Source organism: Panicum virgatum, chromosome 8N (genome assembly GCF_016808335.1).
Source record: "Panicum virgatum strain AP13 chromosome 8N, P.virgatum_v5, whole genome shotgun sequence".
In the NCBI taxonomy this organism is placed as follows: domain Eukaryota; kingdom Viridiplantae; phylum Streptophyta; class Magnoliopsida; order Poales; family Poaceae; genus Panicum; species Panicum virgatum.
In genome coordinates this window covers 12,764,072-12,834,234 of record NC_053152.1, presented here as the reverse complement: position 1 = coordinate 12,834,234, position 70,163 = coordinate 12,764,072, and the positions used below count along the sequence as shown (strand labels likewise).

General features: G+C 45.0%; 7 protein-coding genes and 2 pseudogenes across 16 annotated transcripts; 6 read left to right on the top strand and 3 right to left on the bottom strand.

Moving 5' to 3' along the window:
- Positions 1–3,617: 3,617 nt before the first annotated feature.
- LOC120686497 (very-long-chain 3-oxoacyl-CoA reductase 1-like) lies at positions 3,618–7,203 on the top strand. The gene is made up of 3 exons (XM_039968715.1): positions 3,618–4,513; positions 5,788–5,857; positions 6,737–7,203. The coding sequence occupies exons 1-3, from the start codon at positions 3,705–3,707 to the stop codon at positions 6,992–6,994; spliced, it is 1,137 nt and encodes a 378-aa protein (XP_039824649.1). The 5' UTR covers positions 3,618–3,704; the 3' UTR covers positions 6,995–7,203.
- Positions 7,204–7,934: 731 nt separating this feature from the next.
- LOC120685352 lies at positions 7,935–9,129 on the top strand (annotated as a pseudogene).
- Positions 9,130–13,871: 4,742 nt separating this feature from the next.
- On the bottom strand, positions 13,872–14,252 carry LOC120684798 (zinc finger protein GIS3-like). The gene has a single exon (XM_039966669.1). It carries the CDS (start codon positions 14,250–14,252, stop codon positions 13,872–13,874), a length of 381 nt encoding a protein of 126 aa, XP_039822603.1.
- Positions 14,253–23,106: 8,854 nt separating this feature from the next.
- Positions 23,107–23,756, top strand: LOC120684797 (annotated as a pseudogene).
- A 659-nt stretch (positions 23,757–24,415) lies between these two features.
- LOC120684796 lies at positions 24,416–25,323 on the bottom strand. Its single transcript, XM_039966668.1, has 2 exons — positions 25,221–25,323; positions 24,416–25,015 (listed from the first exon to the last, which is right to left on the bottom strand). The coding sequence occupies exons 1-2, from the start codon at positions 25,321–25,323 to the stop codon at positions 24,681–24,683; spliced, it is 438 nt and encodes a 145-aa protein (XP_039822602.1). The 3' UTR covers positions 24,416–24,680.
- A 5,909-nt stretch (positions 25,324–31,232) lies between these two features.
- On the bottom strand, positions 31,233–32,032 carry LOC120686588. Its single transcript, XM_039968798.1, has one exon. It carries the CDS (start codon positions 31,999–32,001, stop codon positions 31,528–31,530), a length of 474 nt encoding a protein of 157 aa, XP_039824732.1. The 5' UTR covers positions 32,002–32,032; the 3' UTR covers positions 31,233–31,527.
- A 6,868-nt stretch (positions 32,033–38,900) lies between these two features.
- On the top strand, positions 38,901–50,008 carry LOC120686906 (non-lysosomal glucosylceramidase-like). 10 transcript variants are annotated; one of them, XM_039969097.1, is made up of 20 exons: positions 38,901–39,084; positions 40,590–40,691; positions 41,090–41,200; positions 41,313–41,369; positions 41,494–41,564; positions 42,783–42,882; positions 43,202–43,272; positions 43,378–43,478; positions 43,553–43,656; positions 43,744–43,797; positions 43,926–43,981; positions 44,080–44,118; positions 44,236–44,380; positions 45,454–45,635; positions 45,713–45,780; positions 46,465–46,537; positions 46,626–46,687; positions 46,753–47,671; positions 48,570–48,860; positions 49,457–50,001. In XM_039969097.1, exons 2-20 carry the CDS (start codon positions 40,614–40,616, stop codon positions 49,728–49,730), a joined length of 2,856 nt encoding a protein of 951 aa, XP_039825031.1. In that variant the 5' UTR covers positions 38,901–39,084; positions 40,590–40,613; the 3' UTR covers positions 49,731–50,001. The 10 variants fall into 10 exon arrangements, with proteins under 10 accessions (XP_039825031.1, XP_039825037.1, XP_039825039.1 ...); XM_039969103.1 differs by having other exon boundaries at positions 38,922–39,084; positions 41,484–41,564; positions 42,788–42,882; XM_039969096.1 differs by having other exon boundaries at positions 38,932–39,084; positions 44,233–44,380; positions 49,457–50,008.
- A 2,957-nt stretch (positions 50,009–52,965) lies between these two features.
- LOC120684558 (probable protein phosphatase 2C 77) lies at positions 52,966–55,215 on the top strand. Its single transcript, XM_039966406.1, has 2 exons — positions 52,966–53,592; positions 53,869–55,215. Exons 1-2 carry the CDS (start codon positions 53,050–53,052, stop codon positions 54,295–54,297), a joined length of 972 nt encoding a protein of 323 aa, XP_039822340.1. The 5' UTR covers positions 52,966–53,049; the 3' UTR covers positions 54,298–55,215.
- On the top strand, positions 54,340–55,215 carry LOC120684559 (probable protein phosphatase 2C 74; the record flags this gene model as incomplete). Its single annotated transcript, XM_039966407.1, has 1 exon — positions 54,340–55,215. A coding segment is annotated over one exon (555 nt), but the record flags the coding sequence as incomplete, so codon positions are not given.
- Positions 55,216–70,163: the final 14,948 nt, after the last annotated feature.

Here is a 70,163-nt window from a genome sequence, read left to right as displayed (position 1 = left end):
AGAGGGATGTCATTTAGTTTCCTTTCAAAAATAATACATATCATTTTTTTCCTTCCATAAACAATGATATCAATTATTATATTTTAAAATAAATATGGCACAAATTATGGTGAATGCATGTGCAAAGAAAAAAATAAAGTGTGTGACAAAAAAAGTAATACACGGGTACAAGAGGTGGGTATAGGAAATTGCTGGTGGAAAAAGTATTAGGATTTTGATGGAAAATATTAGTAAAACCAATCGGGTACAAGAGGTAGGTATGGGAAATTGTTGGTATAAAAAATATTAGAAATCTCCCCCTTCCTTTCGTCAAATCTTCTGGCTCGATAAGTGAGACCTCCATAAGAAGTAAGGTAGGTCTAAATTTGATGAGAAAGAGCTGCTCATTAACTCGCACAGTTGGCAAAAAGAATCCAAACACTCCGCGGTTTGGAGGTTCTCATTGCCAGCATGTGCAGAGCAAATTAATTATTGCTTAGGATTATTGTAACCTTGTTTCTGAGTGATAAAAAAGCTCTCTTTTTCCTCGCAAAAGCAAAAGTGAAATGGCAGACATGAGAGACTCAAAAACGCTAAAGAGTGTGGAGATTAAAGTCCTCTCATAATATATATTCATGCCAGATACAACCATCTTTAAAGTCAAAATATAGTCTACGCATTCTTGCAAAATTTCACTCTGAAAAGTGTTATCTTGAAAAGACTTATCTGGGCGGTACACCGGTGTACCTGTGTTGTTAAAAATTTTATTGCGCCACCCGGACAACAGGGACCGCGACAGCCATGTGCACGTACATGCTCTCTGCCCTGTGTGTTTTCTAATTAATAAATACTAGCCTATTTCTATACAAGAATGTATGCTCTTTCCCGAACTTTGTTGGGACCTGGAGTCTGGAGAAAGAAAGAGAAATCGTCTTCAATTCGATCCGATCCGCCACCACCTATAAATGAACTGTGTGAGTTGTAGCCAATATGTGACATGTTGCTGTGTGAAGCCAAACATATGGCTGTGTAGACACCTCTTTTGTAAATGTTCCTAGCTTTGTCTGCTTGAATGCCCTCAAAAAAAAAACTTTGTCTGCTTGAACTGTCAGAAGCCAAACATATGGCTGCTAATAGAAATATTATTGGAATCTCTGAAAATGAGCTATGTTCATCCAGTTATGTGTTTGTGCAATATTTCCTTGTGTTCATTTGATCTGTGACATAATTTTTTGATCGTGAATGCTTTGTGATTATTAATTACATGATATAGGTCAATATAATTTTTTTGTGTTTAAATGTTTATCGGTATATATCTTAATATACTATCTGAGCATCGTCAGCAAAGAGTGTCCGACCTATACCGATGCCACTTACAGCGACTGAAACTTGATGTCGGCATAACTCTATGCTGATTGACGGTCTGTCAGTATCGAGGCTTTTCCCAACTCCAACATGGTGTTTAGGCTGTCCACAGCGGGGACGCTACCCGTCCGCAACCCTGCCCTGCAGTACGCATATAGTGCAAAAAGAGCTGCAGCGGGGTGCGCTATCGCATACGGGAAGATCCTAGACGGCTCGCCATCCGCAATTTCCAGCGGATGTACGGTTCGTCCGCTACGGGTGGGCTCGGCCTCCGCCGCCGCGCACCACAACCGCCGGAAGCCGCCGCACGTGCTGTCCTCCGCCTCCGCCGCCCAGCTCCGCGCGGGCCCTAGCTCCGCCGCCGCCCCGCAACCGCCTTCGCCGCCACGGCCCCAGCTCCGCTCGCACCCGCCCGCCTGCCAGAGACGGAGCCGAAGGGGACGCCGTGCTCGCGCTCGCGCTCGCCTCAGCCGACCGCCGCCGCTCCTGCGCCGGCGCTCAAGCCTCCGCCGCCAGCCCGCACAGAGTGCACGAGGCCCCGCCGCGCCGCGCTCTGCATGAGGCCCCGCCGCCGCCGGACCGCCCCGCCGCGCCGAGCTCTGCACAAGGCGGCGCCGCGCCGGACTCGTCGCCGCGCAGGCCGGGTTGCCGGATCTGGCCGCTCCGCCGCGTTGAGCAGGCTGCCCTGTGGCGGCGGCAAGGAGCTCGCCCGCGAGCGTGGGGGAGGAGGGCCGCCACGCCCCCGCTGTCCAGCCTGTGTGGCCGTCCGTCCTCCTTGCTCGCCGGCCGCCTCCGCGCCGGCCCACCCCAAATTGAGGGAGGAGGTGGAGGGAGGCCGGAGGAGCGCCTCGCGCACCTTGCCGGGGGGTCCACCGGCGGGGAGGGAGGGCCGTGGGCCACTGCCGCGGCGCATGCGCGCTGCCATGCCGCGTGTTGGGCGGCGGGAAAGGGAGAGGGCACGGGCTCGCCGGCCGCCATGGACGAGCGACACCGTGGAGGAGGAGCGTTGGCGGAGGGTGGAGCGAGGAGGAGGAGGGGCTCGTGCAAGGCATTGCGTTCGCTGGCCTTGCCGCCGCACGCCGCCGCCGGCCCCGTCACGCGCCTCTGCTGGCCCCGCCGTGCGCCGCCGCGGCATGGTCGCCGCGCGCTCGCCGCCGTCCGCGTGCTCGCCGCGCGCCGCCCGCACGCTCGCGAGGCCACGTGCCCGCTCGGCTGCCCACGTTGCCCGCCGCCCGTCGGGAGGAACGAGGAGGGGAGGGGGAGCCCGCCGCTCCACCACGCTCGCCATGGCCCCGCTGCTTGGGGAGGGACCGAAGGGGCGACGCCGGCGGGCTCAGGTGGGATGGCCAAGGTCCGCGCCGCCGCGAGGCCCGCCGCTGCCGGGGGCGAGGCCACACTGCGCGCAGGCCGCCGTGCCACCGTGAGGCCCGCTGCCGCGGTTGGGGCCACGCTGCGGAGCGGAATCCGGCCGCCGCCTCCCGCGGATCCAGCACAGGAGGGAAGCACCGGCCAGGGCGGACGCCGACAAGGGAGGAGGATGGCCGCGCGCGGGTACCGAGCTCGAGGCCGCCGCCCGGAGAGGGGGAGGAGGAGAGGGCCGAGCACGAGCAGGCCTCGCCCCCGCGCGGCCCGGGAGGAGGGAGGGCGGCAGGGTGGGCGGCGCTGGAGGGAGCAGGGCGGCTCCCGCCGCTGGCGTGCTCGCCTCGGCCTCCCCGCTCCGTCCAAGAGAGAGCGCCGGCGATTGGAGGAGAGGAGGGACCGCCGGCGAGAGAGAAACAGAGAGGGGAGGGCGCGAGGGAGAACGGGGAGGGAGATAGAGTAGTAAAAAAAATCTGATATGTGGATCTCATCTCGTGGTAGTTGATATAAAGTATGATATATAGGATGAATGAGTGCAGTGAAATTGGATGTAGAGTAGAGAATCTTGATGACTAAGACAAAATATATTTTTTTTAGAGGATGAATTTAGAGTACGACGAGTGCAGATAGCCTTAGCGGCTGTGGTATGCTGATCTGGGCGGTGGTGTATCTGTTTAACCGGTGTACCTGTGTTGTTGCTGGTCTGATACGAAACTTTTATTGCGCCACCCGGACAACAGGGACCGCTACAGCTATGTGCACGTACGTGTGTGTATTCTAATCATAAATACTCCATACTCGCCTATTTCTATACAAAAATGTATGCTGTTTCCCGAAGTTTGTTTGGACGACATGGAAAAAGAAATCGTCTTCGATCACCTATAAATCGATCGTTCCCGCAAGCCGTAGTGTTCGTGCATGCGTGGACCCTCCTCCTGCGTCCACCACCGATCTGCCCTGCTGCCGCGCGGCGTCGTTGCTGCCTGCTGCGCCAGAGCAGCATGCTGGGCCGCTCACTTTTTTGCATTCATTCCAGCCATAAACGCCTCTCGTCAGCCAGTGGCAGGGCCTCTTGTAGCCGGGGCTACACTGTGCTGTTGTCAGCGACGGAAGCAGTGTCCAAGATGGTGGCCTTGTTAGCTGCAGATCATCAGGCGCCATGGCTAGCGTCATCGTCCTCGTCGCCGGCGGCCCCGGTTTGGTTCGCCCTGCTGGTGGCCCTCGGCCTGGTCGCCGTGGTCCGGTCCGCGGCCGCCTTCCTCGCGTGGCTGCACCGCGCGTTCCTCCGCCCGGGCCGCGACCTGGCCGGCCGGTACGGGGCGTGGGCGGTGGTGACCGGCGCCACGGACGGCATCGGCCGCGCGGTGGCGCTGGAGCTCGCGCGCCGGGGCCTGCACCTCGTCCTCGTGGGCCGGAGCCCCGCCAAGCTGGCGCGCGTGGGGAAGGAGGTCCGCGCCGCCGCGCCGTCGTGCGAGGTGCGGGGCGTGGCGTTCGACCTCGCCGCCGCCGGGGAGGACGCCGCGCGGCGCGGCGTGGCGCGGGTGGCGGCCGCCGTGGAGGGCCGGGACGTGGGCGTCCTCGTCAACAACGCCGGCGCGACGTACCCGTGCGCCGCCTACTTCCACGAGGTCGACGGCCCCGTGTGGGAGGCCGTGGTGCGGGTCAACGTGGAGGCCGCGACGCGGATCACGCGCGCCGTCCTGCCGCTCATGGCGGCGAGGGGAAGGGGCGCCGTCGTCAACGTCGGCTCTGGCTCCTCCGTCGTGGTGCCGGCGTTCCCGCTCTACGCCGTCTACGCGGCGACCAAAGCGTAAGCGACCCATGCTCCCCTGCAGCCATTTTTAATTTCCCCTTTTCTTTAGGCAAGCATCTTGTTCATCTGCACATTAAAGACCAGAACAAGAACAGAATGTAGTCGCCTACTGTTGACGCGGAAATGTGGTACGCACCCGCAAAACACCGAGCACTGATCATGCGGTGCGCAGCGGCACATCTTGCAGTGTCGCTGCACCAACCGATCAAATCGATCTTGTCTGGGCAGCCTGATGATGATCTAACAAACGTCTGCTCCGGAGGGACCATCGGGGCATGCACACCTTTATATTTATATATTTATAGTACTGGTTATAGCCACCAGCTCATCCTAAGTCACCACCTTTTCTTTAAGGCAAGAATATTGTACATCTGCACACTAAAGACCTCAGGAGCAGAACCTAGTCGCCTACTATTGACGCAGAAATGTGGTACCCACCCGCAAAACACCGAGCACTGAACATGCAGTGCGCAGCGGCACATCTTGCAGTGTCACTACACAAACCGATCAGACCGGTTGTCAGGGCTGCCTGATGATGACCCAACAAACGTCTGCTTGGGAGGGATCTATCGGGGTAGATGCACCTTTATATTTATAGTACCGGTTGTAGCCACAAGCTGGTACTAAGTTACCATCACTTTAGTACCGGCTGGTGGCTACAGTCGGTACTAAATGGCTCTCTGTGACACTGTTCTTCAGCTTGATGTTAAATGTATGCGTTAGTACCAGCTGAAAGATAGTTGGAACTAACTGCGCCGCAGACGAATGCTCTATTTTCTTATTTTCTAGTAGTGTGATAACCATCAGTGTACCATCTAGTACAAAGCCTAGCGTGGAAGGTACAGGACAGATGCATTATCTAGCACAAGTCCGGATTGGATCCGAGAGCTAAACTTGCGAGTTATTTGGATGCCAATTCGAATGATTAAATGCGAGCTAATTCCTTAGCTAACTGCCCAGATGAGGACTAATTGATGTTTTTTTTTGCAAAACATTCTAATTGATGGTTAGAGAGCATTAGCCCTAACTAACCCTAGATTAGTCTATGCTTGGTTCATTAACACAAATAGGGCTAAACTTTATCCCTCTATTTTAACCCATCCAAACACAACCTGATTTTTGTATGAATAATTTAATTTGGAGGAATACATTTCTTTGTTCTTAAAACCATTATATTAGGTAAAAATTTTCACCTACCAAACTAAATTTATCTTGCATATTTGTTGAATGCAACTGATAAAATTTACACTATTGTCTATGCATTTTGTTAGGTACGTTGATAAATTTTCTCGAAGCTTGAGCGTTGAATACAAACAATATGGAGTAGACGTGCAATGCCAGGTACATATGAATAATAATGCTGTCGCCTTCTTATTGCTAGCGTTTCTGTAAGGATTACATTCATACCTCATTACTTCAAGTTTATTGTTCCATACTAGCTAATGATACATTATTGGAATAATAGCAACTAATTTTCAGTATATATTTATGTAAGGTTTAACATGTAAGGTTAATTGATAAATTTTTAGAACATGCTTTTCTTTTAGAAAATTAGTGCATACTACCTCCTTTCTCAAAAATTTGATACTTAGATGAGATTGTGTTAAGTTTTGAACTAATGTGCTATATAAAATTTACTCTCTGATCTTTGTTATTGAATCGCGTTACCACGCAAACAAGAAATAGGATAAGCAGTAAATGTAGTCCAGTCCATTTTATTGATTTTTGGATATTACAACTTGGTAACCCTATATGGGAGGTGGATAGGATAGACCTTCTTTATACCCCTAATTATTAGCTCCTTATTGGATTGCATATATTATTGACCTTTAAGTGCCATTTAGGGATAACTGTCGACAATTTGTTATTAATTTCTACATACTGTAGAATTAGGAGAAATATGTTAATTACAGTAGTGATGAATAAATACTACAACTAGATAGGTTTTCATCACTAGGATGTCTAAAATTTTAGAAACTTTGACCATGCATATTCTAAAATTTCAAGCAAAAAGAATATAACAAGAGTTGGTACTATTGAACCAAATGGAAAAGGTTCTCATATATATACTCGCATTAGTAGTACTTTTGGTAAACTCGAATTAGTAGTACTAATAACTTTGTGGTCCTTTATTTACGCCTGATTGAGAAACGTATATATGTCGAGAATATCTCACTTCTCATATATATACTCATTTTGGTTATATATATCATCGTCCAGATCCCTCTGTATGTCGCTACCAAGATGTCCCCGGTCAAGGGTGATTCTCCATTCATACCATCGCCAGAGGAGTACGCCAAGTCTGCTCTTCGTTGCATTGGCTATGAGGCAAGGTGCCTCCCGTATTGGCGCCACTCAGTCCAGGGGTTCTTGGCATCGTTAGTGCCAGATGCTGCTCTCAACCAGTGGCGCCTCCGAATTGGCATCCGGAAAAGAAACGAGATGAAGGCTCTGCTTGAAGAGAAAGTCTTCAGTTAAATTGTTGTACTTATTGTATCGTGATGATGGGTTTCAATATCTGTGCTCTGTTTGGACTTCTGAGAAACTTAATTGAGTAGTCTAGCAACCAGCACTGTCTTAGTCAATTGGAGAATGACTGGAAATAATCGGTTGTGTATAACTCGTGATGTTTTATGAGATGTAAAATGTTGCTGTTTTCATGAACTAGTGTTTAGATCACTTATTTACACGGTAGGCTTTGCATTCTCAACTAGCTTATTGCAGTTAAATACTCATACAGTACAAATGTACAGTGATATATATTAAAAAATGGTAGTGAACTGTGATCCTATTGTCATCAACAACAGAGAAGTTAACTACGTTATGATTCGCTTGTTCAAATTACACTGAACACCCAGCACCATCGGTTTAGCCGATGCAATGCACCGATGACCCATCGGTTCAACCGGTGATGAAGACATGGTTCCTGGCCGCTTGACATGCTCTCTGGACAATGCTATGGTGAATGCACTGACACCCTTTTGTACACCGCCAGGTTAACCGGTGCACGGAGTCTTCTTCACTTGGCTCAGCATTTCACGTCCAATTGCACCGATGCCCTTGCGTTGGTTTATCCGATGCCAGACGGTTAGACCGATGAGTACTGGTTTAACCGGTGCTACTATTTCTGCATCCACTTGTCCAACTTGTCGCGGTGGTCATTTGGACACATCAAAAATATTCTCTACTTTTTCACTATGGTTTGAGTGTCTCGACGGTGAATTGGACACATCTCTACAGCGAATTGGACACATTAGATTTTATCCATAGGACCTAAAAAATCCTACAAATGTGATCTTACAAATTTGTTAGTCCCATTGATTATGTTGTCACACAATCACCAAAATCACAAACAATGGCATAATGAGGCCATGTTCCTTACAACACACATGCCTGCATATATTGTTCTTGCATTACAATGGAAGCACTGCACATCAGAAGCATGGCAGGATTGCTTAAGGTTGCGGGAGTTTTGCTCTCTGTCGGCGGCACAATGATCATCAGCCTTTACAAGGGAGGGATTTTGCATCTCTGGAACCCTTGTCTCGAACACCCTGCATCTCTGGAACCCTATCCTTCACCATCGCAATGAAGAGCATGTGGATGATGTCGCAAGTCATCAGCTGCGTGGAACGATCTTGCTGGCATGCAGCAGCTTCATGTTTGCTTGGTATCTAATTCAGGTAATGTTTTTGCCGGTCACCCTGACCCATGTTTAATTTATAGTACATTTGGCTGACAATATTTTGCTTTTCTGATATTCGGTCACCTACATACAGTCCAAGGTTCTCAAGGTGTATCCATACAAATACTGGTCATCCATGGCGACGTGCTTGGTTGGAGGGGTTCAGACTGCACTCAGGAGTGAGGAGGGACAAGGACGCCTGGAAGATCGGATGGGACATAAACCTTCTGACCATTGTGTACTCGGTAACTGATCTAAGCTTTTGCCAGAAACCCAGATGATGATTTGTGCTGCAGATCAATGCGTTCTCTTTGAAGGTTTTGAATTAGCTAGGACTAGTTGACTGCTGGAGCTTATTTAAGTGATGACAAAATGCAATGCATTAAACCTGTTCCATGGAAAATAATATTACACTATACCACTTGGTGCAGGGGGCACTCGCAACTGCTGGAAAATATAGCTTGAACTCGTGGGCTGTAGCCAAGAAAGGCCCGTCATATCCTCCCATGTTCAGCCCATTGTCTGTAGTCTTTACTGTTGTGCTGGGCTCCATTTTCATAGGTGACATCACTGTGGGAAGGTCCCCGTTCTTCGTTACTTTTCTATTTTCTCTCTCTCTCCATCTACATGTTCTATCTTTTTTCTTGAGCAATTAAAAACCAAAGGCACTTCTACTTATGCCATCTCTCAAATACTTGGTAATCTTGAAACAAGCTAGTTAATTAGCATATGGATTGTTTGCTTAGAAATAAATTGGTTTTTTGCCCCTACTTTGTACTGCAATGTAATGGCATTTTGTCACGACTGTGGTTATATTGGATTGTTGCTCTTCTTAATATCTTCTGAACATGCAGCCTCATTGGGACAACTGATTGTTGGGACCTACGTCTTCCTCCGGGCCAAAGCAAACGAGCTACCTGAAAAGTAAAGTTGTGACGATACAAAGTTATCCAAAATCACAGAACAGATACTGCTTGTTTCCATGGCGGATCCAGCAACTTCAACGAATATGGATGCATTAGGTCTACATCTCTATGCATGGTGTTACCTAAGACCAATTTCAGTGCATAGTTTTATGACACAGTTACCTAAACTGGAAACTAGGTAACTGTGTCAGATGGACTTCATGATGATAAAACTCTTCTCACACTCCATAAAACTCTATCTTTCTCTCTTCTTGCCATGTTAGCAAAAGTGATGATATTTAATACCATAAAACCCTTCATTAAACCTCCATTGAGACTCACCTAACAACTCGACATTACCTCGACTATTAATACCGGTTAACTTGACATTACATCAGTTCTACATCCGGATCAGGTCAGTACTGTGTTATATGGCTCTTCGGTACCAGTTCTACAACCGGTACTGAGAAACGTAACGTAAAATGTTAAAAGAATATTTGAAATTGGGACGGAGGTTGGCAACTTAATTGTATCCAGAAACTTTCATTTAAAAACTGGGTACTAAAGTCACAAGTCACGTTATTTTCACGTAGCATAATATACATGCATGTGGTGGGCGAAATTCGAAATCAGAACTTCTCGCCTCATGTAAACCTTTCTTACCAACTCAACTACACACCAGTTATATTTGGGAGAGATATTTTTCTTTTGACAACAATAAAAATAAAAACTTGAACTGTATGTGTGCGGCTGTTCTTTGGGTTCTATGAAAACTAAGAAATGGTTTATGTTTTCAGGGAAAATGCTGGTGTGGAGTGGAACCGGTGCTGGGATCTGTAGCAAGGATGCTGAAGAGATGGAAGATTCTGCTCAAGGACAACAAACGTATGATGATGGACTTTCCCTGACAGTTCATCCTTGACGGCTTATCCCTGACGGGTACCATCACGGATGACTATTCCTGACGGTAATGCCCACTTTCCGTGACGGTTTTAGCCATCAAGAAAAAAAAACTTTTCTGGGTAGTGTGCTGGGAGCAAGAATGCCGAGGATCATGGGCGCTATGGAGGGATCAAATTTGGGAGTGTCTTTGTCTGCTCTATCCCAGCAAGTCTCCAGCGGAGGATAGGAGAGCAAATGAGGCCTTGCTTCCGAGAGTTGATGACCCGTCTTTAGTTTCTTTGCCGGTTGCTGTCCGGTTGCTGTAGTGTGTGGCCTTTGTTCTTGTAATAAAGTGGGGAAAACTTTTTCTCTAAAAAATATTTTTCTTTTAACTAATCCATGGGAAATCCCTTAATACGGGCAGATCACACATTAGTAGCCGCCTAACGTTATACCAACCAAAGATACCTACGATCTTCGGCACCAGTGAAGCGTGCAAAACAAAACCAATGCAAGTGGCCTCGCTACCCTCGCAGCAGCTGCGATACCCTAGAGGCTCCTCCACAGCATCCTCACTCATCATGGGTAGCAACTTGGTGATGGGGCTGACAAGAGAAGAAATTAAAGGAACGGGTGATGGGGCCAATACAGGAAACGACAATACAACGTCCATAGCGTTAGTTCTTGTCCTTATCTTGAAATTGGTATACATGTGCTGATTACACCGCACCACTCTTAAAGGCGATAGTGACAATGGAAGTACTAGCTTGAAAAGAACTCAAAATTTGTCACAACCACGTGACAGTTCAAGTTTTCAGGCTGACCTTACATACACAAGAAAAGTTATGCATAATGCAAGGGGAATCTGTTTTTTTTTTCTGTTTTCTAGATTATTATTCTTTTGTCCACATGTCTTTATTGTGTGCTCTAAATTTTTTTGTCTTATCTTTTTCTCCGTCAGCCCGCATCAAATTATTACAAATATACTGCTGAAAACGTTGGCAGAAGAGACAAAGGTGCTCTAAGGTCTACAGTGCTGCACAAGGAGCTTTCATTACCGGAATCCCATAATATGCCTAGTGTTAGAAGCACTCGGCGAAGGCCAACAAACACACGGCAAAACGTTTGCCGACGGCCACCCTCAACAAAGAGTGGGTCGCAAACAGCTCTTTGCTGAGTGCCTTTTCTCGCGCATTTGGCAGAGAATCTTTGCCGTGTGTTATTTCGCACTCGGCAAAAAAATTCAGAAAAAAATAGCACCACCATGTCCTAGCCGGCGTGCGCCGCCATCACCACCACAACCTCACCGGTGCCGCGCCATCACCACCACCACGCCTTGAGGCTGCGCCGCCGCCGATCCACCACCCCGCTCCCACCCTGCTTCGCCAGATCTGAGGGGAAAGAGCCACTCACCGGCCTACGCCACCGCAGTTGCCCCTCGCTCGGCCGCTACTCCCCTCGCCCGGCTGCCGCCGCCGCTCCTCCCCCGGCTGCTGCCGTTTCTCCTCACGCCGGCTGCCGCCGTCGCCGCGCCTGGCCTGGCTGCCGTCCGCTGCTGCCACCCCTCGCCCCATCGCCGCTCCCCACTACAGCAAGTGAGGGGCGAGCAAAAGAGGGGAGGAGAGTGTCAGCAAGCAAGAGGAGCAGGCCACGCACCGGGCCGATGGGGAGAGGGAAAGGAGATACGCGCCACGCCGATGGGGAGAAGGAGAGGCCACCGATGGGAGAAGGAGAGGAGTGGCTGGTGGAGAAGATAAGGGAGGAGAGAAGGGATGAGCGGTGTAGGTGTTTTTAGCACCGGCTAGTGATTCTCATGGATGCGCGTTTAGTGACGGATGGTAATGCAGGAAGACACAAAGATTTATACTGGTTCGGGCCGCTAGGAGGCGTAATACCATACGTCCAGTTCGTGTTGCTCATGTATCTTGCACTGGTTTGTAGTAGGGGGTTACAAACAGTCGAGAGAGGAGCGAGCGCCCCAAGTCTCTAAGATCGGTGGAAGGAAAACATGTTCTTGGCTCTCGTCTGGTTAGAGCAGCTGCCGACGAGAACTGCCCTAAGTTCCGCCTGCCTCTTTACCAGCGACGAGAGTGTGCTCGTGTGCTCTAGTGAGTGATCAGTCGTGTGCCTGATCTCCCAGAACTCTCTCGCTTTGGTCTCGGTTCTGGCTCCGGCCCCCATACAGGAGCCTGTTCTCTTCCCTTTATATGTCAGGGAGGAGAATAGTGTACAACATAGAGAGAGAAAGAGAGAGAGAGAGTCCTCGTGGCGCCTGCTCCGTTGTGTTGGTCATCGTGGGACCTCCTGACCCTGCCGTCGCCGCCCTCCGCCTTTGCAGCCGGGTTCGTCTGACCCCTTAGTCTGCAGAGCGGGATACACGGGGGCGTCTTGGTCCTGGTGCAGCACGCCTGGCCCCTACCCTATGTCCTACGATGCCGTAGGACATGACGGGAAGGGGCACTCCACTGTGCACCGTGTCAGCATAGACCGCGGTAGAGCACGCTCGGTCTCCTGTCCGCCTGTGCCGCCATCAGACCCGCGTGGCGCGGGTAATGGTGGGCTGTCAATATAGGACAGGGCGGCCCCCTCATCCATTCGGTCATTTGATGAGGCGGGACCTGTCTGATAGGTCGGGCGAGGTGAGGGCTCATCCCTTGGGTCGGGCGGAAAGAGCCTTCTCCTTGGGTCGGACGGGACGGAGCCCCTCAGTGTAGGTCGGGTTTGCTAACGCCGCTATCAGCTCGCCTAACAGAGTAGTTTGGCCCTTTAATCCTCTGTCTTTGAGTATCCAAGATGTTTATACCCGACAAGCGGAGGAGTAAGTGGGGAGGAGTGGATAAGAGAGGGCGTTGATTTTGAAATAAAGGGAGGAGAGATAGGCGCGGGCGTCGGTGGGAGGAGAGTAAAATTTGGTTCGCCGAGTGTTGGATCTAGACACTCGGTAAAGCTGCTCTTTTTTGCCGAGTGTTAGATAAGTAGCACTCAGCAAAGAGATATTTGCCGAGTGTAAAAAAAATACACTCGGCAAAAAATTTATTTGTCGAGTGTTTTTATTTTACCGAGCGTTTTACATGTAGCACTCGGCAAAGAGATTGTTTGCCAAGTGCCCGATGGATTGTACTCGGCAAACAATTTAGCACTCGGCAATGATCCAATTTCCGGTAGTGTTTACAAAACGCCCTTTCAATTTAGCAATGAAGAGGCAGAACAGCAAAGAAGGATCGCGAGGACAATTGAAGTGGGGCTGCATAATCCCAGTCAACAATAGCACAGAAAGGCAGTATCTCTAAAGGCGGTTTCTCCAGACAATGTGTTGACACTTGATACATAAACAGACAGTTCAGGAGGCCATGAGCTCAAAAAATCCACTGGCCTGTAGTTCTTCCATATAACTTAAACAATAAAGTGAAACCTCTTACATTGACCACTACAACCATTTGAATATGGTTATTACAAACAATGCAACATATAACATACTATATAACTTTGCAATTTTCACCAATCAAATGAAAAATGTAACTACGAAACTTTTATGTTTAAAACATGACGCAACATATCGACAAATGAAGCGAGCCATGTTTATCTGTGATTATCAATTTTATTTACACAGCACAAGCCTTGTTCATGTTTCCATTCCTTTGTAGGCTTTACACTTGAAAAAGCTACTAATAAAGAACTCATGTCGCAGTAAAATCCTAAAAGAAAAATACTAATAAAGGGAATTTGACATGATCCTGCTCCGATCGATGCAGAAATCAATGATTATAATAAGCTTATTCAGAAAAAAAAATGTTGCAACAACACAAGGAGGCACCAGCTAATGGCCCAAAAGTTCCTACCACAAAAACCATAAGAACGATGAGCACAAGCATATCAGATCCAATCATAGCTTAAGGGAGAGATCAATCTTGTCAGCAAGGTCCTCTCCAGCCTCTGGCGATGCCATGATCATGTGCGAGGAGCTTGGAGCCATGATCGGCGGCGCTGAAATGCGCGGTTCCTTCCCCCTCCTCGCATCCTCTTCAACCCCACGTGCTGCGGCCAGCTCGCGGCTGCGCTTGGCAATGCTGCGCTCCAACCTGTGGGCATTCTGGTGGCCGCCGAGCGCCTGCGAGGTGGAGAACTTCTTGCTGCAGTAGGAACAGGAGAAGTAGCCCAACGGCTCTAGCTCCAGCTCCAAGGAAGACCGTAGGGAGAGGTTGAGGTCGAGGTGCCTATCACCACCGCCGCCGCCACCACAGCCCTCGCCGCCGGTTGGGTCCATGGTGACCGGAGTTGTATGGCAAGAAGACAAAAGGCGCGGCAGGAGCCTCAAGAGCCATGCAAATGGGGCTTAAAAAAGGTGATGGCTCTTTGGGAGAACAATTGATATGTGATGCTGGAACAATCCCAAATGCTATAATTGTAGCGAGCGAGTGCAGATAGAGACAGCTCATGATAGGCTCCACAAATGGAAAGCCAACGGGAACTCGGGAAGGACAAAAGATTTCATGGTACTTCTGAGCAAGGTTACATTGGCTGGTAGAGACCTTGGAGCAAGTTTTACATGAGCAAGAAGCAACAATTTCTTCGATCGGCATCACCGCTCTTAATTAGTCAATAAGTGGGGGGTCATTAGTTGGCGATCGTGCGCCGCGGCACCATTGCAGCGAACGCGCGCCGCGAGTAGGAACCAGTGCACGTGCACCATTAGTTTGTAGTAGCGCATATACATTTGACTTCTACTCTATTCTTTTTCCTTTTCGGGACAACGGGTGTGTGAGTGAGTGAATGGGCGGGGGTTTCACATATATGCATGTAGAACTTGTGAGACTAAGATTTAGTAAAAAGAAGATGCGAAACAATACTTTAGTGTCTCAAGTTTAGTCATACACAAGGGAAAAATAAAAAATTAATTAGCTGCCGTTCTAGAACATAGAATAAACAAAAAAAACTAATGGTCCATGTTCTTCATCCAACATTATTATCTTTTTTTAACCAATAATACTCTGAAAAAAATTAAAAAATGAGAAAAAGTGTAACTCTTGTGCTCAACTTATATAATTAGTTTTAAATGAAAAATTCAAAAAAATGAGAAAAATTCTATCTAAAATATTGATCTACATAAAAAATTACAAAAAAGAGAATGCAACTCCACTATGAATATTGGGACCTTTGTATTTCTAGATATAAAACTTTGTTATTGTACACTGTATATTTAGATACATAAAAAATTATAGTCGCAAAACCTTTAAATCTGGAAAACTACAAACTTTGTGCTAGCACATTAATAACTTTGTAATTCAAAAAAACTTTCAAATATGAAAAATTGTGAAACTTTGTACTAGTATATTAATAACTTTGTAGGTCCAAAAAAAATTTAAATCTAAAACTATAAACTTTGTACCGTAACAATAATTTATTAGTTCGAAAACTTTCCAACATGAAGCTTGAACTTTTTACTATCACATTAATAAACTTTATTGGCTCTAAAAATCTTTAAAATATGAAGGTATGATCTTTGTACTTGCATACTAAAAAAGATTGTAGTTTCAAAACATTGAAAATATGAAAGTATGAACTTTGTACGCACACACAAATAAACTTGTAGTTCCAAAACTTTCAAGTCTAAAACCAAGTTCTTTGTATTAGCGCAGTAATAAAATTTGCAACTGTAAAAGCTTTGTAATCTGAAACTATAAACTTTATACTACCACAGTAATAAACTTTGCAGCTCCAAAAACTTTGAAGTCCGAAACTATAAAATATGTACTAGCACACTAATAAGCTTTGTAGTCCCAAAAATTTTGAAATCTGAATATATAAATTTAGTAGTAGTACAGTAATTAAACTTTTGTAGTTCCCCATTGAAATCTGAAACTATAAACTTTGAATTAGCATACAAAGAAACTTTTTAGTCCCAAAAATTTCGAAGTATGAAACTATGTTCTCTGAATATGGGGTTGTTAATGGGTGCACGTTCGCTGTTATGCACTGCTAATGAATGCTAGTTGGTGGTTGTTGCTAGCGACTTGCAAATACATTTTATATTTATTATACTTTGTAAATGTCTTGCTAGCTGGGTGGTTAGGTGCGTATCTACAACGCATTCCCACTTGCCAAATACTGGGTGTATAAAACAAGCTGCTAGCTTAGATAATTACTACTTTTCCATAATTTCTATTTTCCAAGATTTTTGTGGTATTAGTTACAACCTAACATCTATGATTTTTTTTTCATGCTTACTTCTGCCTGAAAAACAGCCCAAAAGACACTGTTTAATAGGAATTTCATAAACTTCTGAATCACATATACAAAACTTTGCACTCGATTTCATAAAACTTTCAAAATCATGTACTAAATATTTTATGTCCTCAACTTTCATATTACATATTTCGAACGTCAAAATATGCTAATTAGAAATAAAGTATTTCCAACTTTTGAGGTATATATTTGAGGCTTTATAGTTGAACTTGAAAAACTATTGACTCATACATCTAAAATATTTTATATTCTTAACTCTAAGTTTTCATATTTCAAACTTTATGTTTGAATATGAAAAACTTATTAGCAAGGTATAAAAAAGTTTTCTATGCTTCTAACTTTCAATTAGCATATTTCAATCTACAAAAATAAATATATCTACATGATTGAAGAAAGGAGATTGTGTATAGTCTAAAAAGATAATCTCGGTTGTAGTGTAGTGTTATTGTTCATAAGATACCCTATTGTGATAATGGTACAAAACAATATTAAGGCAATGATACCCCATTGTAAATTTTTTTAGTAAAATAAACTCTGAATTTTGCATCCCAAAATTAGAAAACTTTCTACTAACATGTTATAAACTTTGTATTCTCGTGAACCCAACTTTACTCTTCAAAAATATGGAACTTTGTGAGAAAACATTCAAAACTTTATCCTTTTACATCTAATACTTCATAATTAAAAACCTTAGCATTCCCATATTGGGAACTTTGTTCTACCCTATCAGAAACTTTGTATCTCTCAGTTCTAAAACTTTATCTGAAAAATATTACAGCCCTAAACATTAGAACACATGAACTTTAGAAATATAACATTACTGACTTTGCATACTCTGCCTCGGCGCGGATGAATTGCATGGCAAGCGCGGTGCATGACGTGGAGATCAAAGCGGGTCTCTGGTGATTCGCTGCCCTGTCTCCCTCCAATCTCTCAAATCCAGCGATCCCCTTCCGCCTGCAGCTCGAGTCCAAAGGAAGGAGAAAGGGGAAAAGGAAGAGGAAAGGTGCATATACGACGCGGTATCTGGGATTCGGCGGGCTGAATAATTGAGAAGTAGTATCTCTAAGCATGTGGCCACTGTTCGCTCTAATTAGTAGCGACGCACGTGCGCTCTATAAGGAATTCGCAATAAGTGACACAATGCAACAAACAAGTGGCTATTCCATCGAGCTTTTCCATATATATCATGTAATCCACCATCTGTATATAGAGAAGCTGGTATGGTTTTTTTTTTTTTTTGAAAACGTGGTTTTTGTGCTTTTCAAATTATGGTAGCTTTTGCAGGCAAATGTGTTCAGGGAAATTATAAAACCCTATAATATTTGTCGTTAACAAACCTCAAATCTTGAAGTTAGGAACACCAGCATCGTTGGTTCAGATTGAAATGTTACAATACAAAAGCTATCAGTACTCGAATCCTTATCCAGATTTTTGCATTTCAAACTTGCATCGCAACAAAGTCGAGACGACTAATGGGATTTAAGAAGGGAAAAAGGTTTAGGCATGGTCAAAAACTAACAATTAATAGCAATATAGCTGTTATTATTTAAGTCCACATCATCAATTTTTGAACAAATCCACATGGTTAAATGCTTCAAATTGGGAGTGAAATGCAATGTTCCAATTCCTATATATATATGGATATTGCCTGTTGGAATTTGGGTTTGGCCCATTAAATATTTTAGCTATTCCAAATAAATCTCAAAGGCCCATGTGGGCATGAGGAAGTGGTGGAGGGGTGCAAACCTTTAATCCCACATTGCTAGGGGAAGTTAAGGAGGTCCTATGGATCTCCTATATATCTAACCAATATGCTACCACCAGAGAACACATCAACTCAAGCTAAGGTTACAAATCCGAGATAGGGTTACAAAACCTAGAGTTTTGCCTCTTTCTCGCTGCTGCGCCGCCATCGTAGTCTAAATCCATCCCGAGCATCGGCGTGCACCAACGATCGGGAGAGCAGGTCTCCGAAACCTCCGTCCTCGAGATCCTACACCGGGAGAGGACGAATAAGATTTTTGGGAAGCGCCCAACGCGACTGCTCCAAGATTTTCATCACGGCTCGTCCTTCGTCCAAGTCACGTGCCGCGGCGAACCGTCGCCTGCGACATCGGCTGCTGCACTCCGTCAACAGGACTGTCTTCGTCCGGTCATCTTCATTCGTCTTACCAAAAGATAAGGCTCAGTACGTAATCTGTTTTTTCATTCAGTTCTTAATCATATTCTCAGAGTTAATCATCCTGTTATGCCTTGCCACTAGTATAATAGAGTTGTTCATGCTAAATCTAGTTATGTTCATGATTTATTTATTTCAGAATTTAATCATGTAATTGCCTAATATTTCAACATTGCCAACGTAGTGGCAAATGGTCCTCACCAAGACTTGATGCTTCGATGGCGATGGCGCAATTTGGCAGTGCAAACAAACGTACGTGTACCGGAAATGGTAAGAAAGAAGTAGTGTGCTTGCCATGATGGTTTGTCTTCACGCGTTTTTTTTCCTTTTTTTGAAACAAATTGTCTTCGAAGCGAATTGCGCACGTTGCTCTCAGAGCATGTGCGCCATCATTGGTATGGCAACCCTTTCCAAGCCGCGCAACGGCCGGGCGGATCCAAGTTTGACACAGGTAATGAAAGTATCAAGGTGCAGGGACCAAACGTACGGACCACAGTTTCTGTGGAGCTCAGGCACGCCACATGACTTTTTTGCAGAGATCTTGGGATCAATCTAGGGTAGTTGGGAAGAAGTTCATCACAGGAGTCATACATTTGATGTGCTGATGTGCAGCAATCATGAAACTTTTCGATTCATTGCTTCGCAAATATGTTCTAGGAAGGAAAGCGCGCTTCGCGGTGCCCGCTAACTTCGGCTATAGGTGATAAAAGCTCGCAGTGCAGGACGACGCTTGCGTAGTTGAATGGCCCTGGGATAAATTAAAATGCAAATTATGCTGTCAATTCTTCTAGTATCTGTTTGCATAATTTTGTATCTCAACAATACTATAAGAAAAACATAGAAGAACTCCAATAATGTACATGACAAAAGTTTTGCAATATGATTTAGGGGGCATGCAATCAGTGCACATTGTTGCGAAAATGACCTCATTCGGAACAGGTGCATTAGTCGGACAAAAGACGGATCATCAGTGATTCAGATTCTGGACGAAAGAGAAGCTATCTTCGGGTAATGCAAACCATCATATGACTTCGGTGGTGGATAACATGATCCTCAGCTTGAGGATCATAAAAGTAGACAAAGCTGAGGTAATCATAGTTTAACTGGCTACTGGTTCACTGCACAGAGAAAAAAGAGAGAAGTCCAAATTACACCATCGAACTATTGCACAAGTCCGATTTTCAACCTTCAACTACAAAACAAGATAGCATAGACCATCCAACTATTGAAACCGGTCAAATTTGGTCATTGGGGTGGTTTCCAAGGTGGTTTTGTATATTTTTTTAAAAGTAAAAAATTCTAATTAGCTATAAAAATTCAAAACTAATTCATTTTGAATTAGAAAATTATGAAACTAGTACCAATTTTTTTTCTGAAAATGTAACCTATTTATTATTGCTCTATTTGAATCTTAGTTATTTAAAAACAACAGACATAATTATAAGCAACTAAATATTATGAAAATAAAAAAGTTGGATCTGAATAACCAAAAAGTATCGTAGTAATAGATAGATTGCACATTTAGAAAAAATTTCATACCCATTTTGTACTGTTTTATTTAAAATGAATTACTTATGAATTTTTTAGTTTAAATTTGAATATTTTTAATTCTCACAAAATAGAAACCACCTTCAAAACCACCTAAAGGGCCAAATTTGCCCGATTTCAACAGTTGGATGGTATTTGTTATCCGGTTTTATAGTTAGAAGTTGAAAATCGAACTTTTGTGATAGTTCAAGGATGTATAGTGGACTTTTCTAAAAAAAAGAGAAACTTTTTAGAGATAAAATGAGGGATAGTGGACTCTCTTGTACAGGATGTTGTTAGCTTCAGGTGTAGTGGGCTATGGGATAAAAAGACAGCGAGTAGTGGGCTTGGGGGTTGAGTCATCCTATATTTGGTGTTTTTTTCATTTTTATATTAAAAAAACAAAATTTCAAAAATATATGCCGAATAGGGAAAATTTCAAAAATGGGTGCCTGTGGCCCCCCTAATGGGCGACAGGGTGACTGTCGCCCATCCAGTTGGCGACAGGACCTAAATGTAAAAAAAATTACATTTAAGTCCTGGCGCTCAGGGCGCATTAAATAGTGAAATTGTAAAATCGATATAAAATCATAGAAAAATAAAAAAAATACAAACTCAACTGTTCTGGATTTTATGAAACAGGATCTACAACTTTTGTTACATAAAGTTTTTCATTTGATCAATGTATCTTGCTCTATTTTAAATACCATTTTAATGCACTTTTATTTAAATCTCAAGATCCATCCTTTGGATGCATGTCATCTTTGGCCAGAGTGTTGCATATGGTTAGCATAGACTTGTACAAAATTGGTAGGCCCGGAAAACATTTCTAGAATAAGTTTTTAAATTAGATCTTGCAATATGTCTAATTTAAATGAGTTATTTATCCATGCTGCTATACTGAGTATTAGAAGCCATAACTGTTATAGTACTATTATTTTATTTCCTAAGAGCTATAAAAAAAAGTTTGGTAAATTTTAAATAAGCACAACTAGACCAAATGAATTATTTCAGATTTTTCTAAGTACAAGAACTATTTTTCTTGATTTATATACATTGATCAAATGAAAAACTTTATGTAACAAAAGTTGTAGATATTATTTCATAGAATCCAGAACAGTTGAGTTTGTATTTTTCTGATTTTTTTATAATTTTATATCAATTTTACAAGTTTATTATTTAATGCGCCCTAGGCGCCAGGATCTAAATGTAAATTTTTTTTACATTTAGGTCCTGTCGCCAACTGGATGGGCGACAGGCACCCTGTCGCCCATTAGGGGGCGACAGGCACCCATTTTTTAAAATTTCTCTATTCGGCATATATTTTTGAAATTTTGTTTTTTTAATATAAAAATAAAAAAAGGCCCTAGATTTGGGCTTTATCCAGCCGATCTGATAAACTTCTTGTGTGGTATTGAACAATCTGATGGGCTAAACTGCCCACACGCCACACAGGCAGGATTCATGGCGATCCAACGCCTTGTTCGGCTGGCGGATTCAGCCAGATTTAGCCAGCCACAACAGTATTTTTCTCTCTCACAAAATCAGCCCAGCCACCAGCCAACCAGCCAGCCAACAGTATTTTCCTCTCACGCGAAATCAGCCAGCCATCCAGCCAGCCAGCCAGCCGAACAAGGCCCAAATGGGCGCGTAGGCCTGTTACAGAGCCACACAGGACAGGCAGGAAATGGGCGCGCACGCTTGGGCCGTTGTCTGGGTTGATCCTACTGCCTTCTCAAGCCAAAGCCCACCCACGATTAGCACTGTATCAGCCCAGCAGTTCCTAAAGCCCATAGTTTTTTAACAAGAAAAGAATGGAAAGCAAAACGAGTTGCTGGTCGGAAAGAAGCCCGCGAAGCTACTCCCCGCGGCTTCTACTGTATTACGTCATCACATTGCCACGCTGACAGTGACAGATCAATCAAACATGGAAAAAGAAGAAGAAAAAAAATGTCTTTCCCACCCTGCTGCTTGCCCTCTTTGATCAGGCTGAGGAAACCGCGGATCATCTGCTGGTTGTATGTGTTTTTTCCCGACAAGTATGGTTCAAACCTTGGCTCTACTGAATGACCTCTCCCTTTTCGATTGTTGGATGGCCACTAGCACTAGAGTGGATGGTCTGATTAAAAATGGTTTTGACTCCATTCTTATTTTGGGAGCTTGGACTATTTGGAAGCATTGCAACCGTTGCGTCTTTGATATGATCACTCCTAATGTGTCTTGTGTTGTCTCGGTTATCAAAGAGGATCTACAATAGTGGGTTTTTGCTGGGGCTCGAGGAGTGTCACACGTCCTCACCCTAAGAAATCAGGTGGCATAGGTGCTTGTCATTGGTACCTGTTGGTCAGATCTCACCCCTCGTGTGTGTTTTTGTAATAGTTCTTAAGGGTTCTGTTTTGGATGGGGTACATACCCAGTTTGTACCATTTGGGGTTCTCCCCCCTTCTTCCTTCTTAATTTATTGATGCGCAGCTCTCCTGTGCTTTCGAAAAAAAGGAAGAATAATCATCATTTTCGCCACGGATCGGATCATGTAAAACAAACTCCAAACAGCCGAGCATATGCTCCTTCTGATCTGCCAGATCCCAGACGAGGCGGCATTTTCATTCACTGCACCCGTAACACCCGAATACCCGGTCTCGCGAAGCTTAGAGCAACTCCACCAGGGTGACTAAATGGGCTTTCATCTCCATATTTGCTCGGTGGGTGCAAAAATTTGATCTCCAGTAGGGGGGCAAATGGGCTGCCATTTTGGTAGACCTTCCAAATTTCTCCCCCCACCCCCCTAATTTGGTGGCCCTCTATTTGAGCTGCCAACTATGGGCCCCATCGATTTCTTTTTTTTTTCATTTCCTCCCGATCCCCAACGCCCCCCGCAGCCGCCCCGCCGAGATCTCTGCCTCGCCACCGCCGCCCAGCCCCCGCCGACGCCACGCTGCCGGCCCTAGCCGCCGCACGACCCTACCGGCCGAGGTGCTGCCGCACCCTTCTATCATCCTGCCTCATCCACTTCGGCCTCCCCGCACCCTGTTCCACGGAAGGAGCCACCTTTCTCCTCTTCGCTGCCCTGCCTCCATCCTCCCCCATCGGAGCCTTGGCAGCCATAAGCTGACCGTCAGAGCTGACGGGACGCGGACGAGACGCGGGCACCAGAGCGGACGGGCGGATGAGAGCAGCTGCGCCGCCCGCGCCGCGGCGGCCAGGCAGGGCGGCGGAGGTGACAGAGCTGGAGCTGCGCATCCAGCTGCTGGGCGGCGGTGGCGGCGGCTACAACATCAACGACAACCGGACCTTCTGGCGGAGATCCTGGCGCGCCTGGACGGGTACTCGCTGGCGGCGGCCGCCTGCGTGTGCCGCCTGTGGGCTGCCGTGGCGCGCCGCGACGCCGTCTGGGAGGTGTTCTGCCTCCGCCACGTTGTCGGCCCCACGCCGCCAGCCGGCCCCGCCACGCATGCCGTCGTCGCCGCGCTCGGCTAGTACCGCCGCCTCTACCGCCTGTGCCTGGGCCCGGCGCTGGACTGGCTCGGCCGCGCGGGGGGCGGCGCGCTGGCGCAGGCCCAGGCGCCGTGCGCGCACCACCTGTCGCTCTCCCTCTCGCTCTCGCTTTTCACCATCGACTGCTATGAGTGCCTCGAAGTCGGCGGCGGGGGCGCCAGCGCGGTCGTCGGGAGGCAGCTGCCGCCACCGCCATCTTCGCTGCTGTTTCTGTGCGTCACACCTGGCGGGGAGGTCGGCGGGCTGTACAGGGCTACTTCAAGGTTAGGAGCCTGGTGGAGGCGGCCAGGCGCGGGCGTGGACGGAGCGGCGGCGGCATGAGCGGGGTCAAGGCTGCGCTGCTCACTATTGGCGTCGATGTGGTGGCCGGCGCGGCCGCGTTCGAGGCGTATAGGGTGTGGGGCAGGAGGCGGCGGGCCGCCACAGACACGAGGAGGCAGCTGGGCGCCGTCGACGACGGGCTCTCGCCAGGGCCGTACAAGAACCTCGGGTCCTTCAGCTCCTTCGAGCTCACCAGTTCCTTCCGGAGTTAGCCAGGTCTGGGATGCATCAGCTGTCCAATAGACCGTGTGGCCGCCGGGATCTCCCCGTCGTGAAGCGGCAAGGCGCAGTGCCGGCCAGGCGCATTGGCGAGAACCGCGGCTATCAGAGAGCGGAGAACCGGAGAATGACAGGTGGGGCTCAGCTGTTAGGTTAAAAAATAGAAGCATGTTTACTCAGCCCTGCTAGAGTGGATGCTCATGTTTGGGTGAGCAAAATTTAGAAATGGGCTTCTAAATGAACATTTGCTGATCCAAATTTAACAGCCCTACTGGAATTGCTCTTAGAGAATAATGGAGTCCAAGAATTGAGATGGTGAAGTAAACATCACATTCAAGCAAGAAAACGCAAGGAACGATCATCATCAGGCAACATCAAGACACTGGGCCAGCCAACAAGTCAACCCATCCATGGCATGAAACCCAAACCGAATGAGCTAGTTTGCAGGCTTGCAGCACTGAAGATCAGTTCGAGAAGTCAACTCATCCATGGCATCAAACCGAAAACGAACTGTTCGAATCCAAGAACCGATCCAATCTCTCTGATCGTTTGTTCTCATGTTCCGTACATCATCATTCAAGAAACAATCCAACGATATGATATGGTACATCCACGACTGGCAGCAGCGATTACAGTGATCGAGCGGCGACGCGGTGCAAGCCAAAGAAGAGGGCACGATGAGGAGGAGGCATCACGGCACGGGGTTCAGGACGCCGCGACGGAGGCGTCTCCAGCGCCGGCGCCGGCGCAGTCGAAGCCGCAGCGGCAGCGCGGGCTCTGGGCGAACTTGCGGAGCGGGAACGACGCGGCGAGCGGGCCAACGTGGAAGCTGAGCTGGTCGCCGGCGCGGTCCACCTCGTCGATGCCGAGCCACAGGAAGAGCACCTTCACGCTGACGCCCTGCAGGCCGCGGATGGACCCCGCGCGCGCCGTCCCGGCGATGCGGCTCTCGTACCGGAGCAGGTACCGGCCGCCGACGCGGAACTCGCAGCCGCCGCCCTGGAAGAAGACCTCGAAGGAGCCGTCGGGGTCAGGGTTTTTAATTCCGGTATGAAAAAAAAATCGGCCATCACCGATATAGGCGAAATATCGGGAATATCGGGATTTTTTATTTTTATTTTTATTTTTTATTTTTTATATTTATTTTTTAAAATTATTTTTTAGTGAAACAAATATTCAAAAAATCAATTTCGGCCGGTAAAAAAAATATCGGACCCACCGATAAAACCGAAATATCGGGTATACCGCGAAATTTCGAGCGATATTGTGAACCCTGGTCGGGGTGGAGCACGTACCGCCGCACGCCCTGCGGGAGGATGCCCCGCGAGAACTTGTAACGCTCCAGCATCTCATACACCGTCAAGTTGCCCGCGGCGGCGGCAGCGGAGACGGTGGCGGCGATCGCGGCGGCCGTGAGGAAGAGGAGGAGGCCGACTAGGTGGTGGTTCTTGGTCATGGCTAGTGCTGCTTCTTGGTCTCTTGGCTGGTGTGGTGTGAGAATGGTAGATGATGGATGGATGGCTAGCTTGGTTGACTTCTCTGTTCTTCTTGGAGTGCAGATTTATTGTGTTGAGTTGTGTGTAGCAACTAACAATAGCTCATCTAGTCATCTCTACTCTAGAATGCTGTTGGGTTTCAAAAATTAGAGGATGTGTACTTTTCTGCAGTTGTTTAGTGACAATGCTTGAGTTATGATTAGCAAGGATGTTACATTTTGGAGTTGCTTGTATGTGTGTGCAATGTATATGAATATTCTTTCAGTGGCAGTTGACTTTGGAATTATGAAATTCTGAGTTATCTGTGTCAGCTCATTCTGGACTACTGACGGTTACGTATACACCACCAAGGACACATAGTTTATTTGATTCTTTGTCCCTTACCATCTAACCTTTTCATAAAGAAATAAAAAAAAACCCTTACGCTTCGCATTAGTTTAGGCTCTGATGGAAATGGAGAAATCACAGCAGTTTAAATGCCGCCAGAGTAATGCTTAGAAGTTAGAAGTAAACGCAACGCTCTTGCTGTGCAGAGAAAACGATCAAATGACTGCCACAGATTACCAGGAGCACAGTGAGTGTAAAGTTAGCAGTTCTCAGTTAGACCTGTGTACATATTGTGCTCTCTTTAGATGGGCCTGCAGAGATGAACATTTCCCAGATCACTTTATTGGGGCCGTTTTTGGATTTGTAAATGGGCGCCCAGCATTCAGCCCAGTCAGTTTTTTTTTTAGGAACATTCAGCCCAGTCAGTTTTGCACCGTCCTAGCTCTTTGCAAGCAACTGATTTATATACGATTTTACACTTAACAAATGGTCTACTGAGAAGAGCAAGAAACCAGCGAAACTATCCAATTTGATAAACGAATCATACAAAATAACGACATACAAAAAGTAAGCAATAGCTTCTTAGGCGATCATAGTACAATAGTAAACTATTTGATATATTTACTAAGAGTTTGCTTTTAATTGCTTGAGTTAATTTCCTGATGTTTTTGTTTGGGTGTCTGACTTGGAGTGTGTGGTTCAAGGAACGATCTGGCTTTTAATACTGTTGTAATACACTCGCCTGAAACAGGTTTGTTTCGTTTGATTTTTTTGTGTGCAGAACTGGGTTACAAAGACTGAAGCAAAAACTCCTGTCGCTGTAATCTGAAAGAAGGCTTGCGAGGAGGAATGGTGTGGAGTTGTTCTTCCTGGAACGCTAAAACTTGTCTAGTCTTTGCTTAGGAGTCTTTTTCTGGAGCTTCGTCCGCCTCCGTTCTTAAGTTTTTGCTCTTCCTAGAGCGAGGTTCTAGTCTTCTAGAGGGCTGTAGGTTTGCCTCAGCCTGTGCTGGCTTGGTGTTGGCTAGGAAAGCTTCTTTGGAAAGTTTCTCTGTGCCTTTGACCTGTAAAGCTGGTATCCCCAGCGGATCGTTTTTATGCTTTCAGTAAAGCAGAGCCCAAGAGGGTCTTTGGTCTAAAAAATTGATCGAGTAAATGTCTTACGCTCTAGCATTCCCATAAATTCTTACATAGGGCATGGTCTTTTCATTTATCTGAGCCCTCGCACAGTTAGTCGATTTTGATTCACATTCTTAACAAAATTCCCTGTGATTTTCTTGTCTTAAACTCTATCTCGAAAGCATCATATGAAAAACAAGAGACAACAAGTTGGGGAAGAGGAAAAAAGAGCAAGTAAATATTTTCAGGAATAAAACGACTCGATTTATGTGTCGCCATGTATGTGGTTTTGTAGACATGACAAGGCAACCATCCTTGCAATATTATTTAAAAGAAATAACGAGTACATCAAATGCCAACCAAATTGTCGAATAATCAATGTCAACATTTAACAGAAATATTATTGATGGCAACCAAAGCCTCAGGTGTCACACTTGGGGCTTTTGGCAAAATTACCAATGGGGAATGACTTCGATATCCGGCCAGCAAAGAAGTTGAGCTGGTCGTCGGTGCGAGTGACCCGTGTGATGCCAATCCATAGCAACATCATGTCCACCTTCACTCCCTCCAAACCACGGATCGACTGGGCCTGGATGTTCCCGGCCGGCAATGCGGCTACTGTATTTGATTTGCATATTGGCGGCATGGATGTTGCAGTCCCCCGGGAGGTACACCTCGAAGGAGCCATTTGGGCGAAGGACATACCCGGTTACACCTTCTGGGAGGATACCGCGGGTCAAATTGTATTGCTCCAGCATCTCATATGCTGTCGGTGTTGATGAGTTTGCTGGCGGAGGTGCAGCCATCGGTGGCGCTGCTGCCGGCGGGGTTGCTAGCGGTGGTGTCAAGGAGGTACCTGAGGCAATGGATGGAGAGGCCACAATTGTGGAAAAAAAAAGAAGGGACGGAAGGAGGTGGAGATTGTGCTTGGCCATAGTTGGTGCTTGGGACACAAGGAGATAGACTAGCAAGGGGAGGGCCCCTCTTTATAAAGATATATTTTATAGTGATCAAAGATTCACAGGTACACTTAGAAATTGAGGAATATAGCACTAATTAATTATGTGTCTTTCGGCTATCATAATGACATATGGGGTCACTCTGAATCATGCGTGCGGAAACTTGGTAGCAATCCAAAGCACTCAAATTTTAATAAAATGTTCTGAAATATCTCCTAAGACTCACTTGATAGATAAAATTGATGTGACATTTAAACATTACCAAATTAGAGTCACATGGGATCAAAGTATTTTGCAGACAGCTAATAATCGTCAAAAATAGAGGCGTATTTCGAAAAACATATATAGTACTTATTAACTACATGCCAAAAGTTAGAGTTTTATACTTGATCTATGTGGTTTGGTTACTCTATATATTTATTATTGCTGGTAGTGCCTTATACCCAATCTCATGTGCAGCACAACATAATATTGAGACGATTTTATAGGCAAACCCTACAATGGTTTATATTTTAAGTTGTATCCTTGTAATTTCATTGTTCATTAAAGTGTGACTAGAATAAAGGAATGTTTTGAGGAGTATGGCAAGAACAACTCTACAATTGTGAAAGTTGTCTTATAGTCCCGAATGTTGCTCCAAGAAACTGGCATCTCTCTCTCTCTCTCTCTCTCTCTCTCTCTCTCTCTCTCTCTACGAATAGGACCAAGAGAGATTCAAGTATTGTAGAATAACTTTAATATACTAGGCCAACGTAATACACACTATATATCTATGTGTCCATAATATTTTATATATGTATCCGTTTGAGATACAATTGACCTATGTACCTCGCTCCCTTGTTTCTTTTGAAAAGAAAGGACTTTCAAGTTCAATGACTTGTTTCTTTTTCCATTTTTTGGGGATCACAACAAGATTTTTTTTCATTCCTGAAGCGCTAGACTGCTTTATCCATAGAAACCTTGTTTGGATCATGTAAATGAACATATAGTTCCTCCGGTTTTAGATATGTGTCATTTACGAAAAATCTAATTATTCATTTTGCACTAAGGCCCTATTTAGCGCTTTTACCATCTTTAGCTTCATCTACTTTTCACCAAATGATGCACTTAGCACAAACCTTTTGTACAAACCTAAGCAAAATAAACTGGAAACTGAGTAAAGATAGTTTTTCTAGCTTCACCAGCTTTCAAGAGGCTCCCTCGCTCCCAAACGGCAGGGAAAAATTTACCGGTGAAAAAAAAACGAGAAAACAGATAATCGCATTAATCGATGGTCACCGGGTTGATAAAAATTCTTGGTAATTTTTAATCCATACTCACCCATTACCTCATAGGCTACATGCTTTCTCATTTCTAAGCATTGTGATGTCTTGTTTTCCATATTGGATTGATTATTTTACGTACAATTTGAGGGAATTTTTTGCCAATATTTTTTTGAGAAATCCGATAAATGGGTTTATCGGCAACCTCCTATTTTTTTTCCTTAGTTAACACTGCCAAATGGCCCCTGTTAGATTTTTTAAATATTAAATGGAGCAATTTCTAGATTTGAATTGCTTTCCATACCTTATTAAAAGTTATATAAAAATGCCATGTGGTTGGTGAGGGTGAGTTGGTCTTTTAGGTCGAGTATATATTTAGTTTCCCTCTTGTATGGTTTAGTTGAGTAGTACTTAAAATATTCCCTCTGTTCTCTAATTGATGCCTTTTAGGTCAGAATGCAGTCAAATTTTAGAAACTTTGACCAGATGCACACAAAATTATTACTTCTTATGACATGATTAAATGTTTTAGTAGATTTACCGTGAAAATGAATCATTATGTTGTAAAATAAACTTTCAATAATAGATTTAGGTCAATCATTCCCTAGAGAGTTGTAAAACCCAAGCAATTCTCTTGCATGTTGCCGGCATAATTGAGTCACACAAGAAATGAAACTACATGGTATGACTGCATCTGCATAGCTTGTTTAGTTGATTGTTCTCGGAGTGTGGACTTATCAAACTGAGTGTTGTAATGAGTACTCCAGTGAAGTGACACTGGGTTTGCAATAATTGTTGGGCGGGTGTGTAGAATATTTAAACGAGACTGTGGGTGTGTTTAGTTGGTGAAAAAGTTTGGGTTTTGATACTGTAGCATATTTCGTTGTTATTTGACAAATAATATCCACTTATGAACTAATTATGCTTAAAAGATTCATCTCGTGGTAATCAATAAGACTGTGTAATTAATTATTTTTTCAACTGCATTTAATGTCTCATGCATGTGTCCGAACATTTGATGTGACGGGTACTATAGAAAAAAAATTTTGGAACTAAACACCCCCTGTATGAAAGGAGTTTATGGATTTGAATTTTTGGAATTGCTCGTGCGGGTGAGTGTTGATTTTCTTCCTTTAAAGTAGTTGTCTGTGACAGCTGATAGTGGACTGATGTGGACACCACAGATCAACATTTCATTTGTGTTTTTTAAATGTTGTTGATGCGCACATACATTTTTTTTAGGGAATGTTGATGCACATATGTGTTGAATTGTTTAGAGTTTATTAGTTGAGAGCGTGGCCAGCCAGAAGCAGGAGTACTTTACAAGATGGACTTTAGCATTATTGGGCTTTACATTTACATGGGCCCACATATATAGATGAGACTATGTCGGCCTTCTAGATCGCTTTACTCGATGCATAAGGTTGCCTTACTGTTTACTGGCACTTACTTTAAACATTTGATCAGTTGGTGGTGGTGATGGTAAGTTCTCCTTGGTTATTCGGATTGATCTCTGTGTATACGTGAATGTATTGTGGTCTGGATCTTCTTTGTGTAGCGTTAATTAAATCCATAAGAACTATTATACTGATTAATACCTGATATGAAATAGCCATATTTGAAAATTTATATTTGCATGCTTAATAAATCAGCGCGTACTGTGTAGTAGTACTTTTGTTTATTGTGGATCCTTGCAACGGATACTAAGCATCTCCAAGAGCTCTTGTATCTACGAATAGCTAAAATTCTGATATAGCTATTATTTAAACGAAATAGTTAGCGAAAAAGGGATGAAATCCAACAGCTTCTCCAAAATCCAAAAAGAGATGGCTAGCGCTCAGCGCTAGTCAAAGATGTCCAGCGGCACCCTTTGGATAGAAAACGAGGATAGAAGATGAGGTAGATAGAGTTTCTGTTGGATAGGAGTTTTTTTTGTCTTTCTTTTTTTTTACCTAACTCACCCAAGATACAAAAACTCTTGAAGATGCTCTTTAACACGGGATGTGCTGAACACAAGCTAAAATATCCTACTATAACTCGGTAAGGTATTAAAATGACAATGCCCACAGGCCACAACAAGCTGGACCTCATCAGTCATCACTAGAGAAGCGATCACCTCTTTTCCATACATATTGATATCATTCAATACGAAATGAAGATGCAAAAACCCACAAAAAAAAAGAAATGAAGATGCAAATAAAGAGTTGCGAAAAGGGGAGAGAAAACCAATTAGAGGTTGGTTACAAATAAGACGACCTCGATGATTTTTAACCTCGTCCTAGGACTCTTCCTAACCACTATCTGTAACCAATCCTAGGAAGATTACATAACAAAGACACACGCAGATTAATGCTTTTTGCCTGCCTGTCTCTGCTACCGACAAATAAAAGCCTCAGCTGCACTGTGGGCTGTGAGCAAATGTGTCGACGGGGAACGACTTGGACACCGGGCCGGCGGAGAACCGGAGCCGGTCGCCGTCGCGGTCGACCTCCGTGACGCCGACCCACGCCAGGAGCACCTTCACCTTCACCCCCTCGACGCCGGTGATCGCCATGGGCTGGATGCTGCCGGCGACGCGGCTGCTGTACCGGACGCGCATGCTGCCGGCTCGGAAGCTGCAGTCCCCCGGCAGGTACACCTCGAAGGAGCCGTCCGGCCGGAGGACGTACCCCGTCACGCCCTCCGGCAGGATGCCCTGCGTGAAGTTGTAGCGCTCCAGCATCTCGTAGGCCGTCGGCTGCGGCGGCTCCGGCGGGGGAGCCGGCGGGGTGGTGGTGTCGTCGGGAGAGGCGGCCACGGCGAGAGTGGCGAGGCAGAGAGCAATGGTCACGGCGAGGAGGGGGAGATGGTGCCTGCTGGCGGCCATGGTTGGTGGCTTGGTGCTTGATTTGTGGTTGTGATATACTGATATACTCTGAGTATATCTTTGTGCAAGTTTGTGTATATAAAGACGCGTTGCAGGTTGGGTGAAAATGTAGCCAGCCTACAACCAGAAGTACGCTCACTGACAAGTGACAACTAATAAACTCAGAGTTACATATGAATATGAATGTACAGCCTGGAATACTTTTGTATTTTCTGTCATTCAAAAATAAGCAGACATAAGCTTATTAATTGGTAAGTAAAATCAAAGTTATATATGAATTTAAATGTACTGGCTGGAATATTTCTGGTACTATCTATTTATATGTTGACAAATTCCATGAATAAATTCTAGGAAAAAATTCAATTTACTCCCTTCAAGTATAGCTAAAAATTGAATAACCCCTAAACTATAACTTGGCTAAATTTAACCCCTAAACTATGTCATTTAGCTCATTTTATCCCATATACAATTTGTCTTTTTTGTTTCTCCATACACAAGCTGTATTTAATTTCAAATTTTGCAGGATAACAGTGGACATCACAATGCATATAAAAAGTTATTGTCATTTTTCATCATTATTTTTATATAATTTTGAGTAAAAAATATTGATAAATATTCTAACCTATGATGTATTATTATTAAAGTTAATTAATTTACTATTAAATATGCTAACCTATCAAAATATTGATAAAAAATATGATGTATTTTTTCTAACATGTGTTATAATGTGTACTATCATTATCTTGTAAAGTTTCAACTTAAAACTTCATCTATGCATAGAGAAATAAAAATATAAATTGTATTAGGGGATCATTTGAATCAAAGGGCATAGTTTGAGGGGTAAAATGAACCAAACGATAGTTTAGGATCCGGACTTTGGCTGTAGTTGAGGGCAATACTTTTGTGACCATTGAATTACAATCCAACAGTTTTGATTCATCCCTCTATGATATGAAAGGTGAAACAAAATTGGAACATTTTATTTCACTACTTCAACTTTTTTTTCTTAGACCAGAACACTACTAATCTGGCATTATATTCTTGTAGAAAATCTCATACCCCTGATTTTGTAAGAACATTTTGTTTCTTCCTGGAATATTTTATTTCACCGCTGAAGGCTCCAACATTACAAATCTAAAATTAGAGTCGTGTATGAACGCAGTTATATTGTGAGATTAGAGGTGCACAAGTACGACAATGCAATTTATAACTATAGACCAAAGTCCAGATCAGCCTGATCTTTGGAATTTAACTTCTATATAAAGTAGCATATAAATGCAGTTATATATATTGCGAGAATAGAGGTGCAGAAGTAATATATATGACAATGCAATTTAAAACTATAGACCCAAAGTCCAGATCAGCCTGATGTGTGGAATTTGACTTCTATGTTTATTAAATGAATTTGACTTGTGGAATTTGACTTCTATGTTTATTAAATGAATTTGACTTCTGTGTTTATTAAATGAATATGACCAAAGGGTCCAACATTACATAAAACGTGTTTTCTTCTGTTTTTTTTCCATTCATATATTTGACCAATATCACATTAGATCTTCATATTTATTGTACATTATGGCATAGTTATTCAATAAGATACCCTAGCATTTTATATTTGCTTTAGTGACCTATACTCGCTCGTGGGAATTTACCACAAGATACTTACAGTTTTGTTGAGTACGCCTAAATACTGACCATATAGACCCGTAAGTGGTGTAATAATGCATTTGCCTAATAAAATTAAAAAAGATGGACTTATTTATTTTGTTTTTCCTTTCTCTTATTTCATTCAATGTTCTATTCCAACCAATATTATATTGTCACATCCCAAAATTTCAATTTTTGGTTGTGAATATTTATATCTGTTTTATTGCTTACTTACGCTCACAGTTTCACCGTTTTAGCTCCGTTTAGTTCGTTCCTGTAACCTTACCTTTGTTATAGCGTAAGCTATCATGTTGCACCGTAGTTGTACCATAGTTTCTGTTTCATAATTAAATTTAGAATTAGTTTGATTAATGTCTATTTGAACTAGCTTTTCAAATTAAAAGCAACTTAGAGCTCTGCACTGGTTTTCATAATCAATGTTTAGTTTGATTAATGCCAACATAAATGTTTCTTTCATATAACTTTTTCAATTCAAACGACAATTTATAAAACTTTACGCTAGTTTCTATCGCATATGTTTTATTTGCTAGTTAAATTGTTAATTGGTTTAATTTATACTGAAACTTAATAAATAAAATTGGATGTTTCTTTCGAATATCCTTTACATGTGTTTTCATTATTAAAATAAATCCATCTTATAGTTTTTTTCTGTTATAATATAAATCTTTTCTACCAGGATTGCGATCTTGCGGTTGGGGATTGGAATTGAGGGACCGAGGGGGTGCACAGGTGCTTGGCTTGCCGGTCAGACCGGCTCATTAGCTGCTAGAAAATAGGAGTTTGGGAGCCCATTATCTTGTGTAATATTTGATTTTTTGATTCATAAAGGAAAACTGAATACCTTCAATTCAAAGTAGACCCGCCCTTAGCTATTCTACCACAAGAACATCCCTAGTGTTATCGTCCTTAGGGTGTTATCATGTTACCAACTTTAATTACATCTAAATCTATACATCAAAAATTTATCCAAAAATATAAATGGATAGAGCACACCAGCATCTACCATCATGCACAAGTGCAAGTTTCTCCTTTTTTTTCCTCTTGCACAAATTTTTGTTAAACATCAGACATTGCATGATGGTACATGTTTGTGTACTCTATCCATTCATATTTTAAGATAACTTTTTTAGATAATGGAAAACATTCGGCTTTAAACCTCTTCATAGAAGGGGTTTCAGTCTAAAGTTATTACATCGCATACAAAATTTAAAACACATAATGGTCCATCATTATTGACCAATGCGTAAAATAAACGGCCATCCATAGGATGCGAAGAACTCCATGAATCTTGACTCTAGACCCTGGTATACTTTGACAATCTCATCCTTTTCTGTCATCAGTGTACTGCAACAGAGCCTAAAACCAGAACCAATGCGTCCCTCTAAAAAGAACATGCAAAAAAGTTTTTGGTTTGCATTTGCCAAACACAGTTTCATTCCTTGTGAGCCATATTGCCCAACACAAAGAAGCAGCCCCTGTCAATAACATTAAATTGTGATTATGATTACCATATTTAGACCAACCATTAAACAAATTAGAGGTACTTTATGGTGGTGAAATCCCAAACACAATATATACGGCACGCCATAAAATTTTGGAATAATGACATTCGAAAAACAAATGTTGGATGGTTTCTGGTTTACTACAAAAACAAGTTTTGCTTATTTTCGAATTTCTCTTAACTAAATTGTCTTTTGTTAAGATCATTCCCCTTTTAACATACCACATGAAAATCTTTATTTTGAGAGGAATCTTCATACGCCAAATTTCTTGTGTAACTTTAATGTTGTTATTGACTAGGTGCTTATACATGATACGTTCTTATTCTACTACTTTTAAGTTTGCAGTGCCCGTAGCCAACTGTGGTCTAGTTTGACGGCGACCATAATGGCCACTCCAATCCTCAGCTCGTGTCCTCATAAGATGATATAAACGGATTGAACACCGCCCTCAACGAGTTAACACAAACGAATAACGTCACATAAAGTGAAATTATTTTATTAATTAAGCTACACCGAGTGCCTGAATCCAAAGATTTTTTTTAACAACTGAACCCAAAGTTTCTGCCACAAGCAACATAATAAAATGAAGCGCTCTAATAAGTTTGTAGCTTACATTTCTCGCTGATACGCAGGGACGGATTTAGGGTCTGTTTGGGAGCACTCTACTCCACCAAAAACAACTCCACTCTATGAAAAAAATGTCTAAACATACCATGGTGCTCCACTTCACTCCACCAAAAACAGCTCCACTCCACTTTTTTTGTGGAGCTCCTCAATAGGTGCTCCACCAATTCTTGGAGCCGGTGGAGTTGAGTAAATTTACCCACCATACCACTGGTTACACAGATAATGGTCCATTCTTTCATCTTTTTCATCCCACTGATGCTCCCATAGCCCGCCACTACCGCCGGCCGCCTCCGCCGCCACCGCCACCGCCGGCCGCCACCACTGCCGCAGGTCGGTCCCGCAGGCCGTTACCGCTCCCGCTACTACTCACGCTGGTGGCCATCCTGCCGCTCCCGCCACTACAGACTGGTCCCGCAGGCCACTGCCGCTCCGGCCGGCCGCCTCCGCCGCCACCGCTTCCACCAGCCGCCGCCGCTTCCGCGGGCCACCGCCGCAGGCCACTCCCGCGGACCGGTTCCGCAGTCCGCCGCCCCTCCGGCCGACCACCGCCACAGCTCCTGCAAGTCGACACCGGACGACGAGTAAGGGGATGGGTAGGCGGCGTGCCTTTCACATAGGTAGAAGTGATCTCTGACCAGTGGGCTCCGTATGGAAGTGACCTGATGAAATATGGGGCGAGTTGGGCTAGTACCTTGCTCGCTGGGCCTGCAGGGTGGAGTTGGGCTTGGTTTGTACTCTGGGCTGGCCTGCTACAGCTGGTGGAGTGGAGCCATATCGGCCGCGTCAACGCGAGCGCACGACCGTATCGGCCCACCTCTGGCCTGCTTTACGTTCACGGCCCACCAACTTCATTGTCAGCTATCTCTTTTGGAAACTTGACCACTCACGCGCGAGCACGGGGCGCACGACCCCGCCATCCCTTGTCTGGCTTCTGCAGCCCAGTAAATCCTATATGCCAGATCCTTTGATCTGCCTTGCGCCTAGGGGTGGAATCGAGCCGAGCCTCGACTTTTTTCGAGCTTTCTTCGAAATCAATATATTCGTATTTATTATAGTCTCCCGTGTTGTTTGATATGCAACTTCAAATCGAGCATAACGAGCCGAGCCGAGCCGAGCCTGCCAAAATTGACTTTTGTTCCAAATCAACTAATCTTTATTTTAAAAAAAGAACGAATGTAATCGGAGCAATTTTGAAACGAGCCACCGAGCCAGCTTAACGAGCTTTTTTTTTCCAGCCCTACTTGTGCCTATTGCCCAACAACTCCATGTGCCCCTATACACTGCTGTTATTGTATCTTATGCTCTCTTGTTCCCTCTTTTTTAAATAAAGTTTGTCTATTAAAAATATTTTATCTTTCTCGTATGAACTCTATTTTGAGTACCGATTGCACCATCGTATTCTGCGTGGGAGACAAACAAAACTAGATCCCACTTACATATATTTTGAAGACGTTTATAATAGTAGCAATTTATGTATAAATTGAGCTTCGCATTTATAGAAGAAGTTGCTATGATATACATGTATAAGTTGTTATGGTATGCACATATAAGTTGCTAGTATGTATATATGTAACGATCCGGCCCGGGATAACGACTAAGATCTACTCTGCACGTTAAGTAAACCACACCTGCTAAATAACCGGAGTTATTTACCTTCCCGAGACCGCCCTTTTAAGCTGGTTCGCTTGCCCTTCCGTTACCAGAACGGGATTTTTTTCGCGTGCTACAGTAGAGCTACAGTACGCGCTACAGCACCCGAAACCGGTCCGGCCCAACAGTGACCCATAGGCTGGGTTGTTACAATATAGTATCAACTTATGAATATAGCCACGGTCTAGCGCCTAAATACACCCCCCACACAGCGCGCAACCTCCCTCAAGCAGCCCTTCATTTCTTTATGGCATTCCGCTTCGAGACGCATCTCGCATCCGTAATCGGTCTTGACTTGAACCAGACTTGCTCATGTGGCTCACACTTCTTTTTTATGGCAACTTATGTGACGACTTGTTCTCTTTCTACATCAATTTATGTATGTATTGGAATTTACGACTTGTTTGTGAATATTTTTGTGTATGACATCTTATGTTTGTGAAAATTTAGATATATGCCATATCCTATTTATGAAAACTAATATTTATAATAAATTATATTTTTGTACAACTTATATAATAATTGATATTTTTATGATAACTTTTATAATATATGTGGCAACTTATGCGTATGATACCTTTTGTCTTGTGACAAATTATGTGTATAACAATTAGCAACTTATATATGTATATTATAATAACTTATTCAATAATATGAAACTTATATTTCACGCATAAATTGCTACTAGTCCAAAACATCTTCAAAATATATGCAAGTGGGATCTAGTTTTGTTCGTCTCATCGAATAGAATTACAACAGTGCAATCGGTATTTAAAATGGATATCGTATGAAGGAGATAAAGTATTTTTTTGAAACAAATTGCATGTAAAAAAGAAAAGAATCATGCATGGGCACATGCCAGTAGGGGAGGGAAGATGCACTCCCAGCAGCTCAAGTTAATGTGATAGCGCAAGATAGGATGTCTTGCGATGGGTTTTATGCGCGACCTGTCGCGTATTATCTCGGTCCATAGCCAAACATTTTTGGTGGACTGAAAGTAATAAGTGGAGTGGAGTTTGTGGAGTGGAGTAGATTTTTTTAGGGTGGAGTGCTCCCAAACAAACCCTTAATTAGAGGGTGCACGAGCCTCCAGCCCTCCTACTACCTGAAATCTTCGTTGGAAGATTAGAAGAAGAGAGGAAAAAAAAGAAAAAAAAAGCAAGAAGAGATGGAGATGGAGGGAAAAAAAGCAAGCTCAGCAATGGAACGGTCGGAGGACACGTGGCTTCATATATTATACACCAATCGTAATCTTTATTTCATACCGGTGTATATTTAGCAACTCAATCATAATCGTAACACGTCAGATCGCCACATAACCCGCGGTTAGCTAACTCCCATTCCATTCCACCTCACACGTGCGGCCACGCGGCCACGCCTCCCACGCCCTCTCCGTGGGCCCCACGAGGGCGACTCCCTCCGCGTGGGCCCCAGGTGGCCAGGCCATGCCTCATCTCCCTCGTCTTCTTCCGCGTCCACTGTCCTTCCAGACGTCCAGTTCCAGCCCCCCCCCCTCTCCCCCCGTGTCCCGCTCCCGCCTGTCTCCGTCAGCTTCCCGCCGGCGCGCGCGGAGGAAGAAGCTCGGGACACCCACCGACCGATCGGTTCCCTTGCTGGGGATTCGGCCGAGGAGAAGGTCAGATTGCCAACTCCCGGCCCCCTCCTGCCCTGCATTCGCGCTCCTATCGGTTCAGGATCCGGTTTGAGCGCCCAGATCCCCCCTTCCTCTTCCTCTTCGTCGCGGCATACGGGGCTTGGGTTCTGTTCCTGAGGGCTGTCGCAGTTCTCCACGGATTGGGTCCGCCCTCTCGCCTCCGGCGCATGGGATTTGGTCGGGGGATCGGTGTTTCGCGCACCCAGAATTTCGCATTCCGTCGTTGCTGCTGAAATTCGAGATACTAGCGTGCGCTGCTCTGTCACTAGGATCGCTGTCTTGAGCCGCCCTTGCGTGTCGTTGGATTGGATCCGCGGCTGCGTTCTCACCCCGCCGCTGTGGCAACTGAAGTGAAGCGCGAGTGTTGTGTTGCAATCGTCCTCCCGTCTTTTGATCCACCTGGCCTTTCGATGGGTTCCTTCTCTACTTATTAGTAGGAAGCCATAGCGTGCTTTTATGGATTGTTTATTTTGTTCTGCTGTATCTCTCAACGACTCAACTCTCATTCCTTCCACTAATAAATCCAAATGTCACCAGCATGAACATGGTAGTTATTTTTATTATACCGCGACAGTAATACATGGGGGATTCAAAGTCCGCCATGTTAATCCAACTGTCTGAAAGTCAACACTGAGGGTTCACCTGGGTAAACAATATCTGTTTTTCGTTCTTCTGGTAGATTCATGCTCCTTATGTTGGACTTTTCTATGATAGTATGAGATTTACCTCTAGCTAATTGCGATTGCGTGCTAATATTTATTCCTGAACACTCCTGGCTGATTCCCTATATTCCTACTTGTAATTTTCCTGGATGAGACACTGCATAGTGCCAGACTGCCAGTTGCATCTATACAAAATTATTTGATCTAGGGTTGGTGCACAACACACCTTATGACCTTCTGAAATTTTTTCATGTGTTTTTCTAATGTAAAATCATTTACTTTTTCCTCGTAACACTTTATTTTGTTTGCTTCTACAAAGTTAAATATTTGGTCTACCTTCACTGCATCAGTGCATACAATACCTAAGTAGTATTTCTCTGATTGAAATCAAAGTATTGCGATGATTTTTTTAGATATCAATCTATCTAGGTGCTTTGATCTAAAGTTTGACTATTTATCGATTTGACAATGGCACTGCTGTTTTGATATTATATTTGTTTGATGTTCCTTCTGCACATTTTCCTGGATATATATGAAGTATTCAAACATCAGTAACTTGTTTCTATTCTGAACATACCATCCTGATGTATTTTCATAGCAGATTTCCATCGTTTTCCTTTTTGCATGACCTGAAATTTCCGGGAATCTTCATGCGCTATCACTTTTGAAAGTCTTCCATTTCTTTTTGTAGAAGGCAATGCTTTTTTTAATATTTATACTTTTGAAAGTCTTCCATTTCTTTTTGTAGAAGGCAATGCTTTTTTTAATATTTATATACATTTCTAGAGATTAGTTACATACTTGAATTTTAATCTGTTTTCATAGGGCTAGTCCGAAAAAGTAAGAAACATGGTAGAGAATGGTCTGGATGAGCAACCAAAAGGGGTGTCTCTGAATAGTCCACCTGCTCATGTGAATGGTGATGAGGTTAGTTATTCCTTCCTTTTTTCATGTGAAAGCTGTTATCACATCATATTGATTCTTTTTATACAACAACAACATAGCCTTTATATTGATTCTTTTTAAGAAAAAAAATAAATGTTCTGATCATTCAACTGTTTTCTCCATTAACAACTGAATCTTTGTTTCATTTCAGTAGAAAATGCTTAATTTAATTTGTATTGATTGATGATCATTCTATGCATACAACTATGAATGATAATTTAACCCATATCATTTACGCCAAGGTACCTGTTACCTTCATTAACTCACAAACTGAATGCTTCTGTGAACCACATGTAAAAAAAAAACTATAGCTTCCTATACCCGAGTTATTTTGGATCATCCATTATATTTTAGTTCTAATGGATATTCTTTGAATTTAGGAAAAGGTTTATCCTGGACAGCTTCCAGTGTTGACCTGGAAACACAAGCTAACTCATGTTACACATAATTTGCCATCATTCAGACTTACATGGAAAGAGATGAGACAGCTGGTACTTTTCTATGTTACACAGATCCTTATCATTGTTCTACAAGCCCCCATCCCACCCACCCACCACCACAACGCATACATACACACTCATGATCTTCATTTGATCATTACAGGCTGGTATTGGTCTTCGTCTTGGTCGACATATCCTTGAAGAAACTTCAAAAGGACGAGTATGTTTGATTAGTTCACATGTTTACGAATAGCAGATTATCACGTGGAAAACTGATTTGTCCCACATGCTTTCAAATTTCATGTGGATACCATCTAAATGCTACCTTTGTTAGTTTCCTACAGACTTCTGTTATTGATCCTATGAAAAAGCGAATCGCAAACTCCGGTCAGGGTGTTCCACTTGGTGGCATTGGGTATACCTTCTTCCCTTTGCGTAATTTGTGTTTTCTGTAAATGTCGAGTGTACATTTCGATAATATCATCCAGTGAACATACTTTCACTACCTTTGCGGTGCTATGCTGCTTGATACTGCAAATGATATTGCTAGATCCTCTAAATCCCTTTCTTGTTAGTCATGTTTCTATGACATTTGGTATTTGAAGTGCCATGAGGAACAAATAAGTGCATTGGATTTGTTTTTTATTTCACTTGCAACTACACAAAATCTACTTATAGTTAAATCTTTATCATCTTAAACACATGGTTTTCAAGGCATCGCCTAGGCGTCCAGGCGGAAAAAAACTCTGGGCGTCCGTGTCGCTTTGCCATTCCTCGCCTTGCCGCCGTTCCAGAGCTGCGCCGTCGAGGGACGGAGCCGCGCGCGCCGCCTCCAATCCTTTCTCCTCCAGTCTTGCATCGTGCGGGCACAGACCTCCACCGGACAGAGAGAGTCGTGGCTGGAGGAAGCAGGGCGGAGGAGGAGGCAGGGTTGGGCGTCGACGGATGAGGTCGGGATGGGCGGCGGAGGCGGAGGTCGAGGAGGCAGGGGTGGGTAGCGGCGGCGGGTGAGGAGGAGGCAGAGGCTGGCTGGCGGTGGCAGTGCGGCTGGAGGAGTCGGAGGAGGAAGAGGTGGGGATGGGAACCGGTAGGTTAGGGTTAGGATAAGTAGTGGGGAGTTGGGCTGACTGTTGGGCTGATTTAATGGGCTTCTTTTCACCTTAAGGCCCACTAGTTCTCTCCTTTTCCTTTTCTTTTACAGGTGACTATCTGAATCTACTAGGTTAAAGTCTAGTTAAGGAAGTAACTAAGGCGTCGCCTCGCCTCACGCCTTAACCGCCTAGGCGACTGAGCGGTTCCCCATCGCCTCGCCTCGCCTTACCGCTTTAAAAACCTTGCTTAAACACTATGCTGGTAAATCAAGCTTGCTGTATCAGGCACCCTTATTTCAATTTCCCTTTTTGGTGGTGGGGTTGGGGGTATCACCACACTGAAATATGCAGGAGCACGTGTGTCCTACTAGGCTAAAGAGAGAAAAACAGTTTCACTTATGTAAAAAAAATTACTGCACAAGCCTATTAAGACTCAACCTATTTTACTTTCTTTACCAGGAGGATATCTTTTGTGCATGCTTTAAAAATCTTTCCCATTTGTTTGATGAAGTTTATGTATCTTCTGATTGTTGGAACTGTAGTGCAGGAAGTATTGGAAGAAGTTACACAGGTAACTTCCAACGTTGGCAATTGTTTCCTGCAACTTGTGAGGATAAACCTGTACTGGCAAACCAATTTTCAGTAAGTTTTTAGTTTTCTGCACAATTGTTTCGGCCGCTAAATCTGTTCTCTTTCTATCTGATGATTCTTGGAATTTGAGATACCCTTTTGTAATGCGTCTTACATGTACTGACTTATGATGATGGCCCAGATCGTATACTTTTCTTTGTAAGAAATGGAAAGAACTATAACTTAATGAATAATTGGTGTGCATTGATGCTTTCTCAAACTCTTATCTGCTGGATTCAGCCATGTGCTAATTGATTAGAACTCTGATAAGATGCTTTTAAATACAAGATTTGCCTTCCTTGATATTGTGTACAATTTCTTTCCCTTTTAGGCCTTCATTTCCCGCCAAGATGGTAGAAAATATTCCACAGTGTTGCATCCTGGGAAACCAGATTTACCAAAGTAAGTGCAATTGATGCGTACTCCATGGGTTTACTATATAACGCAGAAGAACATTTTGATTTCTTTTGACTACTTGAAAAATTCCTTAGACCTTTTTAAATGCAGAGGAAGTGACATTTCAGGAATTAGATCCTGGGACTGGAATATGAGTGGACAACATTCTACTTATCATGCTCTTTACCCTAGGGCCTGGACAGTATATGATGGTATTACAGTAATTACAGAGTTCTCTTTTGGTTAAATGCTGTTCATTTGTCTGATTTTTTATTTTTCTTTTTAGGAGAACCTGATCCAGAGCTCAACATAGTATGCCGTCAGATATCTCCTATCATTCCACACAATTATCAACAGAGCAGCTATCCAGCTGCAGTATTCACTTTCACAGTAATACTACACTCATGAAGTTCTTTCAATTACTGCTTTACTTGTTCTTAACTTTGTTTATGTAGCATCCATGTCCAAAAATTTCAGGTAACCAATTCAGGACATACAGCTGCTGATGTGACTTTGCTTTTTACATGGGCTGTAAGTTCCAATCATGAATTTTACTTTCTTGGTAGAAAGTTCAATAGCTTTTATCATTATTGAAGGTTCACGTTTGCCTCTCTGTTCTCTGAATGTTCACACTTTGCCTTATGTTTAAATATTCTCAGAACTCTGTTGGTGGAAAATCTGATATCACGGGATATCATTCCAACTCCAGTATGATGTAAGAAAACAATAAGTAGAGATTGCTTATCTTTTTTTTCCAGCTTTTCTTGAATAAATTCTTGGGTTTACATTTTTATATATCCTAATGGATGACAGAGAAAAGGATGGCGTTCATGGCATACTGTTACATCACAGGTAACTAAAAGTTTGAATTTATCTTAAGATATGTGTGGTCTCGAATAAAATGATATAAATTGAACTCGGCCATCATCACTTTTCTAAATATCTTAAATGGCATATATGTGAAAGCAGAACAGCAGATGGTCAACCACCTATAACTTTTGCGATAGCTGCACAGGAGAAAGAGGATATTCATATCTCTGAATGTCCTTACTTTGTAATATCTGGGAGCTCAGATGGATTCACAGCAAAAGATATGTGGAATTCTGTGAAAGAGGTTGGTTGAAGCTGGAAGCACCCCTACACAATTCCTATTATAACGAAAGAGAACAACAAGCCTCTAGTCGCATTTGTACAATGAATGATTTTTACATTCCTGGAACAATTATGCATTACCTTGTTGGATTGATTCTTAAGCCAGATAGCGGATGATACCAGGCAGTGCATTCCTGTCTGAGTCTTTCAAAAGCCATCTATTTCTGAATTCCGAGTCTCTTTTTTTCCTTTGAACACATTGTAGAACTTCATGACATTGCATTAAGAAGAAATAGAGTTTTACATTACGTCTATCCTTGCAGTTTTTAGATTTGAGCTTACTTGTTCTGTAGAATATCTAATTGATCAAACAACTCAATACCATCCTGCTGAAAAGCTGAAACATTGGAACTTTGGCACACATATTCAATATTAGTTTTTATTAATTTTTACGAAGCTCAGTTTGAACGCTCTGCGGATGGGCCTCTGGTCCAGTGGTAACTCCCTGAGGATGGGAGCTTGCCAGCGGGGGTTCGAACCCCGTCCCGCACCTGGGTACTGAGGTGTGTGCGTGTGCTGGTGTGTGTGGCGGTGTGCGTAAGCCTCGGTATGACGCGTCCTGAGACTCCTCAGGCAGTCTCATCTGAGTCTGATCAACGTGGATGCCCAAAATCTTACATGACAGGCCAGTGCTCCTGGCTACCTTCAAAAAAAGAAAAAAAAGTTTGAACGCTCAGAGTGAACTGCATGGAAGTTGTTTCTCAGGCAGTGAACTTGTTGAATAGGTGTTTTCTTAATGCTGCGCACAACTGTAATGATTGCAATCTTGACTAATGAGATGTAGCAAAAATTTTGATGCAAAGATATTTCATTTTCCAATACAGAAAATCTCGTCTTATCTTTAGCTTTATGCTTGTCTGTATTCTGATTAAAATGAAGTCAAATACCCTGCTTTAGATTTAACTCAGGTCTACTCTAGCATGCGAATATTGCTTCAGTTTATTTTCAACTATTCTATGACTTAAACCAATTTGATCCCCGGAAAATATAGTTGTGGTATGTAAAAAGCTGACAACTTCCTTTCCATCATGGCAGCATGGATCTTTTGATCATCTTGATCCTATAAAAACTCCAATGTGCTCCAAGCCAGGATCGTCAATTGGGGCAGCTATTGCCGCTTCTCTTAAGATTGCTCCCAAGGCAACCCAGGATGTTTCATTTTCACTTGCATGGGCTTGTCCTGAAGTAAAGTTCTCCAGTGGGAAAACATATCATAGGTTTGGGCAGCAGTAATTTTTTTTCCATAAATGAATAAAAGAGTAAAGCAACTGAATCTGCATTCTATGTTTTGCAGGCGTTACACCAAGTTTTATGGGACAGATGTTGATGCAGCAGCAAGCCTTGCTCGTGATGCCGTTCTTGGTATAGTCCAATTCCTCACTAGAACATTCTATTGAATATACTGCTTTTGCTCTTCAGTTTAAACTGTACAATAAAAAAGGGCAAAACTTAGCATGAAGTCACTATGTTTCTGAAATATTGTAACGACTGGCTAGTTTAGGGTCTTAATGACATTTCACCAGCTACTTTATAACTGTGGAATAGTACCAATTATTTGACTAATTGTATATGAAAAGAATTTAAATAGCATTTTATTGTTCAAGCTTTGTTATGAACTAGCAACTGGTAGCATCTTTCAATTAACTTTATCCTATATGGTCAGGTACTCAGACCATGTACCTTTGTTGCTGGTAGGAGACTGAACTGTTCAAGGGGGAATTCCTTCTGATTGGATCCCATGTAGAGCAAAAAAATTTAAAAAATATGCCATCTACTCACCACTTGATGGATATTCCAACAGCTTCTATAGAAAAGGCTGAACATCCTTAGCTCATAATTGTAGCGCAGATCATCACTAGTTTTAGGATGTTTCATGTTTTATGTTGTACACCCATGAAATTACAGAATTATATTGTGCTGACATCACTGGTGAGGTCCTTGTACATGAACGGGAAAGATCCTGAATTTGACTCCTTTCTTGTTTAATCATTTTTGTTCTTGTAAGTAGTTGCTGCTGACTTCATCTGTATATTTAATAACTATTAGAACATACTTCCTGGGAGAGGCTGATTAAGGAGTGGCAGGATCCTATTTTGCAAGACACGAGGTTCCCTGCATGGTATGTTCTAGCCTCTATGATTTTCTACATAGTAGACTTTATGTGGGGCTACTAAGCACTGATTTATTGCTTGAGCTATCTTCAACAGGTATCCAGTTACACTTTTCAATGAGCTATATTATCTTAATGCTGGAGGAACTATATGGACAGGTACATATATTATTTCTAGCTGAGTCAACTAGCTTTTTTGAGAATTAACACAGATATCTTTTTAGATGGATTGCCACCAATTCAAAGCTTGACAGGAATTGGTGGTAAAAAATTTTCTCTTGACATGTTGAACGATGATGATGTCAATGAGATGGTCCAACAGAATAATACTGCTTCTGACATTCTTAATAGAATGGCATCAGTACTTGAGAGGATGCATGCATCTATTGCGTCGAATTCTGCTATAGGAACAACTTTGCTTCATGGCGAAGAGAACATTGGCCAATTTCTGTACCTTGAGGGCATTGAGTATTACATGTGGAACACATATGATGTCCACTTTTATGCATCATTTTCACTTGTCATGTTGTTTCCAAAACTTCAACTTAGTGTTCAGAGAGACTTTGCTGCTGCTGTCATGATGCATGATCCTGAAAAGCTCAGGATCTTGCATGATGGGAAATGGGCTGCAAGAAAAGTTCTTGGTGCCGTTCCTCATGATCTTGGATTATATGACCCGTGGTTCAAAGTGAATGCATATACACTCTACAATACTGATCGCTGGAAGGATTTGAATCCAAAGTTTGTGCTGCAAGTTTATAGAGATGTTGTGGCCACAGGGGATAAATCCTTTGCCCGAGCTGTTTGGCCATCAGTTTATATGGCAATGGCATATATGGAGCAATTTGACAAGGATAAAGATGGGATGATTGAAAATGAGGATTTCCCAGATCAAACATATGATGTGTGGTCGATGGCTGGTATAAGTGCGTACTGCGGTGGTCTTTGGGTGGCTGCTCTTCAGGCTGCATCAGCCCTAGCACGGGAAGTTGGTGACAAAGCTTCTGAAAAGCTTTTTTGGGACAAATATGAGAAGGCCAAGGCTGTCTATAGCAAGTTATGGAATGGTTCTTACTTCAATTATGATGATGGTGACAACAAAATGAGCACATCTATCCAAGCAGATCAATTGGCTGGACAATGGTATATATCACCAATCTGTTAACATCAAGCTTTATCAATTCCGTTTTAGTTTCGATATGATATCTAACTGAACAAATAGATGCAAATTTTTCCTTTTAAAAATTACATGGCATAACTGAATAACTGACTACACACAGCACAATACTTATTTGGTTAGTTACTTCTGGGATTAATATGATTTATGATAATGTGATTTCCCACTTGTGTTGAAATCGATACATGACTACACATAACATGTATTTGGTTTCGTCCACAATTTTCTGAGAAATGCATTTTTGTGCTCTATTCCTTACTCTTGGGGGGTGTACCCAGTGTCGTAGGCTTCCCGCACTGCGCGTGGTCTGGGGAAGGGTTGTTTAAAGCACCAAGCTTTTCTCGCACAAATGTGCAGAGGCTGGGATTCGAACCCGGGACCTTCTGGTTACAGACGGTAGGCTCTACCGCTCCACCAGGCCCGCGCTTCCATTCCTTACTCTTGTGGGTTTGTGTAAATTTGCATAAACCAATATGGAAAATCAGCTCCCTTTTATCATTGCCAGTAGCATTTGCAATGTATATGATTAAAACTCTCTGCTCCTGCCATGAAATCCAAATAGTTCTTTTGTGATTATCATGTACATAAGCATTAATGAACAGAAATATTTAAGTAGAATAAAGCACACAGTAACAGACTGCTTATGATGTACCAGTTTGGCATTTGGGTAATGGGTTCCAGAAGTAGAATAGTAGGTATGAACTCAAAAATCAAAATATGTGCACAACAGTCATACTTCCAAGCTGGTTTTCTATCACAGAAGTGTTCATGTTGCTTCCATGGTGTTTCTAAATCAAGCAGCCTAATGCAGTTAAGCTAGACGTACCCTATTCTTTAATGAACTCATCAGTTGACTTTTTCCAGGTATGCCAACGCCTGTGGTCTCTTCCCAATTGTCGACAAGGATAAGGCACAAAGTGCATTAGAAAGGATATATTCTTTCAATGTGATGAAGTTTAAGGATGGTACAAGAGGAGCAATGAATGGGATGTGGCCAGATGGCACACTGGACATGTCTGCAATGCAGTCTAGGGAGATATGGCCAGGTGTGACATATGCATTAGCTGCGACTATGATTCAAGAAGGCATGGTAAAGCAGGGGTTTAAAACAGCTGAAGGGATCTATCATGCTGCCTGGTCTCCAGAAGGACTTGGGTGAGTTTTGAAACTTGTTTTGCTTGCTTTGTGTTTGATGATGTGGCATAATATCTGAGATTCAAAAAGGAAAACATTATCTGAAGTCTGAACCTAGCTATTAAATATAATTCATGAACCTTGTTATGAAAATGCACAAACTTTTGGGATTGGAAGGTTGATCCTACATTGCTTCTGAACAAATTTACTGACAAAGGTGGAAACTATCTGTTCTTGCTAATGGCTATGTCTTGTCAGCTGCTCTTCTATTCTTTTAGTTAGCCATGTTGGTAACAGTTAATGCCTCCACTGAGAAATCACATACAAGATAGAGATTAGAAATGTTTATTCCTCATATATAACTAGAAAAAAAGTTACCATGTATTTTTCTCATAATTAGTTCTGCAACCAAGATAGTTATATTCTTCACATATACACATTGCTAGATGTTCACAAACACGGCAGTTTACTTGTGTTTCTGTGTACTGAAAGTATCACGAAAGTTGTCATATGTAATATTACTTAGCGCAGTAGAGAATAATATTATGACGATATAGAATTATCTAATGTATCCTCAATTATGTCGTCAATTAAATCTGACAATTTGAATTCCTCAGATACTCATTCCAAACTCCTGAAGCTTGGAACAATGACGACGAGTACCGGTCCCTGTGCTACATGCGCCCGCTTGCCATATGGGCTATGCAGTGGGCGCTGTCAAACCCGAAGCTCCACAATACTCCTCAGACAGATATACCCCAGGATTCTTCCCCCAAGACCCAGATCTCGTACGCACGAATCGCAAAGCTCCTGCAGTTGCCTGAGGATGAGTCGTCAAAGAGCTTCGTCCGAGTGGTGTATGAGATCATCTGGAACAGGTTTAGGTCCTGATCTGGAACAGGTTAGGGCTGCCGCATGCCTGAAAGACTGAAAGTGCTGAAGGTCCAAACCATTCAAACATTCGCAGGTGTGATTGTTAATTGTGAACATCCTTGCTGTTGGTACCGCACATTCGTACATAATTTGGTGGTGGTAAAGATATGAAATATGGCTGCCTGTCGACGGCAATGGTTATTTTCTTGCCTCCCTTTTTTAATTTAACCTTGTATACTTAAAAAAAAAGTTCGACCGAACTTATGCAATGAGGTAAAAGTTTGTGGCATGTTCAACAAAGTCCTCTTCTGTTGAATTTTTGCTGAAACGGAGCAAGGCAATGCTGGATACCAATACATGAAAATTGAAAGTGGAATGCACACAAGGGGTTCTCATTCAGGGATGGGCAGGACGAGCTGGCACATAAACCAGTCAGTGTTGATTTGGATCCTCGCAATTCAGTGTTGATTTGGAAACAAACCCAAGAAAACCTGCTCATCCAAGAAGGCACCTTGTCGGTGGGTGTAGCAGTGTGAAAGAAAATTACGGAAATGTGTTAACGATTTCAGAACAACACAAACTGGAGTGCCCAAAACCCTGTCCAACGACTTCATCAAAATTCAGAATCCTCGAACCCCCACTCAGTTGGACTTCAACAGAGCTTGAACCAGAACTTGAACTAGTAAGAAACAGACGAACACGCACGCCCTTGTCTTGAGCTTTTCAGGCTTTCAGCATCTTCCCCGGCCATCCTTGCACGCACGCAGCGGCGCACGTGACGCAATTCGTCAGCGACTGGGCCAGTCGGTTGCGACTTTTGAATTTTTCACATGACATGCGTAGGCGTAGCGTAGCCTGGATGAAAAGGCAGCGCAGCCTGTCGCAATCGCAACGCAGACGGCGTCGTACGAAGCAGGCAATGCGACGAGCGAGAGAGCGAGACTGCGTCAGCCAGCCGGCCGGCCAGCCGGCATTTCTCCCAATCAAATACCGCTACTACTTCTGCCGCCTGTCGGGACAGAGACAAGTCTTGTGCTGTTCCAGTCGCTGCTACAACTTGTACCTGACCAGGGTTGGATAAGGGTAAAACACAAATAATTTGTTTTAACCACATTGTTGACTGGTGGTATATACTATATATAATATATCCACCATATGGATGTAGTAGGCCGGTTTATCATTTATCTAAGAAAACAAAATTCTTAAGATCGACGTCAACCGTCGAAAGCAAAGCACCGTTCATTCCTTTAATAAGCTAATTTAGGAAAATGCGAGTATCTTGCTGAGTCGGGGACTCGAATCTGGGTACTCAACTACCCTTAATGGGCACTCGAGCAATTAATTTGTGTACGTGCTTATCTATGAGCGAGTCCATCCAAAATGGGAGAAATTGTTTTTGACTCCAATTTCGATGTTTGCTTTGTTCAACTATCACGGAAGGTGACAAAGAGGGTCTAGTTTTATTGCTTTTGTAATTCCAGGGACTTCTAAAATATAGCAATGTAATTCTTACCAAGTTCAATACAATTGTGGCCCTATTTTAGAACAGAATTTACTACATTTATTTGGCAATAAATTTAGAAAATCCCCATATGTACTTTCTTTATTTTCAATTATAGGTTGTTTTAACTTTTCTATATACATTGTCATTCCTATGTTTACAGACATAGTGTCTATCTATGTGCATAGCACATACTATATATCTAGAAAAGCCAAAACAATATATAATTTAGAAAGAAGGTAGTACTGTATAAAACAAAATATTTCTTTTATACTACATGTCTTGTGAACAAAAAATAGGTTATAGAGATTATTTGAACGCAAAACAAACCTCCCATCTAGAACACCTCCCCCCCCCTCTCCCCCATGCTATATATATATATATATATATATATATATATATATATATATATATATATATATATATATATATATATATATTAATGGCAGTTAATATTGTTACTTCTTCTAGAATACGACCACTAGCTCTGTACTGTTGTATACGTGATCACAGAGGAGCAACGATCATATATGTACATTCTTTTATCTGCCGTCCTTGTCTTAAACCAGAAGTAAATTAAACCAGAAGTAAATCCAAACAGCTGCTGGGTTTGATCGAGTTGGTACGGCTTTACACAGTCCCTACAGGCCCAACCAACCGACAAGACTTTTTCCTTGCCTAAATTGAACCTTTCTTTCCTTACCGTTTCCGGCTGGTATGTGTTTTTATTTTTCTGAGACCTGTATATTGTACTCCTACATTATTTGTCTCCTTGCAGTCTCAACATTCTTTTTAATGTATATGTGTAACTCAACATTGTTTTTAATGTATATGAATTCTGAACGAGCTACAAATTTGAGTGAGACTGTCGAAACTTAGGTAAAGCCCTTGTTTGCCTCGGTAGAAACTGGGTACTGTAGTAACAAAAAGAAGAGTGTTAACATTCCTTATATAGATTAATATTTAAGTGGGAAGCAATGATACTTCGGTAAGACTAGCATTAGGGCATCCGACATTTAAAAAAAATTGGACGCATGCATGCCTCAACTTAACGCCCTGATGTTGTCCTACTGTGGGAGTTTTTTACACGTAATTTTGTGATGATAGGCATGAGCTGATGTTTTAGGGGAAAATGCACTCCAACCTTGATGATGAATGTTGCCGTGGAAGTTCAGTTGATCATTGATTTTGCAATAGTTATTTTAAAGTGTATATTTTTTTCCAAGTTGTACTTCCAACTTATCACATATAATGCATATTTCAAAATTAACCTTGTGTATTTACTAAATTAAGAAAAAGCATTGAAAAATAGTTAATATCTTGTTTTAAAGTGTATATTTTCTTCTTTTCTTCAATAAAAAATGCATGTTAACAATCCTCTTTTATTATTATTATTATTATTATTATTATTATTATTATTATTATTATTATTATTATTATTATTATTTTTATTACTGCTGCTGCTACCTCACAAAGATATCCACGTGTACTTCTCCGATTGGTCAGATACTTATGACCCGGCACGGTACAGGCAACAGGTCGTCCGGGCCGTCCGGATTAAGTAAACGAAGATCCCCGGTAGCAATATTAAAAACACAGCCCAAATGATCTGGTCACTGCATTGACCGGTCAGCGTCAGTGACCCAGCTAGCTTATCCTCCTCCCTTCCTCCTCCTCGTCGCACTCGCACCCCCATCTTCTCCGTATAAAACCACGAGAAACTCCAGCTGCTGCCTCTCATCGTCTCACATTCCACAATCGATCAGCTGCAAACCAGTTTGACCATCTAGCCTCACATCCTGTGTGCTCTCCGGCAGGCGGCGTTTCCGGTGATCGATGATGCCGTACAGCACCGTCCGCTTCTTCTGCTCGGTCGTCGCCGCCTTCGCGCGCCTCGTGCGCGAGCTTCGCAAGGCCGTCGCCATGGCCGCGTCGTCTTCGTCGGCGGCGGCGGTGTCTCCTCCCGTGGGCCTGATAGCCGCCGCGCCGCTGCCGCTGCGCAGGAAGAAGCTCCTGGCCGCGCTCGCGCCGCCGCAGCCGCAGCCGCCCGTGGTTGCTCGTCCGGCGGAGGTGTGCGACGCCGCCGCCGGCGTCAGTGTGGCCGGGGTGGTGGATCAGCAGCCGCAGCAGGCCGAGAGCAAGAGGAAGAAGACGTCCGCGTGGTCGGCGAGGGGGCGGCCCTCGAGGCTCGTCATACCGGTGGCGGATGACGCCGGCGAGCTGGCCGCCGGCTGGGGCGCGGCCGCGGCGGCGGCCACGGAGGCCGACGTGGTGGTGGAGGGCGAGGGGTTCTGGGTGGCCAGTCGGGCTGGGCCGAGGCATTCCATGGAGGACGCCTACTCGGTGGTCACTCACAAAAATGGTGGTGATTCCCAGCTGGTAAGGTTCATTTTTTCTTTTCTTTTTGGAAACCTCATAATGAATTCTCGAGCATTGAGTTGCTTTCAGTTTTCGCAACCCTAAACCTTAAACGCATAAAGAAATGTAAAGCGATCATTTGTTTACTTGTTTACTGATGATGTTCTGATCGGAACATTACTACATTAATTAGGCACATAGATTAATCTCGATGCGTATTGACTTTTGACCGAGTTACGACACCAGTGCAAGCACTTAAGTAGCAATAATAAACATTTTCCCAACTTGTTACCGCAGGCATTCTACGGTGTCTTCGACGGGCATGGTGGCCGCGGGGCCGTGGACTTCGTCTCCCAGCGCCTCGGCGAGAACGTCGTCTCCGCGGTGCTCGCCGCGGGTTCGGAGGCCCGCGACGAAGCACCGTCGGCGGCGGAGGAGGATGACGACGCCGTCTCGGCCGCGATCAGAGCCGCCTACTTGGCCACCGACAGCGAGCTCCTCGCACAACATCAGGTGCGTGTGCGTACCACGACAGTGACTCGTATTGCACGTTGCCGGTTCCTTCATCCGTTTACCGGGTCTACCCACTTTTTCCCGCCGTTGAACGCGTCAAAAGGGTCTCTTTTGTTCGTTGTTCCCACATGTTTTTTTTATGCCTATCTGATCGCGACGAGCGGTCGATCGAACACGTATTTCCCTAGCGTTGCCCGAAAAAAAAAAGAATGATTTTTTAAAATGAAAAAGAATGATTTTTTGAGATTATAATTAACGTCTGGTTTGATCTTTTGGACGCAGCAGGGTGCGAGCGCCGGCGGCGCGTGCGCGGCGACGGCGCTGGTGAGGGGCAGCGACCTGTACGTGGCGCACCTGGGCGACTGCCGCGCGGTGCTGAGCCGCGGCGGCGGCGTGGCGGCCGCGCTGACGGCGGACCACACGTGCGCGGCGGAGGGCGAGAGGGCGCGCATCGAGCGCGGCGGCGGCTTCGTGAGCCGCAGCGGCAGCGGCGTGTGGCGGGTGCAGGGCAGCCTGGCCGTGTCGCGGGCGTTCGGCGACTCCGGCCTGAAGCGGTGGGTGCTCGCCGAGCCGGCGGTCGCCAGGGTGCCCCTGCGCGCCGGCTGCGAGTTCCTCGTCGTCGCGTCCGACGGACTCTGGGACAAGGTGAGCAACCAGGAGGCCGTCGACGTCGTCTCGAGGAGCCGCAACGCGGCGGCGACGTCGTCCGTGGCGCGCTCCTGCGTGGAGCTCGTGGACATGGCGCGGCGCAGGGGGAGCAGGGACGACGTCACCGTCATGGTCATCGACCTCGAGAGGTTCGTGAGATAGAAGAAGTTACGGAGCTGAGGGAGGCACTGACTGACAGATCGAGCTTAGTTCACAAATTTAAGCTGATGGAGGTTAAACGGAGCACCTTATTGATCGATTGTAAATATGCGGCATCCAGAGCAAATGTAATTTTTTTTTCTGTCCCTCAATGTAAGTATAGTATACACGTAGGCCTGGTAGGAGCTAGGAATGCATGCAGTGTTTGGAGGGTACAGAAAATTAGGAAGACAGGTTCCTATTCAAGGAATGGTTGTTGGTGTACAGATAACTCATTTGAATTTAAGCTCTCAGACGGCAGGAAAATGTTTTATTTGTGCTGAACTTTGAAAATGTTGCAAACACCAAATAGGACAGGAAATTGAATATAGCTCCTGTATCTCGCAGCATTTTTAATTTCCCTAGCAAATACCTTGCTCCAAATGTCTACAGAGCAAGTGGTCACTTCCTCGCTGACTTCCCCTACTCCTTTCATTTTAAAATGTGCTTGTGATCTCCAACGGGAGACTCAAATTACTATTTCAGGTGCGTGAAAATTGAATAATTTGGAGTTCATGGTTTTGAATAAAAAATGTATGCAGCATTAACGCTGGAGTTGTAACACTTTGTTTCATGTTTTGTTAATCTACGACACCGATCCAAAAGCAAATAAATTTTCAACATCGGAGAACAATGTCTGTAACATCAGAGAATAACATCTGCAACAACTGAACACTGAATATGTCGAATGAAACAATTCAAAATTTCAGACACCTGAAAATATGGGAGGAGTGCTTCCAATTGAGGTGAAAACCATGTCCGACTACACCACCAAGACTTGAGCGAGAGCGTCGTCGCTGTCTTCATGTTTCAGCATCGAACAATCCGTCAGGGGTTGGTCAAGGAATTTATCTCTATTTGTATGTATTCCGGTTGGTCAAGGAATTTATCTCTACTTGTATGTATTCACAAAACCTGAAAAAACAGACTGCGGCGTCGTACGTACGACGAAGCAAGCAAAACCAGAGAGGACTGCGTCAGCCTGCAACCGGCCAGCTTCCGGATCAAAATAGTACTAGTACTACTTGGTTTGGCACGACAAGTCTTCTGTTGTTTGAGTCGCCAGCATCTGCAAATATATGCAGATGAGATGGGTACGTTACGTACGTAGAAAATCGCAGAAAATCAATTGCATTATTGTATAAACTTACCGTACATAATTTCTATTGGACTAGGTAAATATGCTCATGCGTTGCTATAGACAAAGTTGATATAAGTATCAGATACATATAGTTATATATGTGTTAATTTGTAGGGATCTACGTGATCGAGTTGTGAACGGAGAACTGGTCCGACTCGCATACAGGATGGACTAAGACCCACTTATCACTGACACAAGACCGCCCAAACAAAAAATTAGATAGAAATGTTACGTGCTTTAGAAATAGGTACACACAAGGTAGATTGTATCAACCGGTAAACATCTCTGATCTTGCAGATTGTTTAATTTCTCCTTCGTTCTCAGCACTACAAGAAAAAGAGACATTCGTCCACCTCCAATTAGTACCGGTTGCTTTAGACCTGGTACTAATGCCAATTTAGTATCGGTTCTACAGTACGGTGCCCCCCGGGGCCATTTAGTACCGGTTTTCATTTAGTATCGGTTGGTATTATGTTCCGGTACTAAATGGCTCCCGGGCCCCCAGCCATTTAGTACCGGTTTTTAACACCACCCGGTACTGAATGGTGGCCAGCCGGTACTAACAGCGTCAGCCGCCCGGTACTAATGCTACTTTTTGTAGCTGTGCAGGGATTCGAGTTGTGGGATGCATCTTTATTCTCTCCCTTCAATACTTGATATACAGTAAAATGCATTGGAGGTTCTTACACTCATCTTTTTCTACCATTTAGGTTCTTAAAATTTTAAAATATCTTTATGGCTCTTAAACTTGTTAAATGTACCATTATGCGGGGTCCAAATCACTCTAATCGATCGGCAAGTATATATATGCCTAAAATGTTCCCATGCTCTACTATATGCTCAATTGCTCATCGCTGATGATGCCCCCCCATATGTCTATATATCAAGCCCGGCCCCATGCATGCAACATAAGCAAGTGTAGTGAAAATTTAAACTATAGTGATTTGGGCCTCGAGTAGCAAAGTTTAACAAGTTGGGGCCAAATTGTCCATTGATAATGAACAACTACATAAATGCTAGATTAAAAAGAGTGTTATTAGCTCATGACTATAAATATACTCTTAAATCACCATTACTTTTGCTAAACCGGGGGGAGGGGGGGGGGGCTATATTATGGCTTCCACTTGGCTTTGCCCCTGCATACGTATACTTTTGAGGGACCGAAACTGGCGACCAGAGGGGGGGTGAATGGGAGCCGATTAAAATTTCTTCCGAAATCTGAAACGTCGGCCTCTGTCCCAAAATCACCGCAAGCCCTCGAACCTAGGTCAGCGAGAATAGCTATAGACAAGCTATCTCGAAGCAAAAGATCTAGGTCGCAGCGCGGAAGCAAAGGCGAGAGAAACTTCACAAATCGCAGCACAGCACACACAGACCGGTCTGACCGGTGTACTGGACCGGTCTGACCGGTCGGGCTGGGAAATTCAAACTGCAGACCGGTCAGACCGGTTGCACAGACCGGTCAGACCGGTCTCTCCCAGACAGCCCGCCAACAAAGCTCCAAATCTCAAATCTCGAGCAAACGAAGTCCAAATCCAACCAAACTTGGTGGAAAGCTTCGTTACTACTCCGTGAACATACCTCCAAAAGATCTCACCCAAAAGATTCACGGATCAAGAGAAATCAAGGAAAGATCAAAGAGGATTGGGGTTTTCTCAAGAACACGAAATCGCCAATTCGTGAGAACTCTCGATTCCAGTAGGTTTAGCACTTGGCTAGAAGGATTAGAATCGTCACAAAGAGTTCATCAAACCACGAATTCAAGGGTTGGTCTCCTCCAAACAAGAAACACACCAAAAGATGAGAATTGAACCCAAAACGCAAGAGAGAAGGGGAGGACGAGATGCTCAGCACACACAAGTGAATCACAAATAAATTTTATCCATTAATTCTCAGAGGAATTCACCTATACAACAGCTAGAGCCGTCCGCCTATCATCCACCCACTAGATTGAAGAGAATAGCTATAATCTAAACTCTCTTTGCGTTGGAGTCCTTGGCCCTAACCTAGAACAGGGGCAGGAAGAAGGAAAAACCCAGAGAAAACAAAAGATTCAAGAGACTCTCCCAGCCACGGGCTGGTGGGGGGTATTTATACCCGGCTGCTGCGGCCAGACCGGTCAGACCGGTCCAGGGGACCGGTCAGACCGGTCGGGTCTGCAGCAGCCCGCTATACACCCTCAATCGACGGCGGAGCTTCTTTCTTCGACTCGAAGTCTTTGCTGCGATGCCGCCACATCGACGAAGTACCGGTCCGCGGTTTTGGAGGGTCCGCGAAACCCGGGTAGATGGCCGGTTTTGAGAAAACCGCCAAAACTCCTCACGCGCGGGAAGATTCCCGCCTCCACGCCGTGGCCCTAGACGCCGTTCCCGCCTCGGCCTTCTGACGACCCTAGACGCCGCCCGACGCACGTCACCTCCTCGCCCGCAGCGAGGCCCTAGACGCCGTCGACGCCCGTCGTCTCCGCCAGTCCCGAGACCGACGCCCGTGCCTCCACGACTTGGCATCTTCAACTGCCGTCCGCCTCCTTGGTTTTGTGGCGCAAACCAAGAAACCCACCTTCCGTCGCCGCTAGCGCCCTCGATCTAGGAGTGGACGCCACAGCTGCCGCCCGGTCCGAGCTTCGGTCCCGGCTACCCTTCACCGCCGTCCACCGCACGGTCCATCGGCCACAGCACCTCCACGGCAGCTCCCCGTTGACACTCGACGCCCGTGTACCTGCAATCCAAAGACCAAGCACACGATCACACCGCACGGTTGACAATTCACTCATCACAGGCAGGGTAGAGTACTCACATTCCTCAATCTCCCCCTTGATGAGTGCATTGTCAACACACCACAAACGAACCAAGAGAAGTGAAACCAGAGAAGAACAAAGAAGCACAAAAGAGAAGAACTCAAGCAAGTGACGAAAAGCTCAGAAGGGCAAGAACAATCACTTACTCAAGCAAAGATCGATCCCCTAAGACAAGGGCAAAGGCTCGATGCAATCGATCAAAAGCCAAAACATGACTCCTCAAAGACAGAGGTAACGCTCGACGCAGTCATGCAAGAAGCAGAGAGAAAACGAGGAAAACCAGGAGCCAAGAACAAAGCAGAAACTCCCCAAGCAAAGTTTTTACCTCTCACAAGTGCAACTCTCCCAAAATGATGCATTCTCAAAGCCCTGGGCACAACAAGTTTTTCAAAAATTAAACAAGTCTCCCCCTTATTCGATCACTTCTCCCAAAATTCTCCCCCTTGTTGGCACATGCACACATCAAGTCGAAAAAGACCTAAAGCTCCCCCTAAAGCTGAAACTCCCCCTGAACAGATGCTATGCAATGAATGCAATGCAGGAGGTGTAAGTGAAAGCATTCAGGGATACAATGATATGAGCAACATCTAGTCACAAGCACGTGTGCATCCATAAACAAGACCTGCATCTAGCTCAACAGGGTATATCAAATCAGTCTAGAGCTAGGCAAGTTCAGTTTAGGAGAAATAAAAGCATCACCCATGATCTAGCACTAACAAGTAGGGAAATGAAAGCAGTGCTACTCATACTCATACAGGTGAGCCAAACCAGCCAAAACAAGTTGCCAACATCCATTTTTCAATTAAATTTATAGCAATCAATTCTTAATGCCAGGGATTGAAAGCTTGTCATGCTTTACTTAGCAATGAGGCCAAGCCTATGTTAAAGACAATCAGAAGCTTAAAGCACTCATTTCAGTCATGCACAACCTTGCCCGGGTTCTCACAAGTGCAAAGTGAGCCGTCCCGAAAGCTCGATCAGTGCGACAAGCAATCCCACCTGGATCTTTTCAATCCATTTCAAGAACAGTTCAAGCAATTTTATCAGATTTAGATCATTTCAAGTATGAATTGCTGAACGAAAAGCTACACTAGCATGAATAAGATAGCAAAGCATATCAACACGCCCTAACATGCTAGTAGCCAAGACAGAGTGATCATGTTTTCAGATTTTCAAATCAAAATAGCTTAACTCAGATGATGTCATATACACAATGGAGCAAGCTATACATGATCAAGTTTATCAACTCACACTAGCAGGCACTAGAAGATCATAGCAATGTATACAAGAATGCTAGTGTAAGTGAGACAATGCAAAATGTAAACATGTACAATGCATATGCACAATGCAACTACCAAACCTAGAAAACAAAAAAGAAGAGCAAACAAGACCTACAAAGCTAACCAAAGAAAAGTCAGCGATCAAAAGGGGTAACAAACCCCAAGCTCCCCTCGCAAGCGAGCAAATATGTCCTGCTCTAGCGGTTTGGTGAGGATATCTGCGGTTTGCCTCTCTGACGGGATATGGATCAGGTCTATGTGTCCTCTCTCATGGTTGTCTCGCAGGAAATGGAATCGGATGTCTATGTGCTTGGTTCTGGAGTGTAGGTCAGGGTTCTTTGCAATGCTAATGGCTGACATGTTGTCTACAAAGATGGGAACCCTACCGAAACTCAAGCCATAATCCTGCAAGGTTTGTTTCATCCAAAGTATCTGGGAGCAGCAGCTAGCAGCGGCAACATACTCAGCTTCTGTGGAAGAAAGCGCTACGCTAGCTGTCGGTACCCTGTAACAGAGATACCCACTCTTACTGTGGCAAGGCAGGACCCGCGCAGTTATCCGTAACTGTGTATAAAGGACGGAATAGCCAGGCCCCACGGGTCAGGCTCTTTCCTCACCAGGCCAACGGCCCCGGACCCGTTCCCCGCCTGGGGATGGGTCCGGAGACGCCATGTGTCTCTAAGGAAGGGAAGCTCCGAGCTGACAGCCGAGGCCCCGGACCCCCATAGGGGTCCGGGACCTCCTGCGTCCATCCGGACCCCTCAGCGGGTGGAACCGACACCCCGCCTGGGTACAGGGCCGCCACGTGTCCACAGATGCGGGCACGCGCGCAGTACCGCTTGGCTTCCACTGGAAGACTCGCCTACCTACCGCATTCAATGCGTAGACGGAAGTGCGCCTTGCCACAGCAGAGCCCGAGGCGGCTTTTGCCAGGTTGCACTGTTGATCGCATGTTACCAAGGCGCATAGTACAGTCGCTGGCACCGTCCACGCTGTCAGTCTACTATGCCAGTTGGAAACTACGGCTCGGGCTTCACCCGTAATGACGCCTACACAGTAGACCCAGCAGTCTACGTCGCAAGCTACATCACCCCAACAGGCGCCTTGCCGATGGGACAATAAGGACTCCCCTCGGTCAGAGAGTCTACAGGGCGATGAAGCATATCCGAGAAGAGATCCTCACCTGCTGTAGCTCCTTTGAAGCTTCCCATGCAGTATACTATACATCCACGTTAGACCCACCTGTCGGGGTCTAACGACTGTGTACGTGTCCCCTTGTTGTATAAAAGGGAGACGCCCGTTAGGAAAGGACTCAAGCCGAACGGGATAGAGGATAGTCTCATTCATACCTAGTGCAATACACCACTCAGTGGACGTAGGGTATTACGCTCCGGCGGCCCGAACCACTCTAAATCCGTGTGTTCTTGCGTTCTTGCCCCCAAGCTAGATCGGCCTAATAGCTTAGCACTTCCCCGAGTACTCCCCCTCGGGGAATAGGCGGGTGCGTTCCGCCACCCGGCTGTGGGTACCCCAAAAAGCCCACGACACTAGCCTGCTTGCGAGAGGACCAAGACACCAAAGATGTACCGAGAAATTGACAAGTGCCGGATGTCGACTTGCGATCCAACCGACACCCACCGAAATCGGCATCAGAAAAGCCCACCAAAAGCAGAGAAGAATTCGCAGAATACCAAAGACCAAATTCAGGGGTGAATTTCAGATACCTGAAGATGCGTTTCACCACCTGCCTGTGGGAGGTGCGCGGCGAAGCCTGATACCACGCGCAGAGGCAGACGCAGAACTGGATGTCCGGTCGCGTCCCCGTCAGGAACAGGAGAGAGCCGATCATGCTCCTGTACTCCTTCTGGTCCACCGCCTCGCCGTCCAAGTCCTCATCAAGCGCTGTAGATGTGCTGATCGGAGTCAGCTGAGGAGACAAGTCACTCATGTCGAATTTCCGCAGCAAGTCTCTAGTGTACTTGGCTTGATGGACAAAAGTGCCCTGAGGAGTTTGCTTGATCTGCAGCCCGAGGAAGAAATGCAACTCACCCATCATGCTCATCTCGAACTCCCTGGACATCTGCTCAGAAAACTTGGAGACAAGAGCGTGAGAAGAGCCACCAAAGATAATATCACCCACGTATATATGAACTAAAAGAAAATCAGTGCCAGGTCGCATGAGGAACAAAGTTTTATCAACACATCCCATTTTAAAGCCCTGAGCCAGCAAAAAGGTTTTCAATCTATCATACCAAGCTCTAGGTGCCTGTTTCAAACCGTAAAGAGCTTTCTGAAGTTTATAAACACGGTTCGGAAACTTGGGATTTTCGAAACCAGGGGGTTGCTTCACATAAACCTCTTCTTCAATAAAGCCATTCAAGAAGGCAGATTTAACATCCATTTGGAAAATCTTAAAACCCTTGGAAGCAGTAAATGCAAGAAAGATTCGAATAGCTTCCAATCGAGCAACAGGGGCAAAAGTTTCCTCAAAATCAATACCCTCTTTTTGGCAAAACCCCTGGGCAACAAGACGAGCCTTGTTTCGAACAACCAAACCATCCTCACCCTGCTTGTTTTTGAAAACCCACTTCGTTTCGATGGGATTACAAGCAGGTGGAGGCTCGACTAAAACCCAAACTTGGTTTCTTTCAAAATTTTCAAGTTCGTCATGCATGGCATTGACCCAATTAGAATCAGAAAGAGCGTGTCCAATATCTTTGGGCTCAAAAGAGGCAACAAACGCTGAATGAGCAAAGCCAGCGATACTTGTTACCTTGGACCTGGTGACTCGCTCGTTGAGATCACCTAGCATCTGTTGAGGTGGATGACAACGCTGAATGTGTCGCGGTGCTTCCCGTGTCGAAGTCGCCTCCTCCTCAACCAAAACTGGTGTCTCCTCAGGTGCAGCTGGTGAAGCCTGAGTCACCTCCTCGAACATCCCCCGGGAAGTAGACGTAGTTGGGTCAGGGCCGTCGTCATCATCCAAGCTCGTGGCAGAGATAGCTGGGTCCACAGCACGCTTGGTAGCCTCAGCGTCGCCATCTGCAGCTTCTTCCTCCTCATCTTCAAAGATGGAGGTGCCGAGCTCATCATCTCCTACAACTTCAAAGACAGAAGAATTGCACGGTGCAGTCTCGTCGAAAGTGACTTCACAAGTCTCTCTGACGATGTTAGTATCAATAATCAGTACACGGTATGCTCTAGAGTGAGAAGCATAACCGAGAAAAACACCGTCAGACGAGCGAGACTCAAATTTATCAAGATTTCCATCTTTCAGCACAAAGCACCGGCAACCGAAAACTCTGAGATCGTCAACACGGGGCTGGCATCCAAACCGCAACTCATAAGAAGTCCTATGCATGAAAGCACGCAAGAAAATGCGGTTGGACATGTAACAAGCGGTGTTAACCGCCTCAGCCCAGTATTTGCGAGGAGTCCTATGCTCATCGAGCATCGTCCTCGCCATCTCAACCAGCGTCCGATTCTTCCGCTCTACAACTCCATTCTGCTGTGGAGTGTAGGGAGAAGAATACTGGTGTTCAAGCCCTTGATCACTGCAAAAGGCGTCAAAACGAGCGTTTTTGAATTCTGTGCCATTATCACTGCGAATCGCTCTCATGGCCTGGGGTAGCTCGTTTTTCAACCTCAAGATCAAGTCTCGAACAAACTCGAAAGCCTCATCCTTGGTTCTAATGAAAAAGACCCAAGAATAGCGAGAAAAGTCGTCCACAATCACAAGAACGTACCACTTCCCACCAATAGACATCACCCGAGAAGGACCAACAGTGTCCATGTGTAGCAACTCTCCAGGGTGAGAGGTCATCACCTGATTAACAGGCGGATGTGGAGTGGCAATCATCTTCCCGTGGCGACACGGATGGCAAACAAGGTCCTTTTCAAACTTCAATTTGGGCAATCCTCGGATCAAGCCAAGTGAGCTTAGTCTCGACAACAAATCGAAGCTCAAATGTCCAAGTCTCCTATGCCACTTCTACAAATCAGAAGAAGGACCGGCCAACAAGCAACGAGAAGGGCCAAGAGGAGTTCCAGAGAAGTCAACCAAGAAAACCCAATCGCGAGGTGTAATCCGACAAACCAAATCTCCTCTGGAATCAAGAACACGCGAACAACCCTCCTTGAAGCGAACCTCAAACCCCTCATCAAGAAGTTGCAATACAGAGAGCAAATGAAAGCCAAGATTCGAAACCAAAGCAACTTCTCTCAGGGTAAAGCGATCAGAAACTCGAACAGCGCCAAGTCCACGTACCTTTCCTCTTCCATTATCTCCGAACACAATGTACTCCTTTCAGCGCATCGGGGTGAGGCTGGAGAACCATTTGTCATTTCCGGTCATGTGGCGCGAACAACCGGAGTCCATGATCCACTTGTTCTCCAAGACTTCGACCTGCACATCAGTAGTGAGACAAAGGGTGAGCAAATGTCTCAACCCTGGGGTTAGCAAAGTGAGAAGCAAACCAGTGTCGAGCCATTTGCTCTACAGAAGGGTTAGCAAAACCAGACAAAGCGTATCCCCCGTCCCGTCTACTACGTGACTGACGAACACCACCGTGAGGAAAGCATGGAGCCTCAAAACCTCCTCCAAAGCTTCGGTCCCGTGGTCCATAGCCGTACTAAAAACGACCAGGAGCACGATCGGCAAAGCGACCACCCGTTGGAGCACGGTAACCACCACCGTCTCCCTGACCTCCACCTACACGGCGAGCCCTAGCATCTCGCCTATCACCCCGCCGAGAAGGACCATGCACCCGAGCAGAGTACATGTCCGCGTTCCGTCTCTCCTGCTCTCTCCTCACAGCCCGCTTCCTCCTGAAGCAAAACTCCTCCAGGTGACCTTCCCTGTCACAGAACTCACAGTGGTACTTCACCTCATGCTTGGGAGGTGGAGACCTAGCCTGCGGACGGGGAGGAGCAGCCCTCTTTTTCTGGGCAACCTGGGCTGTGGCAGCAGGGAGCATGTCGAGGGGGTTCCTCAGCGCATTGGGCTTTGGAACCCAAACCTGCTTCTGCGGAGGTGCTTTCGGTGGTTCTTTAAGCACACCATCCGCGGGGTCAACAAGCGAAGGCTGTGTGCTCGTGCTAGCAGTGTTTCCAGCAGCCTTGCCAATCTTACCATACAACCTGTCAAAGTCTGACTTCGTGTATGTGTAACCGACCCCAAACCCATCACCATGCTTGAACTGCTTAATCATCATGCCCAACTGCGGCTCACTGTTAGAAACCCAACTCAGAATCGCCCTAAGATAGGTATTCTCATTCTCTAAGTTGGCTTTCTCTACCGCAAGACTATCTAAAATAGCAATCAAACCAGGGCAAACAGAGCAGTCAATAGGTGGGCTAGACTCTACGACCTTAGTCTTTCCAAAAGACTTGATCAAAGCGTTCTTCTCCTCTAGCTCCAACCTAAGCGTGGGACAAAGCTTACAAGCGCCAAGCAAAGCAGGCCTAGATCTAAGCTCCTCTAGTTCACAAACAACAGTAGCAAACTTGGACTGCAAAGAAGCTAGATCAGACTTGAAGATAGGACACTCATCGCATTCAAGCACATCACTAACAATGGGAGCATCCTTGAAAAGTTCAAGCTCATGCTTGGCCTTGGCTAGCTCGTGAGACACGTCAGAAAGCGAAGTCTTAGCAATATCTAAGTTCGTGACGTTCTCATCATGCTTGGCACGGAGAGCAACAAGATCATTCATGTGAGATATGCAGCCAGCGCACTCATCCTCACTAGATTTCTCCCTAGCACAAGCCAGCTCAGCCCTAAGCTTTCTACGCTCTCTAGCTGCTTCCTTAAGCAGCCTCTTCTGGTTGTCGAGAGCGGCGTACAACTCCCTAACCTCTGTATCATGCAGGTCGATCGTGGAGTTTACATCTGAATCGCTCTCGGATCCAGGAGAAGAGCCGGAGTGCGTCGGTGTATCATGTCCACCTGAAGACGCACGAGCACCATCGGCTTCGCCCGCCATGGTGCAGAAGCTCTTGCGCCGACCGGCCACCAAGCAAAGGCCGATGAAGCCGGTGGCTTCCTTGTCCCGCTTCTTCTTCTTCTTGTCGTCATCGTCGGAGGTCGGTGAAGAAGAGCGGTCGGTGTCGGAGCTCTTGTTGAGGTCGCTGAGCTGCGCCAGGAAGGCCTTCTCCCGTTTCTTGGCCTTGTACTGGAAGTGCTTCTTGAGCGACTCCTTGTCGAAGTGTCCTCCCCGGTCACGACTGCGGTGCTTGTGGCACCGATGCTCCTTGTTGGAGCCTCCCTCGTCGCGGTCGCGGTGGCGGTAGTAGTCGAAGGAGTTGTTCTGGCCACCGCCGGACTTCTTGGGGCAATCGGCGATGAAGTGGTTCAGATCGCCACAGTTGTAGCACCCGGGGTTCTTCTTCCTCTACCTGTTGTGGTAGACGCGCTGGAACTTGCTGATGAGGAGGCACAAGTCGTCGTCGCCCAGCGTCTCCAGCTGCTCATCTGAAACAGAAGACAAAGAGGCAAGAGAAAAGCCAAGAGCAGAGTTAGCGTTAGAGCTCGATCCACCACCTGGGCCAGTCACAAGAGCGATGCTCTTGGAAGGAGGGGCACCATTGAGCTTGGCTCGTGTCTGGTTATCCACCTCCGTGGCCTTGAGCTTGCTGAAAAACTCGTTCACGGTCAGAGTCTCATAGCCTGTAGACTCAATGATCGTGTTCACCTTGAGATCCCACACAGAGCGGTCAAGTGCGTAGAGCAACTTGAGAGCCTTCTCGTGCTCTGTGTACTCAGGGGCACCAGCAGATCTGTTCGCATTGACTTTGTTCACAATCGACTGAAAACGACTGAACATCAAGTCAATGCTCTCACCCGGCTCCTGTGTGAAGTTCTCGTACTCACGCCAGTGAGTCTCGAACAGTCTGGCCTTCACCTGAGGTGTACCCTCGTGGTAGTTCTCAAGGCACGTCCAAATTTTGTGGGCTTCCTGAAAACCCTGGACGCGTGAGAACTCCGCACGAGAAACGCCAGCGAACAAGGCATTGATGGCCTTGGCATTAGCCTCGTGCTGGGTCACCTGAAGAGGTGTGGTCCGAACAGCCAGCACCTCGTAAAGCTAGTTCGTGGTAATTTCACAGACCTCAGCTCCCATGCTCTGCAAGAAGGCTCTCATGCGAACCTTCCAGTAGGCATAGTCCTCGCCGGAAAACACTGGGATCTTACCAAGACTCGCCATGGTCGCCAAGTGGTCTTCGAACCAGTTAAGGTACTGAAAACCTCAACCAAGCTTTGATACCAATTGAGGGACCGAAACTGGCGACCAGAGGGGGGGTGAATGGGAGCCGATCAAAATTTCTTACGAAATCTCAAACGTCGGCCTCTGTCCCAAAATCACTGCAAGCCCTCGAACCTAGGTCAGCGAGAATAGCTATAGACAAGCTATCTCGAAGCAAAAGATCTAGGTCGCAGCGCGGAAGCAAAGACGAGAGAAACTTCACAAATCGCAGCACAGCACACACAGACTGGTCTGACTGGTGTACTGGACCGGTCTGACCGGTCGGGCTGGGAAATTCAAACTGCAGACCGGTCAGACCGGTTGCACAGACCGGTCAGACCGGTCTCTCCCAGACAGCCCGCCAACAAAGCTCCAAATCTCAAATCTCGAGCAAACGAAGTCCAAATCCAACCAAACTTGGTGGAAAGCTTCGTTACTACTTCGTGAACATACCCCCAAAAGATCTCACCCAAAAGATTCACGGATCAAGAGAAATCGAGGAAAGATCAAAGAGGATTGGGGTTTTCTCAAGAACACGAAATCGCCAATTCGTGAGAACTCTCGATTCCTGTAGGTTTAGCACTTGGCTAGAAGGATTAGAATCGTCACAAAGAGTCCATCAAACCACGAATTCAAGGGTTGATCTCCTCCAAACAAGAAACACACCAAAAGATGAGAATTGAACCCAAAACACAAGAGAGAAGGGGAGGACGAGATGCTCAGCACACACAAGTGAATCACAAACAAATTTTATCCATTAATTCTTAGAGGAATTCACCTATACAACAGCTAGAGCCATCCGCCCATCATCCACCCACTAGATTGAAGAGAATAGCTATAATCTAAACTCTCTTTGCGTTGGAGTCCTTGGCCCTAACCTAGAACAGGGGCAGGAAGAAGGAAAAATCCAGAGAAAACAAAAGACTCAAGAGACTCTCCCAGCCACGGGCTGGTGGGGGGTATTTATACCCGGCTGCTGCAGCCAGACCGGTCAGACCGGTCCAGGGGACCGGTCAGACCGGTCGGGTCTGCAGCAGCCCGCTGTACACCCTCGATCGATGGCGGAGCTTCTTTCTTCGACTCGAAGTCTTTGCTGCGATACCGCCACGTCGACGAAGTACCGGTCCGCGGTTTTGGAGGGTCCGCGAAACCCGGGTAGATGGCCGGTTTTGAGAAAACCGCCAAAACTCCTCACGCGCGGGAAGATTTCTTCCTCCACGCCGTGGCCCTAGACGCCGTTCCCGCCTCGGCCTTCTGACGGCCATAGACGCCGCCCGACGCCCGTCACCTCCTCGCCCGCAGCGAGGCCCTAGACGCCGTCGAAGCCCGTCGCCTCCGCCAGTCCCGAGACCGACGCCCGTGCCTCCACGACTTGGCGTCTTCAACCGTCGTCCGCCTCCTTGGTTTTGTGGCGCAAACCAAGGAACCCGCCTTCCGTCGCCGCTTGCGCCCTCAATCCAGGAGTGGACGCCACAGCTGCCGCCCGGTCCGAGCTCCGGTCCCGGCTGCCCTTCACCGCCGTCCACCGCACGGTCCATCGGCCACAGCACCTCCACGGCAGCTCCCCGTTGACACTCGACGCCCGTGTACCTGCAATCCAAAGACCAAGCGCACGATCACACCGCATTGTTGACAATTCACTCATCACAGGCAGGGTAGAGTACTCACATTCCTCAACTTTGAGTGTATGGACCTATATGACACTACGGAAAAAGTTTAATAAGCTTCCCAAATCAGCAAAATTACTAATATCTTGTAGAATTTAATAATATGAAACTCTCATAACACCCCATTGAGGTTGGCCAAATGACCACCAGTATAATTTGCTCTTTAACATAATTCGACGGCTATTTGTGAAATGGTGCTTGTACATTTATCTATCAATAAATTGTGGTGTACAAGTACTTCTTATGTAGTTTCCTCTAGTCTAGAAGAAAACATACCAGTTCAACTCATGTTCCAGAATCAATCCTATACTATGATCATAGAAGTGCTACTACTCAACTCTTTAATCTATCTGTAAGTCTTTGTCTCGATAGAAATTTAAAATCTAACAGCCGTTGTTCTTGAGTTGGTATCCACGTACGGCTCAGTCCCCCTGCAGGCCCAGCCACAGTAGCACTTTCGGCAATTTAACAACGCTACGTGCAGTTGGTACACATGCAGACTTTTATATTTGGCTTCTAAGATTAAGTTGAGAAATAATATAATTAGAATTGAATGCGTGCATGATTTACTGAAATACTGTATCGATAAAAAGAACATTAAAAAAAGGGTGACACTACCTAACTGATGCCTAAAAATAACGTTTTGCTCATAAGGCGATCCTATCTGCCTGTTCCATCATCTCCAACACGCCGAGTTCTCTCTTTCTTCCACCCGCATAGGCACATTAGGCCTCTTCTAACCATCAAGGTGACACAAGCTAACTAGTGACGAGCTCACCTTAAAAATAGTTAGGAAAAGTTCGACGCAAACCGGAAGCGTATATAAAATGATTCACATGAGTAAAGCTATCATCAAAACTTCACTTAATCAAGCATACGGAGATTTATTAGCAAAGCTCAAGACCAAGCGGAAGCAAAATCAAAATGAGTAAGATCGTTGGTGAAAACTTGCACTAAAACCTCAGAGCAAAGAGCGAAAGCTAATTAGCTAGCAACAAATTAAGCTCAACATTCAACAGGTCACATACACAAGCTCAAGTTCATTTTATGAAAAGCTACTCAACACTAGCCGACTAAACATGCAACAGCAAAAAAGCATTAGTA

Excerpts from the sequence above, each read along its gene's own strand:
- LOC120686497 (XM_039968715.1), top strand. The coding sequence starts at position 3,705 with ATGCTGGGCCGCTCACTTTTTTGCATTCATTCCAGCCATAAACGCCTC. Across the intron at positions 4,514-5,787 it reads GTCTACGCGGCGACCAAAGC|GTACGTTGATAAATTTTCTC; the intron begins GTAAGCGACCCA and ends GCATTTTGTTAG. Across the intron at positions 5,858-6,736 it reads GAGTAGACGTGCAATGCCAG|ATCCCTCTGTATGTCGCTAC; the intron begins GTACATATGAAT and ends ATCATCGTCCAG.
- LOC120684798 (XM_039966669.1), bottom strand. The coding sequence starts at position 14,252 with ATGGACCCAACCGGCGGCGAGGGCTGTGGTGGCGGCGGCGGTGGTGAT.
- LOC120684796 (XM_039966668.1), bottom strand. The coding sequence starts at position 25,323 with ATGCTGGAGCGTTACAAGTTCTCGCGGGGCATCCTCCCGCAGGGCGTG. Across the intron at positions 25,016-25,220 it reads ATATCGCTCGAAATTTCGCG|AAAACCCTGACCCCGACGGC; the intron begins GTATACCCGATA and ends ATACCGGAATTA.
- LOC120686588 (XM_039968798.1), bottom strand. The coding sequence starts at position 32,001 with ATGGCCGCCAGCAGGCACCATCTCCCCCTCCTCGCCGTGACCATTGCT.
- LOC120686906 (XM_039969096.1), top strand. The coding sequence starts at position 40,614 with ATGGTAGAGAATGGTCTGGATGAGCAACCAAAAGGGGTGTCTCTGAAT. Across the intron at positions 42,883-43,201 it reads TACTGGCAAACCAATTTTCA|GCCTTCATTTCCCGCCAAGA; the intron begins GTAAGTTTTTAG and ends TTTCCCTTTTAG. Across the intron at positions 45,781-46,464 it reads TGCTCGTGATGCCGTTCTTG|AACATACTTCCTGGGAGAGG; the intron begins GTATAGTCCAAT and ends AATAACTATTAG.
- LOC120684558 (XM_039966406.1), top strand. The coding sequence starts at position 53,050 with ATGATGCCGTACAGCACCGTCCGCTTCTTCTGCTCGGTCGTCGCCGCC. Across the intron at positions 53,593-53,868 it reads ATGGTGGTGATTCCCAGCTG|GCATTCTACGGTGTCTTCGA; the intron begins GTAAGGTTCATT and ends TTGTTACCGCAG.